Here is a 71,316-nt window from a genome sequence, read left to right as displayed (position 1 = left end):
TCATCAATGTGTCGTGTTCTCCAACAGCTCCAGATCAACCAGTCCATCATCTTCTGTAACTCCACACAGAGGGTTGAGCTGCTGGCCAAGAAGATAACCCAGCTGGGCTACTCCTGCTTCTACATCCACGCCAAGATGATGCAGGTCAGCTCAGCCAGCCCAGCCACTTGCACTTTAGATGTAGACCGCATGGAATACCTTCTCATTAGACAGTGTGTAGATTTGTGTAGCCATGTTTTGCTAACCCTTGCACTGGTTTTGCCTTTGAAACAGGAGTATAGAAACCGTGTGTTCCATGACTTCAGAAACGGACTCTGCAGGAACTTGGTCTGCACTGGTAATGTATTTTACTCTTGAGTTGAATGATTGCTTGATTTTATTTTTTATAATTTAAAAAAATATATAACCGATAYACTGATTGTTAAATTCTCTTGCCTCCCTGCTTAGATCTGTTCACCAGGGGAATTGACATTCAAGCGGTGAACGTAGTGATCAACTTTGACTTCCCCAAGAACGCTGAGACGTACCTGCATCGCATCGGCAGATCAGGTGAGACCATCCACTGCATTTTCATCACGCTGTCAAATAAGACCTAGTGGAACATCATGGTCTTCTCCAGCTACCATCTGCTTTTCTCCTGGGTAAATAGTGTCAAATATAAGCCTGTTGCCTATTTTTAACACCTTTTCCAGGGCGGTTTGGTCACCTGGGTCTGGCCATCAACCTGATCACCTCTGAGGACCGCTTCAACCTGAAGTCCATCGAGGACCAGCTGGTGACTGACATTAAGCCAATCCCCGGCAGCATCGACAAGGGTCTGTACGTGGCCGAGTTCCACTCTGCCGACCCAGACGCAGAAGACGAGATCAGAGGCAAGGACGGCGAGTTAAGCGCAGCATAAATGGTAAGGTTTGACCATGTATGCAGAGATGAGTCTCCCACTAATAGAAAGGACTGTGTAGTTATTTCACCTTTGTTTATTTCATATGTTGAGTCCTTTGACTCCTTGCTGGTCAGTGGTCATAAAACAAAGTAATTGGGGGCATTAGGGCCTGAACTGAGAAACGGTTCACTCATGTTCAGCCTGATAAAAGATTCTCGGTGGATAGGATTGTTGAATAGGCTTTGCTTCTGCTTTTGCAATTTGATAACATTGGTTCCTAARTGGCGCCGTATCTCTTTTCCAGGAGAACAAGAGGCGTCTGGCATTCATCACACCCATCCCCTGCTGTGCACAYATGTTTAGTTTCTGACCGAATATATAAAAAAATCTACAGGATGCATTTRCCCCCCCCTTTTTTCTCTCCTTTTTCGGAGGGGCAAAGTTTAAAGCAGTGGTCAGTTTGTTTTGGCACAGTTTACAGCTGTTTTTTAAACAACATGATATGTATCCAACCTGCCAACTGTCAATCATTTCAGTCTGCGGTTTTTCTGTATTGTCAGTGTATCACTGTAGTGGCTTCTTATACAGTCACATTTCATCATTTCCTGTTGAAAAGGCCCTCGCTTGTCAGGTTCACTTCCTATAGACTTATTTCTGAGCAGATGACTGTTGAGGAAACCAAAGCTGAACATGTTAGGGAATATGGATTTACTCAAAAAACCAAAAGTACCCCCTCTGCTTTAACTGCTGTTTGGTGGAAAGCTATCATGGTGCTATACGGTGGAAATACGAATAGAACTACATTTTAAAAGTTTGTTTTTAAGTGTTCATGCTGTGACTTTACATTCATACATGAAAGGCACCTACATGAATAGTTTGTCGCAGACGCACACGGATGAGTCCAATGAGTGTTGATTAGTTTACTTATTGTTTGTTTATATTTTACAGCCTCCTTAGTGGGCTATGGCACCAGACAGACCTGTAACTCTTTGGGCAACAGATCCCTTGGACAAGGAGATAATGGCAATAGAACCTGACATGAAGAGCCTGTATCAACAGGGCAAACTTTTTATTTAGATACACTGGCTGAAGCCAGTCATCCTATTCTATCGCTCTCTGACTCTTCTGTTCATCTCTCACACTCTTAACTCACTCGCGTGCCTTAATCTAACCTCCGCTCTGTGTTCATACTGTACATCTGAAAGGATCTGTCTGTGTGAACCAGAGCTCCAGGAAGTAGCTTGAAAGTTCTAAAAAGAGCTTCTGGTAATGTGTTCTTTAGATCTCACCTCAAGTCAGTGCTTGTTTTCTCAGCTTCCCAGAACTCCCCTCAGTGTTTTTAATATGTGGAGTAGTTGAAACTGATCTAAGGTAAATTTTGCATCCCCTCTCCTAGTGGTTAATATTAGGATTTGGGGATGAAAGATCTAGGGTCAGATTATCTGTAGCTTTTCAGAGACACCAGGGAGCAGAAATGGTCACACAGGGTGGGGGACCCTAATCTCTAACTCAAGAAGGGATTTGTTACACTACTGGCAATTGTCGTTGAGGAATCACAGCATTTCAGTCATATTTTCTCACAATTGTTATGCAATGTATTTTTCCTCTTTCGTACAGCTATATTGGGTAGTCTGACAGGACTGGTTGTGTTGAGGGAAGATTGTAGCAGTACTCTCATTGGCCAAAGTACAGATCTACTTTTAAAAGGATAAAATATTGCCAAATACAATCTTGTCTTATAGCGACAACCCTAACAGATCCTACAATCTTCAACATTAGAGATGTAGCAGATGGCTGGCCTCCGCATTGAGTTTAGCACCAGCAGAACCGAACAAGGACCATTGTCATGCATTATTTAAACAGCCTACAATACTGAGCACTGTTTCCCCATGTCTGGCTCTGGAGTATCCCTGTAAATACTGGAGTTTATTTAACTTATTCCATTGTCAATTATCCTCAATTGAGGCACTTGAGCACTGAAATGGGACTTATGATTTGAGCATTGTCAAGTGTCTGTGTTTAACCAATTAATAACGTTTTATCTCAGCACACCAGCCGCCCACAGCAACAAGCGATAGCTTTGGGACGAGGCTATAAAATGGACAAGAGAAGCAGCATTTTCCAGGGGTACTCCAGGGCCGACTATGGTAGACTTGACGATTATTTTTTATTTTTTTCTATCCATCTTATTTGGTTTGAGTAATGCTCCTGTTTTGTTGGCAGAGGTCACCTGCTTAGCTAAAGTGGTAGGAGGATGGCTAAGCAAAGTTTATTCTCGTGCCAATTGTGTCAATGCCAGCACCTTTGAAGGAATCAAATAAAGGCCTGCTGATTCTCTATCCCTGTGACTAAGTTTTTGTGTGTATTGGTTCATCACACTGAACGTTGTGTTTGTGTCAAGTTACACATTTTCAGTGGTCAGCTAACATTGTGGGAAGTATGCATAACCTATTTGGCATAGGCCTGTCATGAAACTAGCTATATGTATACAATTAATTTGCTAGGTCAGATGTGGTGTTAATGATAAATTGGGAAAACATTCAAGATACCATAATATACAGTACCAGTCAAAAGTTTGGACACCTACTCATTCAAAAGTTTGGACACCTACTCATTCAAGAGTTTTTTTGCTATTTTTTTGCTATTTCCTACATTGTAGAATAGACATCAACTATGAAATAATACACACASAATCATGTAGCAACCAGTGAAGTGTAAACAAGCCTAAATATTTTAGATTCTTCAAAGTAGCCACCCTTTGCCTTGACCGCTTTGTACACTCTTGGCATTCTCTCAACCAGCTCAATGAGGTAGTCTTAAGCAGTTTCCACATGCTGATCACTTGTTGGCTGCTTTTCCTTCACTCTGTGGTCCAACTCATTTCAATAGGGTTGAGGTTGGGTTTTTTGTGGAGGCCAGGTTATCTGATGCAGCATTCCATCACTCTCCTCCTTGGTCAAATAGCCCTTACACAGCCTGGAGGTGTGTTGGGTCATTGTCCTGTTGAAGAACAAATGATAGTCCCACTAAGCGCAAACCAGATGGGATGGCATATCACTGCAGACTGCTGGTTAACTGTGCCTTGAATTTGAAATCAGTGTCACCAGCAAAGCCCCATCACAKCATCTCCATGCTTCGTGGTGGGAACCACACGCGGAGATCAACCGTTTACCTACTCTGCGTCTCAAAGACACAGCGGTTGGAAGATCTTAAATTTGGACTCGTCAGACTAAAGGACGGATTTCCACTTGTCTAATGTCCATTGCTTGTGTTTCTTGGCCCAAGCAAGTCTCTTCTTATTGGTGTCCTTTTTTGGTTACATGATTCCATATTTGTTATTTCATATTTTTTATGTCTTCACTCATATTCTAATGTAGATTTTTTATATATATATTTTTTAACCTGGAGTAGGTGTGTTCAAACTTGACTGGTACTGTACATTCTACATGTAGAAAGAATCACAGGAAGACGAGCACTGTATAGGAAGATTACCCTGGGAATGTCTTACCTAATGGGAATGAATGAAGCAACCGATTGGAAGGCGCAAAATAAGCCTATTAATGTCGTATTCAGGTGTTAGTCGGAAGTAGGAAACTCGTAAATGTTGGACTTGCTAACTGGCTGTAGTTATACACGTGTTGCATTCAAACCATACCTCAGTGGTGCAGCAACTTAGTGTTCAACGAGATAGTAGATCAGTCATTTCAGAGTTCCGACTAGGACATGAACCCAGCACAACACGCAATATTTAGGATTTTCCTAGTAGTTGGATGTGCTGGCCAATGGTGGTTGAGTTTGTAGGTACACTACCCAATCCATGTGGTTATAGGGGATGGAGGGCGGGCCTAAACGTGCACTGGAAGGTTGTGGTTGAAAGTTGCCGGTGTGTAGCTAGAATTACCGCCGGACACGCACGAACAGTCAACGTGAGTAGCTCGCTAACACATTTGAAGGACAGTTACATGAAACGGACAACTGTAAAACCGATGTCTTTATTACAGATAGCTGATGGTGTTACAGTTTTGTTGTCAGAAGCATGTACAGTGCTGCAATTGTTATCGCTAGCAACATTAGCAAGCTAACGTTAGCTCAGTCAGTAACCGTCAGTCAAGTCGACCAGGTCTCAGAGCATTTCGTATTATTCTGTACGTACATCCGAGACACTCCATTAAGTATGATACAGTATCTTACGTTTGGTATGGTTCCATAAGACAGATGGTTCCTTAAGGCCACAACGAAAGGGGATTGTGGTTGGTTTGGGTGGGTGGGCATTTGCTATCTAGCTAACGTTACGTGTTTGGCTTAAATACACGTTGGCCTTGACCTAGCTGTGTTAGTCTTTGTCCCAGTTAATGCATAGAGTTGGATAGCTAGCCACTAGAACTATTAACATAATATCAAGTATCTCACCCCTTCTCTCTCTCTCATCCTGCTTCAGCATGGGCAGTGTGTTGGCTGCCAGCTCCCCCCCTCCCCCAGGCAGTGGTGTTGTCCAGGGGGCCCCTGGGTTGGTGTCTGCCCCCCCAGGGTTCTCCATGCCCTCCGTCCCTCCCCCCTCTGTCCCCGGACAGCCAGCGGGTGAGACYGGGAGCCCCCTCCCCAACCCTGGTACCTATGAGGAGTGTCATCGCAAGTGCAAAGGTAAGGATCATACACAGTCATATCATGCGGTACGCCATCAGAGTTGTACAGGTGCATCTTTCCTGTTCGAATAGACTGGGCAATGACATGGCAGATTTTATGCTCTTATTTATTTGAGAGGTGTGTTTTTCCTCTGACGTAAAATGTTTTCTGTCCCATATTTTAGATTGTATTAAATGTTAAAATTGTTTGCATTAAATAGTTTCAGTTTTAACCATAGACTTGGACAACTCTAGTGCCCAAAAGGCAGATTTAGCAAGGGCATCACCATTGATGACTTTCACCATTTTGAAATCAACTGGTGGGGCTATTGGTTAAGGAAGGATCACATAATTCCTTCCAGGTCATCAGGAGGGATCAGCCCATGAATTATACGTGTGAGCAAACATTCCTAAACTGCAGGTGGCAGTAAATCGCCAACCTTTCCTTTATACCTGTTAAAACAACTCACTCCATGTGGCAGATTGCATCCTTTCAGTTTGTTTACCAACTCAGAGTTAGTAGAAGATGAAAATGCACTACTTCCAAATGGAGATGGCCTCAATGGCGGCAACCTTTCTCTCACAGACGCCATAATGGGACCGATACAAAGTTGTGTCCTCTAACTATCTCTGGTTCTAACGTCATTTCAGAGGTGTTCCCCATCCAGATGGAAGGAGTGCGACTGGTGGTCAACAAGGGCCTGAGTAATCACTTCCAGGTCAGTTGTGGAGCTAGAGGAATATATATTCTAGATGCAGCCACAGTCAGTAAGTTAAAGTCAGCGTTAGTATGCATTCTGTGCGAGCTATTATAAAATGAAAAGGAACTATCTAACCCTCAAGGCTGTAAAGCTCAAGGTGATGATTGTCCTATTTCATATGGATCAGAATACTATATTGTTTGCCACTTTATTGGATGTCTGCTGTATCTGTTCTACAGGTCAGTCATACAGTCACTCTCAGCACCWTGGCTGAATCTGGCTACCGGTTTGGTGCCACCTACGTGGGCACTCAACAGACAGGACCTGCTGAGGTAAACTGTCACTTGACTGGTCTGGAAAATGTCTCTCAGCCACTTTATCCTAATATTATTATATTCTAATAAAATTGTTGATGTACGTGTTGAACCCCCCCCACCCCCAGTCCTTCCCAGTCATGGTGGGAGACATGGACAACACTGGTAGTCTGAACGCCCAGGTTATCCACCAGCTCACCAGCGCTGTGCGCTCTAAAATAGCCATCCAGGTACGTCACTGTGAAGAGCGGGGAACGCCACACCAGGATCAGGAAGTTTATATATTCAACTTACTGTTTAATCTGTCCATTTCCAATAATGTGTTTGTTATTTCAACAGACTCAACAGCACAAGTTTGTGAACTGGCAGTGTGACATGGAGTATCGTGGTGATGACTTCACCTCTGCTGTTACCCTGGGCAACCCAGACGTCCTCCTCGGCTCTGGTAGGATTGTTTTCTCATCAGGCTTCACTGGTGGTCCATGATGCTGCAAAACGACCCATCTCTCCTACAAGCACATTTGTGTGGAAGCTTCATCACTTACAGCAATAATGTTCTTGTTACCCAGCCTTTTGAACACATGTTATGATGGCCTCTGTAAACAGAGTGAACAGGCTGGTTATTATTCAGACATGAGTCCTTTATTCTTGTGCTCTATTGTAAGATCTATGATGATGATGATGTTGCTGTCCTCAGGTATTATCGTGGCTCACTACCTCCAGTCCATCAGTCCAGCCCTGGCGTTGGGAGGAGAGCTGGTCTACCACCGGAGGCCTGGGGAGGAGGGAGCAGTCACCTCCCTAATGGGCAGATACACAGGTGAGACCCACTCTGACCCACACCGCACCATCTCACCTTCTGTTAGAGCCAGGAGTTTTTTACTGGTCAGGTCACTGAGATTAATATTCTTCTTGTTTTTCCTCCAGGCAATAATTATGTTGCCACATTGACTCTAGGAGGTGCTGGTGCTCATGCAACGTACTACCACAGAGCCAATGACCAGGTACCCAAACTAAGCTATCCTATCACCTCTACCTTGCCCCCAGTCTAGACCACAAAACTCCTCAAGCTTTAGTGTGGATCACTGTGCAAAATAGTTGGGAATCCACTGGTAACCTACCATCTCTAGACCACGACTACAGGCACAGTACCATCCCTCGCCTATGAGTTGAGTGCTTAGTGGAAAGTCTGTGACCACGCCTTTWCTGACATGGAGGTGTTAGCCCACTGAAATACTTGAGGCTATGTAGCACCACAGTGCTAGGTCTGTTTATGAGACCATCTTGTTGTCCTWCTACCAACTCAGCTGCAGCTGGGGGTGGAGTTTGAGGGCAGCATGCGGACYCAGGAGACCTCAGTATCGTTTGGGTACCAGCTGGACCTCCCTAAAGCCAACCTGCTCTTTAAAGGTAAACKACTGTCTGTKCCTCTACAGCAKAGCRATTCWMTCAGACCTCWAGGGTTKATTGATCCATTTGTCATTGATTGTCCAGAGTTCATCCACCTGTTGTCCCATGTCTGAATTATTTCCTGATCATTCCCTCCCCTCCATCCCTGTCTCCAGGTTCGGTAGACAGTAACTGGGTGGTGGGGGCGGTCCTGGAGAAGAAGCTGCTGCCTCTGCCTCTCTCCTTGGCCCTGGGAGCCTTCCTTAACCAAAAGAAGAACAAGTTCCAGTGTGGCTTCAATGTCACCGTCGGCTAGACCTCCACAGACCTCCTCCAGCCGCCTCCGACACACTGGGCCATGCTTGGACCAGCACAGACACACAGTCCTGGGCTTGTCATGTATGTATCTACTGGATTCAGAGACTCTCCTATAACTGTCAATTGTGGGGCAGAGTGAGTGAGGGGGTTACTCTATACCAAGGAGCCAGGCCTACATATTGTAGCACAAGTCTATTTCCTTCTGGTATATATGTGATACCCAACGAATAGAGAGCATCAGGTGATGCAGTCCAACATGTGATTAGACAAATATTGTCACTGTCTGATAACCGCATCGCAATTTCCAAACAATACAGAAACTTAAGGGAAAAAAATAGGGCTATATTTTACTGTTAACGAATATATAGTTACTGAACTTCAGAAGCATTTTGAATACATTTTCTTGGTCCTAGAGTCATGAAATGTTCAGAGTACACTGAGTGCAGTTACTGCTTTCAATATATGTAATAGAAATTGGCAGAAATGGAGTTGAGGTTCACCAGACCGTGACAATATGATTATGAAATGCATTTAGAATCATAAATAAACTACTTTTGTATCTTTGGTTTTTGATGACGTTGTTAAKGACCATTAAGGACTGGTTGTGTGTCTGTGTGGTGCTATGAATGAGAAGAAATAGCAGTGCATAGGAAAATAACTTAATGTAGAAAAATATTTATCAATTATACATATTATTCAAAGTAAACCAGAAAAGAAAAAGCATCATGAATTTCAATTAAGGTGACAGCATTCAAGAACTCCAGTTTCCAAACAGCCCATCACACACGGTGATAACAGTTCTGAATTAAGTCTATTCAGGAAACTGCAATAACGTTCATTCTTCCAGTGTAGGTTTCATTGCATGTGGATTTGTAAGGAGACTAATGCAGTCACATGACAAATACATCCAGCTGAGATCTAGAGGTACATAATCATACTGGCATAGGCTCTATAGTCCAACAGTAGTAAACAAACTATCTTCTTGTTTCAAGCTCAAGTCCTTCTAGTCACCAACCAATAACTCAAACAGTGGTGGAACCTAACTCAGCAGGGACACTGAAAGCGCACCTCTTTGTCAACTGTTACCTTTGCCCATGCTGCTGCTGACACTCATGATGGAGACATCTGATTGGTCACTGCATTGGCTGGAGGGCCGGGATTGGCCAGGGGTCATTTGGGAGGCAGTAGAGACAGTGGCTGGGTAAGGGATGTTGGTGTGGAGGAGGATAAAGGGAGGCTCTGGATAAAGATGTCTCTGGACTCCAGGGGAGTAGTAGGCTAGTAAATGTCCTATAGGAGCATCAGTGATGGGGGACTGGTGGTGCATTGCTGGAGGGTAGCTGTGGGACCTTCTCTGGGCCAGGCTGATGTCCACTGCAGTCATCCTGTTAGAGTCGAGCCTCACCGGCAGCTGCTCGCTCTCCCGGATCTTCATTGGAGACTGACGGCCTGACAGGCTCTCTGCTGATTGGCTGTGAGGAGAGGGAGTGGGAGGTGCCCTGGGGGAATGGGACGAGCTGCAGTGAAGAGGCGAAGCTGTAGGAGTGGCCAATGGTGAAAGGCCTAGGCTGGGAGATGGAGAACCTGGGGACAGAGGAGGGATGTGATGAGTTAACTGTGTGCCCGAATGCATGATGCACATCAAAATACGTGCTCGTCTCACCATTACCTCTGTTCTGTGACTGGGGTGTGRTCCTGTGTGGTGAGGCTGGTACACACTGAGCTTTGGGCTGCTGGTTTCTGGAGCCCTTCCCTCGTAGTACATCTGTTACCTGAGGACAGCGATCTAAAGGGTTAGGTTACCTGAGGACACACATTAACAGTGCTGCAATGACAACTAGTGAGTTCACTGCATCTGTGGGGCCTGCTACTGAGTGATCGCATTCCTTAGATTATTTGTGTTTTATTGTTGGTACAGTTTGTTGTTGTGATGACAAGAAAATCATTATTAGGTACAGCCACTAGAGGGAKGCACCCACAAGGATTAGTTCAGTCCTATGTCCACACTATCGTTCATTTAACTTCTCTAGGATAGGGGGCAGCATTTTCACGTTTGGATGAAAAGCGTGCCCAGCGTAAACTGTCTCCTACTCAGTCCCAGATGCTAATATATGCATATTATTAGTAGTATTGGATAGAAAACACTCTGAAGTTTCTAAAACTGTTTGAAATTGTCTGTGACTATAACAGAACTTATTTGGCAGGCAAAACCCAGAGGACAAACCATTCAGATTTTTTTCTTTTGGCGGTCACTCTTTTCAATGGGTTTTCATTGGGAATACAGATTTCTAAGGGACCTTCCTGCAGTTCCTATCGCTTCCACTGGATGTCAACAGTCTTTAGAAATTGGTTGAGGTTTTTCCTTTGAGAAATTAAGAAGTAGCCATGTTCAGAATGAGGCTCCAGTGAAGTGTACTGTTTGTTAGAGGCATGTGACCAGAAAGCATGCTACACATTGTTTTCCTCCGGTATTGAACACAGATCATACCGTCTTCAATTTTATCGATTATTTACATTAAAAAATACCTAAAGTAGTTTGAAATGTTTGGACAAAGCTTACAGGTAACTTTTGAGATATTTTGTAGTCACGTTGTGCAAGTTGGAACCGGTGTTTTTCTGAATCAAACGCGCCAAATAAATGGACGTTTATCGACGGAATTAATCYAACAAAAGGACCATTTGTGATGTTTATGGGACATATTGGAGTGCCAACAGAAGAAGCTCGTCAAAGGTAAGGCATGAATTATATCTTTATCTCTGCGTTTTGTGTCGAGCCGGGAGTGTTGAAATATGATGGTCTGTGATTGTTAGCTGAGGTGCTATCCTCAGATAATAGCATTGTTTGCTTTCGCCGTAAAGCATTTTTGAAATCTGACACGTTGGCTGGATTCACAACAAGTGTAGCTTTAATTTGGTATATTGAATGTGTGATTTCARGAAAGTTAAATTTTTATAGTAATTTATTTGAATTTGGCGCTCTGCATTTTCACTGGATGTTGGCCAGGTGGGACGCTACCGTCCCACATATCCCATAGAGGTTAACCCATGTATAAAGCTATTGATTGGTGTGAAACAGAGAGAAAGATCCTCTGCCATAGATCCAGTGCATTCATTTTCTCCTCCCTCACCTTCTTGTTATTGGCCACCATCGCGGGGGTGTCATTGTGGTAGTTCTTCACACTGCTGTCGGCTCTGTTCTTCAGTAGCAGCCTGGCTGTGTCTACCTGGCCTCGCCCACAGGCACAGTGCAGGGCCGTGTTCCCACTGTACGACTGGCCATTCACATTACAGTCATTCTGATGAGGAGGGGGCAGGGAGAGAGGAAGCGGGAGATTGTTGAGAAGATGTAAAAATAAGTAACACGGTCAGTCTTGGATGGCGATGTGTAACTAAACCGAATCACTTTGAACATTTTTCTTGTAAAGCATCTTCCCAGAAAGGAAAGATAAACCTAAAGGGGAACAGGGGAGGATCTACAGACCATTTTAAATATAGATGAGCTGACTTAGAACAGCTGAGTCACATACAACACACGTAGCCTTACCTCTATGAGGAAGTGCACCATGTCCATATTGTGGTTCTCTACTGCGTGTATGAGAGGACTGTGGCCACTCTTGATGTCCTGCTTAGAGAGAGGAGAAATGGGGACACTCTGTAAAGTGGAACAGGAATTAATCTGAGTATTACCTGGTATTGAGTAATTGGATGATGCAGTAGGTTCAGTATGCCAGAATAACTCAAAGCCCATTTGAAATGGCCCAGCATTAAGGGGAGAGATGGAGAGTTAGGTAGGGGAGGAAGGTGACTGACCATAGCGTTGATGTCCGCCCCAGCATCCAGCAGCATTCTGACCAGCTCCTTGTGTCCACCCTGTACAGCTAGGTGGAGAGGGGATAGGCCTGGAGAGAGGGGGGGGCGATAAGCAGTTAGGGAGAGAATCACACGCGAACACGCTCCAGAGCCCATGTGTATTCTAGGGGTTTTCTGCTGTTTTGAGTACAAGGCAAACCAGGCTGTGCCCAGACTTGTCACACTGGCATACAGACCACAACAGCAGGAAATGCCCTATTCCCCTCTCTGCCTCACACACCCACCACCATGGGACCCACAGCATGAGTCAAACGGGGGATAATGTGTGCTACATATAACGTTAGTATCTGTGTCGCAACTCAGAAATATTCCCACATGAATATGGGAATTCCTATACATTATGTATGAATGTTGTAAACATTGTGGGGGGGGGTTACTGGCTTTATTTAGGGTAGTAGTATACATCCTAGATCTATTGTTTTAGTCATGTCTGGCATGACTACCACAAAGGAGCTGGCTGTTTCTGCTATAACATTCCAATGTGACCTAATTGACAGTCTAAGGGGAATTTATGAATTTTATTTAAATTAATCCCCTGAATTGTCTCAATTGAAACGGAATTGAGGCCAATTTAGTAGCAGTAGTAACTTACCCTCATAGTTCCTGACCTCCAGGCAAGTCAAGATGGAGGGATGGGAAAGGACCACAGAGAGGCAGGCCTGCTGGCCGTGTTCACAGCAGAGGTGGACCGTTGTCTGACCGTTACGGTCCAGAGCCTGCGGGTCAGCACCCGCACGCAGCAACGCCCCCACCAGGTGGGCCTGATGGGTAATCACAGCCAGATGAAGAGGAGTCTGAGAAAGAGGGAGATAGAAAATGTATCTTTAGACAATCATTAAACAAGAACATTTGAAAACCAGGGGCCTCAACTGTAAATTTCACACTAAATATCTGCAGTCACTATTTATGAAAAGACTGCACACGCACAAAAATATTGAGATTTATAAACTTGGCGCACGCATGTTTCCTGGTTGTGTGCCCCCTTACTCTTTCTCCTTGTAGGCCTATGCTACCTCGTGAGTATTAAACCATCACAGAAAAGGTGAGGGATTTTTTATGCAATGATCATGGAAGTGAAAAATAATAGCCCAGGAATTAGATGCCCATTTCTAATTATTTTAAAATGTAAAGATAAATTAAATAGATTCTCACTAAAGGCAAATGATTGCATCTTGTTATTAACTTGTTTATTGTTATGAATAAGCGTGTCCATCATAATACTAATCTACTTGCCTGCTTGCAATGCAATACTTCAACCACTAGAAAATGTGCATACACATGGTCTAAAGTTTGCGGAGTCATAAATTATAAATGCCAACTTTTGCGTGAACGCATGTTTGCGGGTATATTTTGAACATACGCACGGTTTATAAATGAGGTAAACCATTTTTTCTTTAACAAGAGCGGAGGAAGAATAGTGTATTACTCCTGTTAATGGTATTTCATCTCCATCCTGTTCTGCAGGGGGAAGGTCACAAGAGCTTATAAACAATGGGCTAGATAAGGTTGGGCATGCGTCCCCAAACAAACCAGAGCCGCCCAGTCAGGGCACAGAGGGCTTTCTGGCTTTATCAGCATTAGACATCGGCAGACAAAGATGAACACCACACGGGATGGTAAACACACCATCAAAGTCCAAAATACAAAACCGCTAGGAGATGAAGATACAGCCCCATAAATGTTTTTTCTTGTTTCAAAATTAGGTGCACCTAAAGTATTTGAAAGAACTAATGCTGTTTCGAACCAGGTCGAATGTGATCAATGATAAGGTTAAACCTGTTTTGGTGTCAGGAACAGACCATGTTGTGTAGGAAAGCCCGGGACCCGACCCAGGTGATTCCAGAGACATACCACTATGCAGGGGATTGCAGATTCAAATCCCTAGACGGGTTTACTGAAAGCACTTGAGCAATCCAGGATCTTCCAGAGATGGCCAATGATGAATTAATTCATAAAACCTGATTTGATAAATGTTAACTTTGTCAGTGGTCTGCAGAAAGGGTTTAGGGAAGTCACTTGATCTGGAATCTATCATTAATCATACTGAACAATCTCAGTGGTCAGGATGATAATTTAGTTTCACTTTTGATTCAGGAAAAGCACATATTTACAGTGTGTGTGTGGGGGGGGGGGHGGGGATATGTTACAGTAAAGAACAGCAGTAAAATACCAAAGCACTGGTGGGAGGAAACACTGGTGAAATGCCTCCAATGTCTCAATGCCTTCACTTCCTGAGAAAACACTTCTATTTCCCTGAATCGTCAGTTACTCATGACTGATCACACACACCCTAGTGTTTGACCTCCCATGAACTACCAACAGTCTGACTCAGTCATCTTGATCTTCCTAGAATGTCCCTGAACATGAAGCCGTAAAGGACGTAACCATCAACATGTCACAATACTTAATCAAAGGCCAAATCAAAGCTTTTATCATGGTCCAAAAACACTCAAGTTCATTGAGTTTAGTACTAGCTTCCTGTAAACCATTCCAGAAGGACAAACAAAAACAGCACAGATAAGAGGGGCAGAGTGTGGGGACGGAGAGAAGGGGGAGCATAGGGCAAGAAAGCCAGGGAGAGGAATAGCTGGAAGCAGTATAGGCAAGGGGAAAGACGGAATAAGAGGGAAAATCCCTTCCCTCTCCCCTGCTGGCTGTGTATCCACAGAGTTACATTCCAATGAAATGAGTGGATAAACCAGAAGAACAGAGGAGTGGAGGGGAGAGTTCTAGGTATGAGGAAAAGCCTTGAATGGGTGGGTGTGTGCCAGACAAGGATACAAAGAACAGGAGGAGGAGGAGGTAAAAACAATATGAGAAACTAAAGGTGTGCATAGGGTGTACTTCCTGGTATGACCTGTTAATGTTATAGTTGTGCAACTTCCCAGGAAAGACTAACAAAGGCCCTTAACATACCATGGAAGAGCTCATTCTGCTAGTTATTTTGCATAATTTATGCAATAGGAGGGGTCAACTCACAATGTACTGAGATAAGATCAGAGGGAGAGAGACAGACTAGCGCAGAAAGGGAAAGTCCCTGATTCTACCCTCTAAACCTCAGCAACAACTTATGTTGAAACAGTGCAGAGCAGGGGGGGGATCATGTGACTTCTCAGAATGAGGATACTAAGTGCACATACACATGCACTGTAGAATCCTCACACAATACACTGCATGCCACAAGCATACACACACAAAGCATAATGTACAAAGTGGCAACGGTAGTGTTAAGGACATGGTCATTCATTTGCAATATCTGAACAGTTTCCAGGGAATCTGCATAACTTAACATGGGAGTAGCATTGGCCAGAGAGAATTGGGAAGTGCACCAGCTAGTAGATGTCAGTGTTTGGTTAGTAGTAGTGACAGTGTGGGAGTATCAAACAGCTGTTTCATAGCACCAGTGCTGCAGCTGATCTGGTAGTCGCACAATGTGCACATGCAACTCAGTACTGATATTAACTCTGTCGAGCCGTTTAATTAAAGTGACCACTGAAGTATTGTTTGGACTGCACAACACATATTGAACTGCTAGAGAAAGTAGTTTTTTTGCTGACATAGTATGATTATCTGGCATTGTCAAAAGAGCTTGGCAGGCTTTATGTAAAAGTATTGTGGAGTGTGTTTAAGATTTTTATTTGGGATTACAGACTATCCTATATAGTCATTTACTTTGTAATTATCACTGCCAAATCTAATAAACAATTAGAAAATGGGTTCTCAGGCTTGGCAATAGGTCTGTGCTAGATAACAAACGACCCTATCTGGTAGTCACATCGTGGCAAGCATCTGTCTCAGCCTGGACTGAAATCTCCCCCTGGCTCCTCACATGGCACGAACGTATAGAGCCTGTCTGCTAGACTATGCACTACAGACAGGATATCACTGTAAATGCCTCAGTCTCACCTCAATGGTGAGAACACACAACAAATGGTACCGACATTATTTCTGGTAAGTGAGGAATGTGTTGTCTGAAACCCCAGTTGTGTGTGTATGAAGGGTTCAGGGTGACTTCTCTGGGGTGATTAGGCAGACTAACAGCTGCAGAGGGAATGTGGCATTGACAGGGCGTGGTGGCACGCTGGAGGGAGGAAGAGGACTCATTTGAAAGTGATGGGAAAAGGCCATGGGGCATTGATGGACTGGGAAAGGTGCAGAAGATGGAACCCAACAGAAAAGAGAACAGYCCACAAATCAACATCCCTTCAGAACACACAGCCCTGAACAAAGGATACCAATCATAGCACATCCTTCCAAGCAATAGGCTTGCGCGTGTGACTTCGGCCTGCGTTATGCACAGGTAACCAGAAACTGTACATTTCTTCTGATAACCGGCAGCCGAGAGGTGTCTGTGTACGGTAAAGAAGCTGGGTGAGGAGGAAATCAAGGACTTCCTCTTTCACACCTTTCCTTATTGTGCTCTGAAGTCTGCAGTGAGTGGCAGGTGTGTGTGTGCGTACATGTTTTCCTATATTATCAGGACCCCAATGTCCTAACATTTCACTGTAATGTCCTGAAAAGGTAGGAAAACAAATGCTCTTTTAAGCTTAAGAGTTTTGGGGTTAGGGAAAATATGATTTTTACACTCCAAAAACTCCTGACATTTCTGAAAACACAGCTGTGTGTGCTCGTGCATGTATCTCACCTGTCTCAGGTTGTTGTAGATGTCCAGGTCTGTGTGAACCAGTCCCAGGAGAAGGATCATTCTTTGGATCTGAGCGTCCTGCCCCTGCACCACTGCTATGTGAAGAGCCCTGTAACACACACACCCCCAAGTCAAAACTACACAAAAAAATAAAACATTCTTCCACACACAAATTCTGATATTTAAACCAATAAATGCACAAAATAAATTGACACACACATTCTTTTAACACAACTCCAGCATGATTGTAAAGTGGCTGCTGATATGTCCTGACACAGAAACCCCGACTAACCTTTAAGCCAGAGAAATCCTACGGACTACAAACTGACTGACACACTAACTGGCATGTGATGGCTGGCTGGCTGTGTGTAAAACCGTTACACAATTGCAGTAGAAAGTTTACACAAGCCTACAATATGTTTTGACAAATTCAGGCTAACCCATAACCTATATATTACTGAATGACCGAGTATTGGCCAACTTCACTTGACCTATGACCTGATTCTCCACAACTGACAGTTAGGCTGAGAGGAGAGCAGTGTGGTGGGTGACTCATTACAAAGCCTGTTAAACTGATCAAGGTGACTAGGAAACTGCTATTTATATGGTATGTAAAGTGAAAGAACAGAGGTCAAACATAGGAATAAGGAAGAATGACAGGAGTTCTTGAAAAAATATATTATCAGAAGCTAATTTCAGTAAACTCGTTTGGTTTGGTGTAATTTCCTGTTGTGTGACAATGGCACAGCCCTCTGTATTGGGGAAGATAATCACCATTAAACCATTAGAACTACGGTCTCTATTAGGGGCTTTCTGTGTGTTTTCATGTCTTTCAGCTTCCTCCAATGAATATCAATCGTAAATGCAGAACAAGAGAAAAAAGGTTATGACAGGAAATTGGGTAGGGACATTTTGAGAGAATGATTTAAAAGTACCTTCACTGAGAATTTGGGTTAGCACAAATTTACGGTAATGTACTTTTTTTTGTCTACTTCCTGATCTGTTGTCCATTAAACAGAGTTACAACAGACTAAAGAACATATTGGTGTTTGGCATGTCTACCTACTGCACATACAACTAAAGACAGTCTGAGGAGATGAGTAACAACATATTTGCATACTGCAAAGAGGAAATGGAAGATAAAGAAAATAGGTAGGCCTACACACAGAGACCATCTTTCATGCATTGCTCAAAGACAGCTCTAATACAAAACAAATTTAGCAGAAAACCTTTTTAAATCTCCAGCATCTACCTTGTTGGCTTTTTAAACACTGGTCACAAATGGTACGTGCTGCAAGCCTACACAATACAAATGTTATGTCCTGAGACAAAACATTTGTCATCCTCTTTCAAAGAGTTGTGAGTTATGTCATACATTCCTCCACATAACTACACTGAACAAAAATATAAACACAACATGTAAAGTTCCATGAGCTGAAATTAAAGATCCAAGAAATGTTCCAAAATCTTATTTCTCAAATTCTTTACACATTTGTTTACATCCCTGTCAGTGGGTATTTCTTCTTTGCCAAGATAATCCATCCACGTGACAAGTGTGGGATTGATTAAACAGGATGATCAGTATCTGACCGTAAGGCGCTACATAGGGTAGTGCGTACGGCTCAATACATCACTTGGGCCAAGCTTCCTGCCATCCAGGACCTATATACCAGGCGGTGTCAGAGAAAGGCCCAAAAAATTGTCAAAGACTCCAGTCACCCTAGTCATAGACTGTTCTCTCTGCTACTGCATGGCAAGCGGTACCGGAGCGCCAAGTCTATGTCCAAAAGGCTCCTTAACAGCTTCTACCCCCAAGCTATAAGACTGCTGAACAATTTATCAAATGGCCACCCGAACTATTAACATTGACACCGCCCCCCCCCCCTTTGTTTTTACACTGCTGCTACCCCTACATATTTACTCAGTACCGGTGCCTCCTGTATATAGCCTCGTTATTGTTATGTAATTCAACTGTGTAACTTTTTATTTTTACCTTAGTAAATATTTTCTTAACTCTATTTCTTGAACTGTACTGTTGGTTARGGGCTTGTAAGTAAGCATTTCACGGTAAGGTCTACACCTGTTGTAGTTGGCGCATGTGACAAATAAAATTTGATATGGGCACCTTTTGCTTGGGACAATAAAAGGCGACTAAAATGTGCAGTTGTCACAACACAGTGCCACGGGTGTGGCACAGTGCCACGGGAGCATGCAACTGGTATGCAGACTGCAGGAATGTTCACCAGAGCTTTTGCCAGAGAATTGAATGTTCATTTCTCTACCATAAGCCACCAACGTAATTTGGTAGTATGTCCAACCAACCTCATAACGTGTATGGTGTTGTGTGGACGAGTGGTTTGCTGATGTCAATGTTGTAAATGGAGTGACGGTGGGGTTATGGTATTTTTTTTATTAACCTTTATTTAACTAGGCAAGTCAGTTAAGAACAAATTCGTACTTACAATGACGGCCTAGGAACAGTAGGTTAACTGCCTTGTTCAGGAGCAGAATGACAGATTTTTACCTTGTCAGCTCGGGGATTCAATCTTGCAACCTTTCGGTTACTAGTCCAACGCTCTAACCACTATGCTATCTGCCTCCCCGGTATGGGCAGGCATAAGCTACGGACAACAAACACAATTGAATTTTATCAATGAAAAGTTGAATAATCAGAGATACCGTGACATGATACTGAGTCCCATTGTCGTGCCATTTATCCGCCGCCATCACCTCATGTTTCAGCATGATAATGCCCCATGTCGCAAAGATCTGTACACAATTCCTGGAAGCTAAAAATGTCCCAGTTCTTCCATGGCCTGCATTCTCACTAGACATGTCACCCATAGAGCATGTTTGGGATGCTCTGGATCGATGTGTACGACATCGTCTGTTTTGTCACCAAAGCCCCATATACTACCCACCACTGCYATCTGTATGCTCTCCTTGGCTGGCCCTCACTTCAAATTCGTCGCTAAACCCACTGGCTCCAGGTCATCTATAAGTCTTTGCTAGGTAAATCTCAGCTCACTGGTCACCATAGCAGCACCCACCCGTAGCACGCGCTCCAGCAGGTATATTTTACTGGTCACCCCCAAAGCCAATTCCTCCTTTGGCTGCCTCTCCTTCCAGTTCTCTGCTGCCAATGACTGGAACGAACTGCAAAAAAAAAAATCACTGAAGCTGGAGACTCATATCTCCCTCACTAACTTTAAGCACCAGCTGTCAGAGCAGCTCACAGATCACTGCACCTGTACATAGCCCATCTGTWAATAGCTCATCCAACTACCTCATCCCCATACTGTTATTTATTTTTACTCCTTTGCACCCGAGTATCTCTACTTGCACACTCATCTTCTGTGCATCTATCACTCCAGTGTTTAATTGCTATATTATAATTATTTCAACACTATGGCCTATTTATTGCCTTACCTCCCTTATCCTACCTCATTTGCACACACTGTATATATACTTTTTCTATTGTATTATTGACTGTTTGTTTATTCCATGTGTAACTCGGTGCTGTTGTTTGTGTTGCACTGCCTTGCTTTATCTTGGCCAGGTCACAGTTGTAAATGAGAACTTGTCCTCAACTAGCCTACCTGGTTAAATAAAGGTAAAATAAAAAATAAAATTGTGTCCCAGTTCTCGCCAATATCCAGCAACTTCGCACAGACATTGAAGAGGAGTGGAACAACATTCCACAGGCCACAATCAACAGCCTGATCAACTCTGAAGGAGATGTGTTGCGCTGCACGAGGCAAATCGTAGTCACACCAGATACTGACTGGTTTTCTGATCCACGCTTCTACCTTTAAGGTATCTGTGACCAACAAATGCGTATCTGTATTCCCAGTCATGTGAAATTCATAGATTAGGGCCTAATACATTTATTTCAATTGACTGATTTCCTTATATGAACTGTAACTCGGTAAAATATTTGAAATTGTTGCATGTTGCGTTTGTATTTTTGTTCAGTAGAAATTGTAGTACTAGTCCATAGCTTGAGCCAACAATGCCCTTAGCATCAACAAATTAAACAGGTTTTTTTTTAATTAAAAAGAATTCACAACTTATGTTGGAGGGCTCGTGTGAGAGATAGGGAGAGGTCATACAGCTTAGCTCTGTTTTGCCAGGCAGAGAGAGATGGACTTGACAGCTAAAGTAATATTTGGGTGCCAAGCTGAAATATTACATTCTTTCTGAGCTTGATTAAGGCAAGTCCTAACAGAACACTTATCAGCATACGGCCTTGGGTGGATCTCAGAACTGCCTCTCTTGAAGACAGGTGCGTGCCTACCTGCACTTATGAGTAATTCAACCTAACATTATGCATTAGGAGTATATTGTGTTATACAGGGCAGTATATTACTAATACAGACTGATCATTGAGACATGATTCATCTCTGATCAACCTGTGTCACCGTAGACCTTCATATTCACACACACAGAGTGGCTGGATGGATGCATCTTTCACAAAACAATCACAACACAACACGTACAATGCATAGCACAGGTGTGGAGATATGTGGTAACATTATACAGAGCCTGAGGTTTGGAGGTGGGTGTTTGACTGATGTCAATGCAGAAGGCAGTTCTAACCAATCACAACCAGCCATCTCATCCGTGTAGCTAGTGTAACACAGACCAAAACATGTCAACAAACCATAGCCAATACAACCTTGTTTTCCTCATTTCTTATTCAACTTGAGTAAACAAATCTTTCACAGACACAATAGGGATGACAGTTTGTCTTTGTAATTGAAACCCATCTCCATACAAGTGTAGTTCTAACCGGCACGGTGGTGACTGGTGCAACTGAAGATGACCACAAGACAGTCTCATAACAATAAAACGTGTGACAGTGTTGATGCTCCTCTCTCGCAATCTGACCTGACTAACGGCCATACAGCACAGTGAAGCCACTCAGCCGTCTGATCAGTGTGAAAAGCAGAACTTGTGTTTGGCCGTGTATGTCGGTTCTTTCCTCAAAGCTCCCCTTTCCGGTAAGTGAGAACCACCCATCACCACACACCGTACAAATACCCCTGACCACGTTCACAAGTGTATCTGTTGTAGGGCTGACCCCATTTAGTCGACTTGTTGATTGTTTGGTCGATAGGCTGTTGGTCGACCAACATTTTTTTAGTTGAGCAATATAAAATAAAAATTATGGCAAAAGAAACTTGTCGGATTCACATCTGTCTCAGTGGACTAATCCATTCCGGAGGCCGCGGGGATTGCTCATTAGTATCACCAGTAGTACATTTACCTTTAATTTCRCTAATTTCTAGTCTACAATGTTTTATGGTAATTTTTGTTCAATGCATTCAATATATTATTACTACAGTCTTTTACCATTCTCATTGTCAGAGTGGACACGTTGTTTGAGGAACGCACAACCTAGGCTACACTTCTGAGGAACATGTTTTGGTTTATTTCATTCCATTTAGGAGTTGTCAATTTACTCATTGTAATTTGTAGCGCTTCAGTCAATATTGGGTAAGGACGAGCACCTGATTATACATACAAGTAGGCCTAGGCTACCTGGTCTGCGCGCAAATGTAGGCCTATAAATGTGCCCATTTGGGGATCTGATAGTATTTCTGATTGTCTTACCTCACCACCACAGTAGAACTTCTGAAAGTAATTTTTTCTTCACCTCAAACAGTGAGTAAACTAAGTCTGTTTTTACATCCATTGAGAATATCAAGGTCACCCTCAACTTAGCCTATTTGAAAAATATTTTCAGCACTCTTCGATAACCACTCAGCATGAAAGGGGGAAAAAATGTCATGCTCTGATCCGGTAAAAACATCATAAAATAAGCGTACCTGATTACTACTTATCCCTTGCGCAAATAGCCTAGAGCTAAGTCCTTCTGGAGCTCACAGTAGAGGCACTTCATTACCGTCTTCATTTACCTAAAAAACCCACCAGATCAACATTAGCACTCAAGTGATTACAGTGATAATAGGTAATCCATCAAAAAACTGACTAGGTTCTCCCATGCAGTGAGGAAGCAGAATTAATGAATATGCAGCAGTCTTTTCGTCACGTAGTAAACATGTATTTGTGGAGTATGTGAGTAGACGACAAACATGCATTATTGCAGCACAATGAGGATGGCAACAGTTCTGATTAAAAAGATGAGTATTTGCGAGGTGCCTCTCCTAACATTCCTCAAAAAGCTATCAAACACCTAACTGACCTAGTAACAGGTGTCTCCATTCAGTGCAATGGTGAGATTATCACACACTTGAACAAGGTTCCCCTCTCTCTCTCTCTTTCTCTCAAGATGAAACTGTGCGCTCTCCTGTTCCTGGAAGTGGAGCAGACCACAGCCCCAGATAACCCAAAGCACACTGACGCAGGAGCGCTGGGCCGCACTCAAACACACACTGAGTGACACAGAGACTGGCAGTGGCATACATGCGGTATCCTGTTTGGGGGGAGGTGAGGGAATGCGGGTTGCTGTGGCCATCAGACCACCTGAGAGAGCGATGACTTTAAGACAGGTGTATTAAACAAAAGGGAACCAGAAACACACCACAGTCCAACTTACAACACATCCTTTTCAGAAACCATTTTAGTCCTTTTCAAAAAGGATTTAAGTCATTAGCAGGTGTTGGCAGCCAGAATGCATCCATTTCTTACTTTTTGCAAACTGGACCCCAGTGGGAATTGAACCAACTCTGACATTACAAGCACCAAGCTCTACCAACTGAGCCACATGAGACACCCTGAGACTGGAGCCTGACATAGCCTTTATGGTTGCCTGTTCATTTTAGATATGTTTTTTGATTGATCTTTAATGCACTGGTCTTTTAGTTGTTCCAAAGGTCAAAACCAAAACGTTTGGTCCTGGCCTTTGGAACAGATTGCCGGAGGATCTGAGGGCAGGCCTCAGAAACTGGAGACATTTTTAAGAAAAATCTTAAGACATAAGTAAAAGCAAGGCTAAAAAGGTTAACTTCTTAATAGGGGGCGCTGTTTTCACTTTGGGAAAAAATCGTGCCCAAATTAAACGGCCTCGTACTCTGTTCTAGATCATACGATATGCATATTATTATTACTATTGGATAGAAAACACTCTGAAGTTTCTAAAACTGTTTGAATTATATCTGTGAGTAAAACAGAACTCATTTGGCAGCAAACTTCCAAACAGGAAGTGAAAATTCTGAAAATGGGTGTCTGTGTAAGGCCTTGCCTATTCAATTGCCTTATATTTATGGATCTGTATGCACTTCATACGCCTTCCACTAGATGTCAACAGGCAGTAGAATGTTGAATGAGGTGTCTAGCTTGATGTGAGACCGAATGAGAGCTTTTGGAGTGACAGGTCCGCCATATTGGCAGTATTTTGCTGCGCACTAGAGAGCACCATATTCTTTTCTGAAATGCGTTAGGTAGACACAACGAAATGCTCCGTCTTGGACGTTATTGGATACATATGAGAAGAGGTTAGAGGTTTTAAGGCTCTTTTAGTCATACAATAAAAAAATAAAATAATGGTATACCATTCTATATTTATTTTAAATATTTATTTTAATCAATTAGTCTCATGTCCACTTATTTTATTATTGTTTTACCATTTTATTTGTTAAGCACTTTGAAATGCAAATGTATCCTCTAAGAAATGTGCTATATAAATAAAGTTTGATTTGATTTTTGCCATGGCAGCACTATAGCTACTTCCTCCAGTTTATTGACCCCTCCCCTACCTACATGTCTGCATAGATTGGATGCATATCCCTGGCCAAGCATAGCGGTGAGCCAAAGTTGTTGGGTACTATACATGTGGTTTGCAATATACTGCTGAACAAACTTCATCCCCACCTGTATTATATAAGCATGACAATACCCATCACAAATACATTGTGTACTGTCCCCATGTTACTGCACTGACTGCACAGCTGTCTCTCATTCAAGCAGCTAGAAGGACAATGAACAAGGGAGAATGAGACAGGGGTGAGAGAAACAGGGGAGTGTGTGATAGAGGGGTGAGAGAATGAGAGATAAGCAGGGAAGATCAAAAGAAAAAGCGAGAGAAATAAAGACCCAGAGAGGGAGGGAGAGAGAGAAAAAGCGGTAAATGAGGAAGTGAGGAGCGGATGTTTGGGTTTTTGAGCTCATTCATTTAAAAACACAGAGAAATGAAAACAGAGAGATACAGAAAGACCTGAGAAAACCGCAGTCACACATTGAGAGGCGCACGCTCAGAGGTTTTCCCGAAACTGAGGGGCTCAGAGGCGATGAGAACTGAGGATTAACACCCCATTGACGTAAGCACGCACATACACAGACACACTTGGGGATGGTGGGGGGCTGAGAAGCAGCACTGTCTTTCTGCTGAAATCTAACTTTTCATCAGACAGACCACAATACAAGTTGGTACCAGCCAGGGAAATGTACTTCTTTACAGTCTACCACTTCATCAAGTAGTTTGACTTCATAAGAATAACACCCAAACATGAGAACAGCACCCAAAAGCCCCAGCACAACCGCCTAGGTCCTGTTTGATTTTTTAAAAATGTATATTTTAAAGATGTATATTTTTTTTAAAGCCACAAAAAAAAAAACGAGCATTGAAATGCAAATGACCTTTTATACGGATACATTTTCTTAAACATCTTGTGATCAAATGGCAAGGTGTTTTCTTCCTGATTGATTTCAGTGCTGGTCCCTGGGCTCTATATCACATGAAATCATCCCAAGCGGAACTGCTGTGTCTCGAAACCCACAGCCAGGTCTGCACTTTCTCGATCATGTGTTTGTTGTGATGGGATGCAAATGAGTGACACACAGCACTTAAACTACAGGAACATGACTTTGCAATGCCATTCTTGGATGGACTTATGATTTCAGTCACATGAGTGTTTTTGTATCGTCCTCGCATTTCTGTCAGTGAACGGGTGAGTGCTCAGGTGTTGAAGGTCGGAGAGGGCATCGGTGCGTGAGGTTGGTATTAACATGTGATTGAATGTACCCCACCCACTCCTTAACCTCTAACATAAGGTGACCAGACGTCCCCGATTTCCCGGGGACAGTCCCCGACTAGTATTGGAAATGTCCCTGATTATCCCCCAGAAAGAAAAGCAACTCTGAAGTTAAATTGAGGCTGATATTTCAGTAATCAAAAGCTGTATGCAATCAGATTTCAATGTAAAATTTGTCTCACCACTTGTATCAAACTTGTTTGCTCCCTTCTATGAGAACATTTGGTCAGTGATACATTGTAACAACCGCATGAACAACCATGCCCATAGCCAGGAAACCTTTCCAACAGCATAGGCTACCAAACTGGGGTGATTCAAAAATGACCACGGTAGGCTAAAATTAAGAAACATTTGAGGGGTTAATCAATTTCTGTGTTATAAATAATTAAAGTATTTGAAAAGGACTGTAGCGGAAATGTATAGTTAAAAATAGTTCCATTGGTGGCCTCCCGAGTGGTGCAGTGGTCCCGAATCCGTACGGGAGTAGCAGCGATGGGGCAGGACTGTAACTACCAATTGGGGAGAAAAAGGGATATAAATAAAAATAATATTTTTACAAAAAATAATAATTCCATGGGATATTTTAATCTTCTTAGTAATTTTTTGTTGTGTGATGTTATCTGGTCACCTTACTCTAATAGTCATCCCAGCCTCCCAGAGGCAAGCCTGTGTCTCATATGAAGACTCACACAAACAATGCAAACAGACACAGAACATGACACACACACACACAGTACAGATCACAGAGGTCAAGTTCCATCCCAGAATCCCCCTCACCCAGTGACACTGTCACTGAGCAGCAGAGCAGAGAATTGACTCCATTAATCATTACAGAGACAGGAAGTGAAACGAAGGTAAAGAATGTGGTGGGGTGGGGTAAGGGTACACACAGCACACTCCTCTCTCACCACCAACACCCCTCACAGCCAGGTGAATCATAGACCAAAACAAACAAACAAGACTGTGTGACATCTCCTCTCCCTCCAACACATACCTAACTTATCAGGGTCATATGTAAAAAAAATATTGAAATGGAAAACAAAAATGACTTACTGAACTCAACCCAGTCCATAGCTCCTAGCAGGAAGTCAGGGTTAGTAAGGAACCCTTATAGGGCAACAGTACTACTCTAGGCCCCATCTGCTACATGAGACTAACTGAAGTTCAATGCATGTAGGGTTTTCAAAAACAAACATACGTGTCGCCATCGTTGTCTTGGCGCGTCGCCAGGGCAACATCTGCCAGCAGGTGTTCGGTGTGTCCCGGGTAAAGAGAGGACTGGAGGTGAGAGACAGGCACGTTCACAACCAGCGGTGACCTGCTGGGCCAGGAGTAGAATGGGTACCCTGGATAGGGATCTGGGTGACAGAGGGAGGGAGGGAGGGGGCAGATAGAGAGAGATGTTTGGTACAATGCCATGAAATAAGGAAATTACAGGTGACCCATTGACATGTTTTGCAAGTTTTTAAATCATTTATCGCTGGAAGGTCTGGCAAAACAGTTTCTCAATGACTGGGGTTCAAAAGCAGGACTAACCATCACTGCACAATGACACACACACTATGGCCTCTCACTCTGGCGAAGTTCTATGAAGGAACATTCCACAGAGAGAATCCGTTTCTGACTCAAAGGCAAATGACCACTAACTTCAGAAGTATATTCTCTTTCAAACCAATAACTTTGATTATAGTCAAATTAATACAGTTATAACATGACTGTCTGATGTGATTACGCATTTTGTTTTGCTCTATTAGGAGAAAAAAAACTGAAAATGCGATAGGATAAACTTTGAATAATAATGTAATGGCCTGTACACTTTCATTTGAATATTTTTTCACTTGTCTTTTGCCAGGGCGACTAACTTACAGTAAGGACGGGGTGCTTGCATTGAACGAACCGGATCGATGCTTTGGTGTTCATTGTCAAAACCGCTGGCGGCGGACAATTGTCTGTGTGAGACCGATGCCAGGGTACCAATGCTCTCATCGTCGTAGCTCTTTAATAAAATATTTGGAGGACTCGGTCTGCAGCACAAGTCTTTGTTTTTGTAGGGGGATAAGCGCTCCTCTCTCCCGGGTGGGGTACGTGACTGTTCCGGCGTCTCCCATTCAGAAGGAAATGGACGTTTCCTAAAAGGAAGCCACGAGGAAGATATGTTCTGTGTTCGTGTGTCTGTTGTGCTGCTCTCACCAGGGTTCGGAGTGAATGGCGTGTGAGAAGTTGCAGCTGGGGAGTGTTTTTTCTCCAGAAAAGCCGGGTTTCCCGTTTTCACAGGAGGTTTTATCAACGATACTCCACAACGATGCTCCAGCGGCTCCACTGTGTGGCTGGGATTTCCGTTTGGACAGTCACCCTCGGTGAGGGGGGCAGCGGGATACTGCATTCTTACACTGACGGAGCGACCTTTGCTGGTGGGAGTCCTATCGGCGCCGCTCCCACGCTCCCTCGTTGTGGTGCTCAGATCCAGCGGCGCTGTGGGTTGAGTCTGGTGACCGTTCATGGTCATGGTCCTCGGCATGAACACGAATCAAGTATCCTGGAATCAGCCTCGGGTGTTTGTCGTCTCAAAACATAGCAGTGATTCAAATGTCAATTCAATGTATGTTTTCTATAGCCTAGGCACAGTCTCCTTCTCCACGAAAATATGCAAATGTTGTTTTGCATTGGGAGTTTAATAATGTAATTTGCCATGCCAATACAAGAATGGCTCGAGGCTATTCTCCAAATCCATAAATGTTCCTTTTGAGAAAATTAGTGTAAACTGATACTAATTTAAGTTTCTTAAATTAATTAAATCACACAACTGACTTGTAGTAAATGTTCAGAATGATAAATAAGACTTTTGAATAACCTAACTGACGGTAACACACCTGCAATATAACTGCAGGTAGTAGGCAATTGAAGAAAATCAATAGGCTATTATGTTCCTTCTTTTATAGCAACGAATCAAATAGTCCGTAAACTCTGTCTCTCTCTCTCTCATTCACATAACCAAATCCGCGAAACTGGGGCTTTCCCTTTCGTATAAGAATTAACTCTTTACCTTCCTGTTTGCAAACTGAAACAGTGCGCTCTGACGGTCTACTTTTTAAAACTAACACCTTTAAGATATTAAAGGTTTAGTGTAGCCTACGTAACTGAAGTGTTCAATGTTAATTAAGGCATATATGATTGATTTAATTCACTTAATGTTAGAATTCCTGTTTTACCCCGGTTTAGGCTATGGATTAATCTAGTATGTCAACGATGCCAAATGTTTTTTTTCTGATTTGAATTTAGGACTAGCACAAACGCTGCTAGAGATGGCAAAATGACACGCAATCCTCGAATTCTGCATAGAGCGCATTTGGCACCAGGAAGTTGTGAGGAAAAAAAGGTTTGCATGTGATCTAATCCAGGGATTTCAAACTCATTTCATGGAGGGTTTAGTGTCTGCAGTTTTTTTACTTTCAATTAAGCAATAGATAACCAGGTGTTGGGAGTTCCTTACTAAATAGTGACCTTGATTCATCAATCAAGTACAATAGAGGAGAGAAAACACTCAGCCCTCCATGGAATGAGTTTGACACCTGTGATCTAATCGGTTGATCATATGGTGTTGTCAGTGTCATTCCACTAGTTTCCCAAGGTTTACCAATTCAGCGGGATCTCCCCATAGTTGATAGGCCTATTGGGGATAAACTCATATCCTGTAGCAGTAACTGGATGGAGCATTGACTGGAGAAAATAACCTTCTGGGCGGTGAGCCACCTGGAGGTTTGCCAGTTCGAATCCCGGGTCAGACAGGGGGAAATCTGTGGCTAAGGCTAATCTGAAAACAAAACTCCCTAAATTCTATCAGCATATCGATTGTGCTACCAGGGCTGGTAAAACCCTGGATCATTGTTATTCTAACTTCCGCGACGCATATAAGGCCCTCCCCCGCCCTCCTTTCGGAAAAGCTGACCACGACTCCATTTTGTTGCTTCCAGCCTACAAACAGAAACTAAAACAAGAAGCTCCAGCGCTCAGGTCTGTTCAACGCTGGTCCGAACAATCTGATTCCACGCTTCAAGACTGCTTCGATCACGTGGGTTGGGATATGTTCCGCATTGCGTCCAACAACAACATTGACGAATACGCTGATTCGGTGAAGCGAGTTCATTAGAAAGTCATCGGCGACGTAATACCCACAGCAACGATTAAAACATTCCCAAACCAGAAACCGTGGATTGATGGCAGCATTCGCGTGAAACTGAAAGCGCGAACCACTGCTTTTAACCAGGGCAAGGTGACCGGAAACATGACCGAATACAAACAGTGTAGCTATTCCCTCCGCAAGGCAATCAAACAGCTAAGTGCCAGTATAGAGACAAAGTAGAGTCGCAATTCAACAGCTCAGACACAGAGGTATGTGGCAGGGTCTACAGTCAATCACGGATTACAAAAAGAAAACCAGCCCCGTCGCGGACCAGGATGTTTTGCTCCCAGACAGACTAAATAACTTTTTTGCTCGCTTTGAGAACAATACGTGCCACTGACACGGCCCGCTACTAAAACCTGCAGGCTCTCCTTCACTGCAGCCAAGGTGAGTAAAACATTTAAACGTGTTAACCCTCGCAAGGCTGCAGGCCCAGACGGCATTCCCAGCCGCGTCCTCAGAGCATGCGCAGACCGCTGGCTGGTGTGTTTACGAACATATTCAATCAATCTGTAACAGTCGTCATATTCGTTCTCCTCCTCAGACGAGGAGGAGCATGGCTCGGACCAACACGCAGCGAGGTATGTAGACATAAAGAATTTATTAGACAAGACGAACACTGACACGAACTATACTTGATCATTTACAAAATAACACAAACGACGTAGACTCCTGAACATGAGACTACATAATAACGAAGAACGCACGAACAGGAAAGAACGAACGAATGAGACGAGACAGTACGTGTGGTGCAACAAACACAGACCAGCAACAATCACCCACAAACAAACAGTGAGAACAGCTACCTTAAATATGGTTCTCAATCAGAGGAAACGTCAAACACCTGCCTCTAATTGAGACATATCAGGCAACACATTTAACCCAACATAGAAACACTTAACATAGAATGCCACCCCAACTCACGCCCTGACAACTAAACAATACAAAAACAAGGAAACAGGTCAGGAACGTGACACAATCCTTATCCCAGTCTGCTGTTCCCACATGCTTCAAGAGGCACCATTGTTCCTGTTCCCAAGAAGCTAAGGTAACTGAGCTAAACGACTACCGCCCCGTAGCACTCACTTCCGTCATCATGAAGTGCTTTGAGAGACTAGTCAAGGACCATATCACCTCACCTACCTGACACCCTAGACCACTCCAATAGGTCCACAGACGACGCAATCGCAACCAACACTGCACACTGCCTAACCCATTGGACAGAGGAATACCTATGTAGATGCTGTTCATCGACTACAGCTCGCATTAACCATAGTACCATACAACTCGTCATCAAGCTCGACCTGTCGACCGCCTGTGCAAACTGGTATGACTTCCTGACGGGCCGCCCCAGGTGGTGAGGGTAGGTAACAACATCTCCACCCGCTGATCCTCAACACTGGGGCCCCACAAGGGTGCGTTCTGAGCCCTCTCCTGTACTCCCTGTTCACCACGACTGCGTGCCATGCACCGCTCCAACTCAATCATCAAGTTTGCGGACGACACTACAGTTGGTGGTCTGATTACCACAACTACGAGACGGCCTACAGGGAGGAGGTGAGGGCCCTCGGAGTGTGGTGTAGGAAATAACCTCACACTCACACGTCAACAAAACAAAGGAGATGATTGTGGACTTCAGGAAACAGCAGAGGGAGCACCCCCTATCCACATCGACGGGACGTAGTGGAGAGGGTAGTAAGTTTTAAGTTCCTCTGGGTACACATCACGGACAAACTGAATTGGTCCCACCACACAGACAGCGTTGTGAAGGCGCAGCAGCGCCTCTTCAACCTCAGCAGGCTAAAGAAATTTGGCTTGTCACCAAAAGCACTCACAAACTCTACAGATGCACAATCGAGAGCATCCTGTTGGGATGTATCACGCCTGGTACGGCAACTGCTCCGCCCACAACCGTAAGGCTCTCCAGAGGGTAGTGAGGTCTGCACAACGCCATCACCGGGGGCAAACTACTGCCTCCAGACACCTACACCACCGATGTCACAGGAAGGCCATAAAGATCATCAAGGACAACACACACCCGAGCCACTACTGTTCACCCCGCTATCATCCAGAAGGCGAGGTCAGTACAGGTGCATCAAAGCAGGGACCGAGAGACTGAAAAACAGCTTCTATCTCAAGGCCATCAGACTGTTAACAGCCACCACTAACATTTAGTGGCCGCTGCCAACATACTGACTCAACTCCAGCCACTTTAATAATGGGAATTGATGGAAATTTATGTAAAAATGTATCACTAGCACTTTAAAAATGCCACTTAATATAATGTTTACATACCCTACATTTCATCTCATATGTATATGTATATACTGTACTCTATATCATCTACTGCATCTTGCCATCTTTATGTAATACATGTATCACTAGCCACTTTAAACTATGCCACTTTATGTTTATATACCTACATTACTCATCTCATATGTATATACTGACTCTATACCATCTACTGCATCTTGCCTATGCCGTTCTGTACCATCACTCATTATATTTTTTATGTACATATTCTTTATCCCTTTACACTTGTGTGTATAAGGTAGTAGTTGTGAATTGTTAGATTACTCGTTGTTAGTTACTACATTGTCGGAACTAGAAGCACAAGCATTTCGCTACACTCGCATTAACATCTGCTAACCATGTGTATGTGACAAATATAATTTGATTTGATTTGAAATCTGATGGTCAAGGCATTGTGCCCTTGAGCAAGGCACTTAACCRCCCACAACTCCTCCTCCATGGGCGCACAATGTGGCATCCCCCTCCTCCAAACTGTATATATATGTGTGTCTTTTGGAGGGGTTGAGATAAAGCAGAGGTCAAATTTCAGTGTGACCTTGTGTACAATTGACCAATAAAGGGATCCTAATCTTAAATAGCCTTCTGATCTGGGCCTCTCTGTTATTGCACATCTCACTCCATCAAACACCACACCTCCCCGCAATACACACACACACTTCTCACCCAACCTTGTCGGTACCCGCCCCCAGCTGATTCTTTAGTTACCAGGGTCAATTTGGGACTTTCCTCAGATGTATCGAAGTGTGGAACCGCCAACGGAAAATTAAGCTTTGTGTCTAAAGTCCCTGAAACACCCTGCTGAATCTGTGCTGACACGTTGTGCAGCTGCTGGATACAGTAGATAGTCAAGGTGTCCTGTGTTCCTGTGTGTGGGATGTGGTGGGATGGTCATTACCATGAACTGTTGGAGGRAGGTAGCCTAGCGGTTAGAGAGGTGAACCAGCAACCGGAGGGTTGCCAGTTGGAATTCCGGATCCAATGGGAAAAATCTGCCGGGAAGTGAGCTGAAACCAGAGGGTTTCAAATCCTAGATGCCATTACTTGCCGTTGTGCCCTTGAGCTAGGCACAATAACAGTCCCCGGGCGCCCAGTGTGTCAGCCCCGAGCACCTCTCCATAAAAAGCCTGTGTGTGTATGTGTGTCTTTCGGTTGGGTTGGTTAAAAGCAGATGTCAAATTTTGGTTGGACCTTGTGTGCAATTGACCAATAAAGTGATCCTAATCTTAATCTGTTTAAGCTACCCTGGCCAACCGTACACTCATACAGCACCCACCTCTTCATGACTGTATGAGTGACTTCTGCCCTTATTTTATGTCTTTACACTAAGCTTGTCAAAATGCAYAAAAGTGCAGCATTCTGTTAAGAACAGGGCCTTGTCAGGATGGTTTTGTGGTGGTGTAGAGGTGAATGGACAGACAAGATGGAACACCCTGAGACAGTGAAAGGAGGCAGGGCTGCACGATATGCTCCAAAAATGGAATAGCGATTTTTTTTTAAACACAATATTGCGACTGCAATTTGACTTGCGATATAGATCAAAACACTTGGATGAACCATTTGAGATAGAATTATTTATATTAAGAAGCAAAGTGGAAAACAACATTGTTCTTGTTTGGAACAATCTGTTGACTGCAATAAACCTTACAGAACAGCATGCAAACTTATAGTGAATCTAACAGCGAGGAGCAGCCATGAGGAGAGGTGGAGAGACGACAAACACGCGGCTTATTGGTGTTTCAAAATATTGCATGATATATGGATCTCTTGCTATATGGATATTGCACATGTCAGTATTGCGATTTTGATGTGAATTAAATTAATTATGCAGCCATAAAAGGGAGCCATGGCTGCCTAGTGTCATTAGATATACACTCAGTGGCCAGTTTATTAGGTACACCCATCTAGTACCGGGTTGGACCCCTTTGTAGCCATGTTCAACAACAATGTTCAGATACGCTGTGTCGCTCAATTGTATCAAGGGACCTAACGTGCGCCAGGAACACATTCCCCATACCATTACACCACTGCCACCAGCTTGTACCGTTGACACCAGGCACGATGGGGCCATGGACTCATGCTGCTTATACCAAATCCTGACTCTGCCATCAGCATGATGCAACAGGAACCAGGATTCACCGGACTCGGACCAGGCAATGTTTTTCCGCTCCTCAATTGTCCAGTGTTGTTGATCACGTGCCCACTGGAGCCGCTTCTTCTTGTTTTTAGCTGATAGGAGTAGAACCCGGGGTGGTCGTCTGCTGTAATAGCCCATCTGTGACAAGGATCAACGGGATGTGCGTTCCGAGATTCCGTTCTGCACACCACTGTTGTACTGCTCTGTTATTTGTTTGCCTGTTTGTGACCCGCCTGTTAGCTTGCACATTTCTTGCCATTCTCCTTCGACCGCTCTCATTAACAAGCTGTCTCTGCCTACAGGACTGCCGCTGACTGTTGTGCGTGAAAAGCCGGCCATTTCTGAGATACTGGAAATAGCACGCCTGGTACTGACGATCATACCACGCTCAAAGTTGCTTAGGTCACTCGTTTTGCCAATTCTAACGTTCAATCGAACAGTAACTGAATGCCTCCATGCCTGTCTGCCTGCTTTATATGGAAGCCACAGTGACTCACTGTCTGTAGGAGTGAACCATTTTTGTGAACGGGGTGGTGTACCTAATAAACTGGCCACTGAGTGTAAATTGACAACAAACTGAATGTGACGGGCACTGGAGAATGATGAAGGGAAGACCCCGAGTCTCTGTAAACATTGCAGCATACACTTGGAGATCTCTTTGGTGCAGTGAGCAGCCTCACATCCTCGGACTGTGAACTTGTTGCTAGTGTCTCCATCATGTGGATATTGTAAGTATAGCCTGGTTATAAAGAATTCTACCAGGCCAATGCAGCTCCAGTCTCTGCCACTTGTCAGCAGTAGAGACCTAATCATACAGGAAAGGTGCATACAAGTGGTTTTCTCCATTTGGTCAACTGTGACTTGGCTTCATCATTATCAAGCATTTTATCTTAACACATCCCATGTCTTTCCAATATGCTACTGCTTAATGATGACTCTACACTAAACCTAACATCCAGGCCTAACAGCAGCCAAGAGAATGGTTCCCTTACCATGGCAAGCCTCACACACTGCAATGGATTTCCTTATTCATGATATTTTGGTATTTGTATTTTATTAGGATCCCCATTAGCTMTTGCAAAAGCAGCATCTACTCTTCCTGGGTTCCACACAAAACATGAAACATGACATAATACAGAACTTTAATAGACAACAGCTCAAGGACAGTACTACCGAAATGTTTTTTTTTTWTTTWWWTTTTTTACAAAAGGCACATGTAGCCTAGATATCAGTACATACACACAAACTATTTAGGTCAAATAGGGGAGAGGCGTTAAGCCCTGAGGTGTTGCTTCATCTGTTTTTTTAAACCAGGTTTGCTGTCCACTTGAGCAATATGAGATGGAACGGAACGGACTTCCATGCAGTAATGGCTCTATATAATACTGTATGCTTTCTTGAATTTGTTCTGGATTTGGGGACTGTGAACTTATTGAACTTATTCATGAGCTCAACTTGAACTGTAATTGTCTCGACAATGTGCAAAATAAGACAATATTAAAATATGGACCACAACACTTGACAGTGTTTATTTGTATAATGTCTGTTGATTTGTGTTTTTTGTCCTGTCAACCAAAAATGAATAGAAAATATGCATTCATGAGTCTGTGGCGGTTTTTAGACACCTCCAACCTTATCCCATTGGGATGGCATTTACCGTTCTCTCTATATAGTTTCCCTTTACAAATGTCACAACAGAGAAGAATATGGTGCTAACAGTTCAATTCTGCTTGGTCCCACAGTCTCACAAAGGGAAGACAGCAGTTGAGGGCTGCTTTAAACATTAAACATCACTGGGCCTTGACCTGCAGTGCAATGACTTCACATACATCCTGTAGCACAGTGCTCTTCATCTTTGTGACATCTAATCACTATACGTTTCCACTACTCTCCCTCTCTCTTTCTATTCCCTCTTTTTCTCTTCTCTCTACTCTCTCTTTGTTACTACTCTCTACACGACACACTCTCCTTGTGGGTATTCCCTGTTTCCTCTTCCCCCCTCCTTTCTTACTAATCGGTTACCTCTAAGCCCAAACCTATCTCAGCCTCACTCCACCTTCACACACAAAGACTACAAACCTGTTTGTCTGGCTGCAAACCCGGAAGAACATCAAAGAGAGTGAGTGAGAGAGAGCGAGAGAGAGAGAGAGAGCATGAGAAAGTGACACAAAACAAAGAGAGAGAGAGGGGCCAGCCAGAGTCAGACTGAGACATAAAAAAGTTTCCGTTGTGCTGCAAAGAGAACCTGGGGTCTATATCTGAGACACCATTTGTATGTTGTAGATGAAATCAGAGAGAGTTACGCCACACGGGGGGAGAGATAGTGCCTGGGCACAAGAGCGTAAAATGTTGAGTAAGAAGGGGAGGAGAGAACAGGGGAGGAGAGGGGTTGAGATTGTTTAGGAAGGGTGAGTGGTTATTTGTCTGTCTTGTTCTGCCCTCCCTTGCTCTCTCTCTTTCAGGGTTTTCTCTTTACACTTTCTCTTTACAAACTGAACGGGAAACAGACTGTTTAAAAAATATTGGCTACTTCTGGAGAACTGACCAAAGAAATTGATGATTTATGAATTGAGGACTTTATGAATGCAGGCTTGAAAAACCACCATTTTTTTAAAGATTGTTTGTAAACAGTTTTGAGAGATTATTTGTTTGCACTTTTCTGGACAAGACATTTCACCTCCATTCTTTCTAAACCACAGCAGTTGTCTCCATTCCTGTTGGACTATGGTATATTCTGGCGCTCTGCCCCTATCTGGATWACCTGATTTCATTGGATTATTCTTTGGATACTGAGGAACACTGGTGAAGATATATTGGATAAAGTGTGCTCTTTTCAACTCAAGCTGTCAACCATAAAGATACAATGACAACATTTACTAAGCCGTCCATGCCAGACATGACAGACATCTAGARCACTCCCTCATTCAACTGTCARAGATAGGGCTGCCAGACAGAAACCGTCAGGCTGCACTGAACAGATCCCCCTCGGACTAACACACCACAACCAGGAATCCCTCCTCAGGACAATGGCCACGGGAGGGAACGGGCTAGGATCTGACCGGAGCCTGAAATCCACCTCCCAGCCGCCCAGTGCCTCTGACCGGCGGCAGGTGGACAAGGCCCTGAAGAGGTTGGAGAAGCTGCATCGGCTATGTACCAACCCCAGGCTGGGCCTGAGGAACAGCCCCCCATACCTCCCCGAGGTGGTCTCAGAGACAGCCACGCTGCTCACCCAGGTGTGGGAGCCGTACAGGGGGCCTGCAGCTGGGGTGCAGGCCCCCCGGGGCGATGAGGGGGAGTACCTGAGGATCCATGCAAGACACCTGCTAGATAAGACTAACCGGGCCGTGCTGCTGTTTAAAGAGGGGCGCGATAAGATGTTCGAGGAGATGTCCAGCTACAGGTGAGAGAGAACAACAAGGGCTGGAGCATAACTTGATATATGGGGTCGTAAACAATATCTTTGTAAAAACTCAAACGGCTCAGAAATTTACCTYCATGTGTCTCCAGTTAGGATTTGGCGCTTAATCCAATTATCATACGCATTGTCAGTGTTGGGGAAGCTACTCTAAAAATATAGTTTACCAAGCTACCAATTACTTTACACTGGAAGAAATTAAGCTACACACACTTAAGCTACCGTTAAGAGAATATAGTTTACTACAGAATGTATAAAACATTAGGAATACCTTCCAAATATTAACTTGCACCGCCTTTTGCCCTCAGAACAGCCTCAATTCGTCGGGTAATGGACTACAAGGGGTTGAAAGCGTTCCACAGGGATGCTGGCCCAAGCTTACAGTGATATCCTGTCTGTAGTGCATAGTCTAGCAGACAGGCTCTATACGTTCGTGCCATGTGAGGAGCCAGGGGGAGATTTCAGTCCAGGCTGAGACAGATGCTCGCCACGATGTGACTACCAGATAGGGTCGTTTTGTTATCTAGCACAGACCTCTTGCCAAGCCTGAGAACCCATTTTCTAATTGTTTATTAGATTTGTCAGTGATAATCACAAGTAAATGACTATATAGGATAGTCTGTAACCCCAAATAAAAATATTAAACACACTCCACAATAATTTTACATAAAGCCTGCCAAGCTCTTTTGGCAATGTCAGATGCTCATACTGTGTCAGGACAAAACAGGACTTTTAGTCCATACAGAGAACTTTGTCTAGCAATTCTAAACTATGAAATATTTCCCAATATAGACACAGTGTACAAAACATTAGGAACACCTTCCTAACACTTTCCTAATATTGAATAAAGGTGTTCCTCAGACAGCCTCAATTCTTTGGGGCATGGACTCTACAGGGTGTTGAAWGCGTTCCACAGGGATGCTGGCGCATATTGACTCCAATGCTTCCCACAGTTGTGACAAGTTGGCTGGGTGTCCTTTGGGTGGTGGACCATTTTTGATACACACGGGAAATTGTTGAGCGTGAAAAACTCAGCAGCGTTGCAGTTCTTGGCACACTCAAACCGGTGCACCTGACACCTACTACCATACCCCGTTCAAAAGCACTTACATATTTTGTCTTGCCCATTCACCCGCTGAATGGCACACATACACAATCCATGTCTCAATTGTCTCAAGACTTAAAAATCCATCTTTAATCTGTCTCTTCCCCTTCATCTACACTGATTGAAGTGGATTTAACAGGTGACATCAATAAGGGATCATAGCTTTCACCTGGATTCACCTGTTCAGAGCTAAATGTTTTGTACACTCAGTGTAGTTCACTACATCCAAATTCTAATATCTAATTCTTAAATGTCATAGACTACAAATTGCAAGAACAGATCACTTTGGGGTGATATGTTAACAGAATGTGTAATTAAGCCTATTAAACACAAAACTATGTTTCAAGTGAGAACTAGGCAGGTCTGATGCCGAAAAGGAAGGAAATGATTGTCTACTACACCTTTACATCATTTTCCTTTTCCAAATAAAAAGTGTCTAGTCCCAATAGTTAGCTACATCACAACATTACAACAAAGTAATTCACTACTAAAAACACTACCAATATTTGAATTGAGCTCAACTACCACCAAGCTACTGCTAAATGTAGTTGAATTACTAGTTGAGCTACATGGAGTTCACTAGTCCCCAACACTGCACATTGTTGACATGGTTTTTGCTCTCCTCTTTCACTTTTAATCTAGCATGAATAAACATGAATACTTTTTATATCCATGAAAGTGAAACAATTACCACTCAAAAAACATTATGCATCTGTAGGCTACAAGACTATTATACCATACCAGAAATTGAACCCTGAGGATACCATTGATTTAGAGTACATTTTAATATGTTGACCCTTTCACCCGAAAAAGGTCTGACCTTTACTAAGACAAATAAATCAGCTGTGGGGTCAAGGGTAGTGCACGTGTCCGAGATATCTGACTCCACCAGCACCATGACACAGACTTTCAGCCAATATTCTCAATGGCCAATATTCAAATCAATTCTCAAGTAACTAAAGCCAACTAGGAAAATTAAAATGCATGGTATTAGATTGGCAAATTCATAAAGGCCTTGGTTGGCATTAGACTTGATATGTACAGTAAGTGAATTTTGGAGCACAGCCAGAGACAGAGCAGAACCACAATGACACAAATAGAKCTGAGCACCCATTATTATCCAGTTATAGTACCAGCGAGACAAAAATCAACATTCCCAGTTCCCTCAAGTCGGCTGTCTTTAAACATAAACACAGAATCAATATGGCATTTAGGTTCGCGCTACTGCAGCTACATTTAGTTATTTAGTAGTTGTGCAGTAGTTGTGCAGTTTTTAAGGCGGGTGTTTTGGGAAGAAATGTATCTGAGTGACTCAGTGTTTGGAACCAAACCTCTGTTCCGTTGAGACTACTAATGTCTCAGAGAGACAATGGAGTGGACCTGAGGCTTTCTCATGCTAATAGTAACTGGGTGAAACTGGGTGATCGCAACAACTCTCTGGGATATACGGGCCATGGAGAAAGGCAATGTGGTTCACTGAGACGTTTCAGGGTGGTGTTTTAAAGACAATCATGAACAAAATGATGTAAATATTGTATGTTCTTTATAAATTTGTAAATGTTTTAATATTGTTTCTTACATTTGTTAATTACTCAAAGTACAAAATTAAACAAATATTTCTCAATTATACAGTTGAAGTCAGAAGTTTACGTATACCTTAGCCAAATACATTTAAACTCAGTTTTTCACAATTCCTGACATTTAGTCCTAGTAGAAATTCCCTGTTTTAGGTCAGTTAGGATCAGCACTTTAATTTAAGAAGGTGAAATGTCAGAATAATAGTAGAAAGAATGATTTATTTAAGCTTTTTTTCCTTTCATCACATTCCCAGTGGGTCAAAAGTTTACATACACTCAATTAGTATTTGGTAGCATTGCCTTCAAATTGTTTAACTTGGGTCAAATGTTTTGGGTAGCCTTCCACAAGCTTCCCACAATAAGTTGGGTGAATGTTGGCCCATTCCTCCTGACAGAGCTGGTGTAACTGAGTCAGGTTTGTAGGCCTCCTTGCTCGCACACACTTTTTCAGTTCTGCCCACAAATTTTCTGTAGGATTGAGGTCAGGGCTTTGTTATGGCCACTCCAATACCTTTACTTTGTTGTCCTTAAGCCATTTTGCCACAACTTTGGAAGTATGCTTGGGGTCCTTGTCCATTTGGAAGACCCATTTGTGACCAAGTTTTAACTTCCTGACTGATGTCTTGAGATGTTGCTTCAATATATCCACATAATTTTCCATGCTCATGGTGCCATCTATTTTGTGAAGTGCACCAGTCCCTCCTGCAGCAAAGCACCCCCACAACATGATGCTGCCACCCCCGTGCTTCATGGTTGGGATGGTGTTCTTCGGCTTGCAAGCCTCCCCCTTTTTCCTCCAAACATAACAATGGTCATTATGGCCAAACAGTTCTATTTTTGTTTCATCAGACCAGAGGATATTTCTCCAAAAAGTACAATCTTTGTCCCCATGTGCAGTTGCAAACCGTAGTCTGGATTTTTTATGGCGGTTTTGAAGCAGTGCTGAGCGGCCTTTCAGGTTATGTCGATATAGGACTCGTTTTACTGTGGATATAGATACTTTTGTACTTATTTCCTCCAGCATCTTCACAAGGTCTTTTGCTGTTGTTCTGGGATTGATTTGCACTTTTCGCACCAAAGTACGTTCATCTCTAGGAGACAGAATGCGTGTCCTTCCTGAGCGGTATGACGGCTGCGTCGTCCCATGGTGTTTATACTTGCGTACTATTGTTTGTACAGATGAACGTGGTACCTTCAGGCGTTTGGAAATTGCTCCCAAGGATGAACCAGACCTGATTTCTTTTGATTTTCCCATGATGTCAAGCAAAGAGGCACTGAGTTTGAAGGTAGGCCTTGAAATACATCCACAAGTACACCTCCAATTGACTCAAATGATGTCAATAAGCCTATCAGAAGCTTCTAAAGGCATGACATCATTTTCTGGAATTTTCCAAGCTGTTTAAAGGCACAGTCAACTTAGTGTATGTAACCTTCTGACCCACTGGAATTGTGATAGTGAATTATAAGTGAAATAATCTGTCTGTAAACAATTGTTGGAAAAATTACTTGTGTCATGCACAAAGTAGATTTTCTAACCGACTTACCAACATTATAGTTTGTTAACAAGAAATTTGTGGAGTGGTTGAAAAACGAGTTTTAATGACTCCAACCTAAGTGTATGTAAACTTCCAGACTAACGCTAAACACATAATATTATTACAATAATACAAAAAAGTCTGTATTATCTGTGAAATCAAGAAAAAGCTATGAATGGTAAGAAGAACAGGGCTTGGCTAAGGATGCATGTTCAGTGCAATGCAGTACAGCAGGACTGGCAAGTCTTAACATAACTGTTATTCCCTTTGCTCCTTGTCGTCCATATTTTGCTCTCTGAATATACAGAATGTGTGTATCATGAAATAACATTAATTTGCATTATGCCATGTCATAACAAAAGTTTATTAAATAAACAACTGAGGCAGATTATTGTTAGTATATATTAATAACACCCACATACAATGAAATAACCATTCAAACCTCCTACTCGCCCACACTCTCCTTCAAACCCTTCTCTGTTCATGGAAAGCAACACACAAACAAATATAGATGTTTCTCTGTTCTTATACGTTTTTACACACCGCCCATGCCTGGGTAAAATGCAGTAGTTTGCTATAAAGCTAAATTCAATGGCAGGGAAATTGCCATTGAGTCAATGTAGTGTTGCTTTGGCTTTGACAAGCAGTGGCAAGTCCCTGCAGGTGCAATTGCAATTAACCATGGTTGTTGCAACAATAAGTAACAGCTACCAGGTAGATATTGTATATTACATTAGTGATAACAGTCTATTGCAAAAACCGGTAACTGTGCCACATGCACTGTCGCCTTGTTGGTCTGCAGATAGAGGCAGGCATATAGTACTGTCACACGTACTGTAGGTACAGTAMCAATGCCATGTGAGCTCTTTCTTTCCAATAAGAAGTTGCTATGCTTTACACACACCATTGAGCTCAACTGTAGACAGGATGCAGTGAATGAGTGTGGTGGAAAGTAAGAAATGAACATGGTCAACCAGGTTAGTTTAGGATGGAAACTTCAGTCCTGCTCTCAACTGCCCGTACAGCCAGAGAGATAAGAGAATGGTTGATACAGTGATTGGAACACACAGTAAGAGGTTTATGGCCAGATCGTTACTGTCCCTGGCAGGCTGATAATAGACACACACTCAAGGGAAGAACCACTCAGTAACTTTTGAGTGTCTTGTTGGTTGGTCAAGTTGCTAACGGAAAATTCTGTTTCTGCGGCACAACAAGAACAGGAAGAGCAAGACTGTGACATCCTGTTTGTGTGTGAGAGTGAGTGAGTGAGTGAGAGTGAGTGAGTGAGTGAGTGAGTGAGTGAGTGAGTGAGTGAGTGAGTGGAGTGAGTGAGTGAGTGAGTGAGTGAGTGAGTGATGAGTGAGTGGAGGTGAGTGAGAGAGAGAGAGAGAGAGAGAGAGAGAGAAGAGAGAGAGAGAGAGAGAGAGAGAAGAGAGAAGAGAGAGAGAGAGAGAAGAGAGAGGAGGAGAGAGAGAGAGAGAGAGAAGAGAGAGAGAGAGAGAAGAGAGAGAGAGAGAGAGAGAGAGAGAAATCAGCTCAATGTAATTGAAGAAATCCATAGAATCTAAACACTTCTGGGAAAATTGAAAACTAAACAAACAACAATACGACTAGTTATCTATCCAAAATGGAGATGTATGGATAAACCACTTCTCCAATCTTTTTGGCTCTATAACAAAGAACAAACTGCAAAAATATATAACATGATCAAATACAAATCTTAGTACCAACTATTATTGACTACATGAAACCCACTGGAGGCTCCAATTACATTGAATGACTGCCAGGACAAAATACAAAACCCTCAATCCGAAAAGGCCTGTGGGTTTATGGTATCGCTAAATGATAACATATACAGACCACAAATTCCAATTGGCTATACTTAAACTTAATCTTTAACATCATCCTCAGCTCTGGCATCTTCCTCATATTTGGAACCAAGACTGATCACCCCTAATCCAACAACAAAATGGAGACAAATTTGACCAAATAACTACCATGGGAATATGCGTCAACAGCAACCTTGGGAAAAAATCCCCTGCATTATCAGTTAAACAGCAGACTCGTATATTTTCCCAGCAAAAACAATATACTGAGCAACTGTCAAATTGGCTTTTACCAAATTACCGTACGACAGAACCACGTAGTTACCCTGCACACCCTAAACTGACAAACAAACAAACAAACCAAAACAATGCGAAGTCTTCTCATGTTTTGTTAATTTCAAAAAAGATTATAACCTCGAATCTTGGCATGAGGGTCTGCTATACAAATTGATGGAAAGTGGTGTTGGGGGAATATACACATTATAAATCCATATCCACAAACAACAAGTGTGCAGTTAAAATTGGCAAAAAAACACACATTTCTTTCCACAGGGTCGGGGGGTGAGACAGGGTTACATCTTAAGTCCCACCCTCTTCAATATATATATCAACGAATTGGCGAGGGCACAAGAACAGTCTGCAGCCACCGGCCTCACCCTACTAGAATCTGAAGTCAAATGTCTACTGTTTGCTGATGATCTGGTGCTTCTGTCCCCAACCAAGGAGGGCCTACAGCAGCATCTAGATCTTCTGCACAGATTCTGTCAGACCTGGGCCCTGACAGTAAATCTCAGTAAGACAAAAGTAATGGTGTTCTAAAAAAGATCCAGTTGTCAGGACCACAAATACAAATTCCATCTGGACACCGTTGCCCTGCAGCACACAAAAAACTATACATACCTCAGCCTAAACATCAGCGCCACAGGTAACTTCCACAAAGCTGTGAACGATCTGAGAGATGAGTCAAGAAGGGCATTCTATGCCATCAAAGGGAACATAAAATTTGACATACCAATTAGGATCTGTCTAAAAATACTTGAATCGGTTATAGAACCCATTGCCCTTTATGTTTGTGAGGTCTGGGGTCCGCTCACCCTCCAAGAATTCACAAAATGGGACAAACACCAAATTGAGACTGCATGCGGAGTTCAGCAAAAATATCCTCAGTGTACAACGTAAAACACCAAATAATTCATGCAGAGCAGAATTAGGCCGATACCCGCTAATTATCAAAATCCAGAAAAGAGACGTTCAATTCTACAACCACCTAAAGGAAGTGATTCCCAAACCTTCCATAACAAAGCCATCACATACAGAGAAATGAACCTGGAGAAGAGCCCCCTAAGCAGGCTCTGTTCACAAACACAAACAGATGCCACAGAGCCCAAGGACAGCAACACAATTAGACGCAACCAAATCATGAGAAAACAAAAAGAGAATTACTTGACACATTGGAAAGAATTTACAAAAAAACTAAGTGAACTATATTGCTTTTTGGCCCTAAACAGAGAGTACACCGTGGCAGAATATCTGACCACTGTGACTGACCCAGAATTAAGGAAATCTTTGACAATGTAGACTCAGTGAGCATAACCTTGCTATTGAGAAAGGCCACCGACGGCAGACGTGGCTCTCAAGAGAAGACAGTCTATGTGCACACTGCCCACAAAAGGAGGTGGAAACTGAGCTGCACTTCCTAACCTCCTGCCCAATGTATGACATATTAGAGAAACATATTCCCCTAAAATTACACAGACCCACGAAGAAATCGAAAGCAAATCCAATTTTGATAAAAACTCCCATATCTATTGGGTGAAATACCACAGTGTGCAATCACAGCGGCAAGATATGTGACCTGTTGCTACAAGAAAAGGGCAACCAGTGAAGAACAAACACCATTGTAAATAAAACCTACATTTATGTATATTTATTTTCCCTTTTGTACTTTAACTATTTGCACATCATTACAATACTGTATATAGACATAATATAACATTTTACATGTCTTTATCCTTTTGGAACTTTTGTGAATAATGTTTACTGTTCATTTTTATTATCTGTTTATGATCTATTTCACTTGCTTTGGCAATGTAAACATATGTTTCCTATGCCAATAAAGCCCCATAAATTGAATTGAATTGAGAGAGAGAGAAAGAGAAAGAGAGGGATATATTATTGCTTGTTAGAGGGTACAATACCCATTATATCTTTGAGATCTAAAGTTTACTTTCATTCTAGCTGCCACTGTTGCGTTTCAAGCTATGGACCAGAATGCCTACCCTTATCACCCTAGTTGATACATTGTAAAAAGCTCAGAATAGCTTCATGTTATTTTCTGTTATTCACAGGAGAAACTTGACCAAGCTGTCCCTGCTCTTCAGTCACATGCTCTGGGAGCTGAGGGCCATGTTTCCCGAGGGGCGCTTTCAAGGCCACACCTACAGGCTGACTAAGACAGAGGCCGGAGAGTTCTGGAGGCGAGCATTTGGAAACAAGTGAGTGTTGGGTGGGGTAACAGTGGAACTAGAATTGAATAAGGGACGTGGACTTGACAGAACATTCCACAAATAGGAACAGTCTATTTGTATATACACTACCGGTATAAAGTTTTAGAACACTTACTCATTCAAGGGTTTTTCTTTATTTTTTCTATTTTCTACATTGTAGAATAATAGTGAAGAAATCAAAACTATAAAATAACACATGGAATCATGTAGAAACCCCCAAAAAATCGAAATATATTTTATATTTGAGATTCTTCAAATGACAACCTTTGGGTTGATGACAGCTTTGACATTCTTTCAACCAGCTTCACCTGGAATGCTTTCCAACAGTCTTGAAGGAGTTCCCACATATGCGGAGCACTTGTTGGCTGCTTTTCCTTCACTCTGCAGTCCGACTCATTCCAAACCATCTCAATTTGGTTGAGGATTGTGGAGGTCAGGTCATCTGATGCAGCACTCCATCACTCTCCTTCTTGGTCAAATAGCCCTTACACAGCCTGGAGGTGTGTTGGGTCATTGTCCTGTTGAAAAACAAATGATAGTCCCACTAAGCCAAAACCAGATGGGATGGCAATCGCTGCAGAATGCTGTGGTAGCCATGCTGGTTAAGTGTGCCTTGAGTTCTAAATAAATCACAGACAGTGTCACCAGCAAAGCACCCCCACACCATCACATCTCCTCCTCCATGCTTTACAGTGGGAAATGCACATGTGAAGATCATCCGTTCACCCCACCGCGTCTCACAAAGACACGGCAGGTTGGAACCAAAAATCTCCAAGCAAGTCTCTTCTTCCTTTAGTAATGGTTTCTTTGCAGCAATTTGACCATGAAGACCTGATTCACACAGTCTCCACTGAACAGTTGATGTTGAGATGTGTCTGTTACTTGTCGTGGTAATTTCCTGTATTACTAAATGAGGAGAGTTTACAAACCACACACAAGTCAGAGTTATATTTTAAAGGCCATCTTTAATTATATGAGCTTCACCATAGCCCTTTGACTCTCAGATCAATTCAGTGTCTATAAATTAATTCTCTGAGAGTGCTTACAAAAGAATACTTATTATCTTTTATAGCCAAGATACACCCCTCTCAACTCACATGACGAACCACAGATCTTAGAAACTTCACAAATGGCCTTTTACTTGAAAGAGGAGTATCCCATAGCCAGATAGCATTAGCTATAAATTATCATTCAGTTTGGTCTCTTAGACGAGGTTCTACTTCTCATTCTTGGTACTTCCTAGTACCAAAACATTACCTCATCCAATGGCATATATCAATTGTCAATTCTAGATACTCCCATCTCAAATACCTTCCCTCCTGGACAAGCTCACGGAGGGGAGTGAGCCTCTAGGTCATATACTAGGTCAAGATTCATGCAACATCAGAGGGGTAATATAATGGTTCCAGACACTGCCATACTCCTCCCCCCAATGGGAAAAGGAGGGAGTGACTGGAGTACAGACATAGTGGAGCCCTTCACATAGTTTCACAGATATATTCATTATGAAGACAATGTTCAAACCTGACTTCTCCCTTTCTGATATTCTGCCTATTACCAGACATGTAAAAGACAAGCCTGACCTCTCCCCTCTCTGGGCCCCAGGTGACTTTTCCCTAGAGAAGAAAGGAAAATGCAACTGCCAACAGTATAGTCCAAAAGAAGACATTCTAATGACAAGTATAAAGTAAATAAAACATCTTATTTATCTATGTTACCTAACGAATTCTGATTCAGCTATGACATACTTGAACTCAGTGAAGCATTTATTTGGGCTGCAATTTCTGAGGCTGGTAACTCGAATGAACTTATCCTCTGCAGCAGAGGTAACTCTGGGTCATCCATTCCTATGACTGACCTTCATGTCTTGAAGTAATGATGGGCTGTCATTTCTCTTTGCTTATTTGAGCTGTTCTTGCCATAATATGGACTTGGTCTTTTACCAAATATGGCTATCTTATATATGCCACCCCTAACATGTCACAACACAAATTATTGGTTGAAATGCATTAAGAAGGAAAGAAATTCCTCTAATTAACTTTTAAGAAGGCTCTCCTGTTAATTGAAATGCATTCCAGGTGACTACCTCATGAAGCCGGTAGAGAGAATGCCAAGTGTGTGCAAAGCTGTCATCAAGGCAAATTGTGGATATTTGAAGAATCTCAAATATAAAATATATTTTGATTTGTTTGACACTTTTTTGGTTACTACATGATTCCAATGTAGAAAATAGTAAAAAATAAAGGAAAACCCTTGAATGAGTAGGTGTTCTAAAACTTTTAACCGGTAGTGCAGGCGCAGTCTTTTTCTAGTCTTGTGAAAAATATTCTGTTCTTCCACTTGTGATTTTTGATCTTCTTTTGGCACGTTTTTATTCCTCTCACTTTCACTCTCTTTCTCTCTCTCACTTTCCTTTTTCCTTTATCTCCCACCCCTCTCTCCCTCTCCTCCCCTCCTCTCGTTCGCTCTCCTAGGTGTATTGTGCAGTGGAGCAGTTTTAAGCAGCATCTCCGTAGGGTCCATGGCTTTGAAGAGGGGATGGAGTCCATGGCTCTAAAGTCAACTGTAGATCTCACCTGTAACGACCACATCTCAGTGTTTGAGTTTGACATCTTCACCAGGCTATTCCAGGTACATGTGATCCATATATCTTAGCCCTGTTCTATGTAGCCATACATCCTGGTTAATTAGACACCTCACATAATGTTCAGTGAATATGCCTTCTGCCACTTTCCAAGATGTCTATCTAATTCTTTCTCTCCCACTGTCTAAAGATAGCCAAAACATTCCAAAGTGGAAAGAAATAACACATACTGTATTTCAACTGATAGTAAATATGTCCTCCCCTCTCCTGTCAGCCATGGACGTCTCTTCTGAGGAACTGGAACCAGTTGGCAGTGACCCATCCTGGCTACATGGCCTTCCTCACCTACGACCAGGTCAAAGCCCGCCTCCAAAACTACCTGCACCGGCCCGGGAGGTGAGGACAGGAGAGATTGTTTGGGGGTGGATGGGTTGGGGTGTGGCGAGAGAGTAGATGAAGGGAAGGAACAGGGGGATAGGAGGGGCTCAGGAGAAAAGAGAGGAGGTGTACCTTTACCACAACCTACAACAATATCTGCAATAATTACTTTTAATGCTGACATAATAATTATAGTAATAGTAAAGAATAATACCTAGATACATAGAGGTAACTGCCCAAATAATGGAAAAACTTGAGGAAATGAGGGGTACAAAGTATAGTGAAAGAAGGTGCTTCCACACAGGTGTGGTTCCTGAGTTAATTAAGAAATTAACATCCCATTATGCTTAGGATCATGTACAAAAATGCTGGGCAGGCCATTATTTTGCCCATTATTTTGGCTACTATGGCTATACCCCTATAAGATGACACCCACAGGGCATGAGAGGTCACTGAATGGTTTGATGAGCATGGAAACAATGTAAACCATATGCTATGGCCATCTCAGTCACCAGATCTCAACCTAATTGAACGCTTATGGGAGATTCTGGAGCTGCGCCTGAGGCACCGTTTTCAACCACCATCAACAAAACACCAAATTATTGAATATCTCGTGGAAGAATGGTGTCGCATCCTTCCAATAGATTACCAGACACTTGTAAAATCTATTCCAAGGATGCATTGAAGCTGTTCTGGCTCGTGGTGGCCCAACGCCCTATTAAGACACTTTATGTTGGTGTTTCCTTTATTTTGGCAGTTACCTGTATTTCATGGTCAAATCTGTATGAACTCCAGTAAAGACGTTTCCATGTGAACTCTGTATCTCTGTCCAGCTATATCTTCCGTCTGAGCTGCACTCAGATGGGCCAGTGGGCCATTGGTCATGTGACAGGTGATGGCGGGATCGTACAGACGATCCCCCAGAATACACCTCTCTACCAGGCCCTCATCCAGGGCTTCAGGGAGGGCTGGTAAGTAAACACGCTCATGGACACACCGCAGGAGGTTGGTGGAACGTTAATTGAGGAGGACAGGCTCGTGGTAATGACTGGAGTGGAATCAGTGGAATGGTATCATATTCATCAAAGACATGGTTTCCATGTGTTTGATGCCATTCCATTTGCGCCATTCTGGTCATTATTATGAGCCGTTCTCCCCTCAGCAGCCTCCACTGACACACACACTAGTGATGCGCGGGTTGACACATAAAAAAAGGTACCCGCGGTTATATCCGTGAGGTGGGTTTAGGGTCATTAAATATTGTGTGGATGAAGGGTGGCTGGGTGGCGGGCGGGTTGAATACAGAGAAAACAATACCTTAAAAAATCGACAAACACTGAGGTTTCAATTGAATTATATTAGGCCTTCCGGCAATGGCTTTAGAGCATAAGCCTAAGCTTCTGGACCTAACTGTACGAACGCTAAATAGTCTACACGCCAATTGCCAAATGCTTTTGGGATTGGCAGAAAAAGTGAACTTCGATACAAGGAGGTAAAAAGGACAATGTCAGAGTTTAATTCAATAAGAGAAAAGCTGGGAAATGCAGAGTTGAAAATAAAGAGAAGGGAGTAATGTTTGGGAAAGATTTGGTGAAGTGGTAAAAGAGGATGAAAGCAGTATCGGTTATGTGATTTATGTGTGATGACTGTGAGGTGCTATATTAGTCCGACAGTCACAAGACGGGAACTCCAAATAGCCCCATGTCAAGTCAAAGGAACTGTAGCCTACAGTTCAGATGGGTTAAATGGAAACCAAAATCTGGACACTAACAGTAGGTATATGGCCTCTCACATAGCCTTAATATTGACTCCTGCAGAACTAAGCATTTCTTGCAGTAAAATGATACACCAAATGTAAGCGCTGATGGGTTATTAAAAATTGTGGGCGGGTGCAGGTGAACAAACAGCTGACCAACACTAACACACAACATTAGCATAAGCCTGTAATCGTTTTACATAATGTGTGTGTAATTCTGTGTTGTGTTTGTCTGCAGCTATCTTTACTCCTTGAGCGGAGACCCTGTACGGACGTGTTGAACCCAGACCTCACCAGTCCGTGTGAACAGCACAGAGAAGCAGGGTCAAAGTCACACGAGGACGAGTATGAGATGTACTGTGAGATGGGTAGTACCTTATCAGCTGTGTAAGATCTGTACAGAGAGAGACACAGGGACACCACGCATCCAGCCCTGCGCGCACCTGCTGTGCCAACCCTGCCTCACAGGATGGCAGGTAGCCTACTCTGGGATTGACACCGTCACCAACAAAATCTCTCAAGAGCCAACAACCATCGTTTCGCTCACACAATGTCTCTGACATCGACCCAGCCACATCCTCTTTTATTAATATACATAGTGGGGCAAAAAAGTTATTTAGTCAGCCACCATTGTGCAAGTTCTCCCACATAAAAATATGAGAGAGCCTGTAATTTCATTCATAGGTACACTTCAACTATGACAGCAAAATGAGAAGAAAAAAATCCAGAAAATCCCATTGTAGGATTTTTATGATTTATTTCCAATTATGGTGGAAAATAAGTATTTGGTCAATAACAAAAGTTTATCCAATATTTGTTATATACCCTTTGTTGGCAATGACAGAGGTCAAACGTTTTCTTTAAGTCTTCACAAGGTTTTCACACAGTTGCTGGTATTTTGGCCATTCCTCCATGCAGACTCCTCTAGAGCAGTGATGTTTTTGGGGCTGTTGCTGGGCAACACGGACTTTCAACTCCCTCCAAAGATTTTTCTATGGGGTTGAGATCTGGAGACTGGCTAGGCCACTCCAGGACCTTGAAATGCTTCTTACGAAGCCACTCCTTCGTTGCCCGGGCATGTTGTTGGCATCATTGTCATGCTGAAAGACCAGCCACGTTTCATCTTCAATGCCCTTGCTGATGGAAGGAGGTTTTCACTCAAATCTCACGATACATGGCCCCATTCGTTCTCTGTCCTTTACACGGATCAGTCGTCCTGGTCCCTTTGCAGAAAAACAGCCCCAAAGCTTGATGTTTCCACCCCCATGCTTCACAGTAGGTATGGTGTTCTTTGGATGCAACTCAGCATTCTTTGTCCTCCAAACACGACGAGTTGAGTTTTTACCAAAAAGTTCTATTTTGGTTTCTCTGACCATATGCATTCTCCCAATCTTCTTCTGGATCATCCAAATGCTCTCTAGCAAACTTCAGACGGGCCTGGACATGTACTGGCTTAAGCAGGGGACACGTTCTGGCACTGCAGGATTTGAGTCCCTGGCGGCGTAGTGTGTTACTGATGGTAGGCTTTGTTACTTTTGTCCGCAGTCTCTGCAGGTCATTCACTAGGTCCCCCGTGTGGTTCTTGGATTTTTTGCTCACCGTTCTTGTGATCATTTTGACCCCACGGGGTGAGATCTTGCGTGGAGCCCCAGATCGAGGGAGATTATCAGTGGTCTTGTATGTCTTCCATTTCCTAATAATTGCTCCCACAGTTGGTTTCTTCACCCAAGCTGCTTACCTATTGCAGATTCAGTCTTCCCAGCCTGGTGCAGGTCTACAATTTTGTTTCTGGTGTCCTTTGACAGCTCTTTGGTCTGGCCATAGTGGAGTTTGGAGTGTGACTGTTTGAGGTTGTGGACAAGTGTCTTTTATACTGATAACAAGTTCAAACAGGTGCCATCAATACAGGTAACGAGTGGAGGACAGAGGAGCCTCTTAAAGAAGAAGTTACAGGTCTGTGAGAGCCAGAAATCCTGCTTGTTTTTAGGTGACCAAATACTTATTTTCCACCATAATTTGCAAATAAATTCATAAAAATCCTACAATGGATTTTCTGGATTTTTTCTAGTTGAAGTGTACCTATGATGAAAATTACAGGCCTCTCTCATCTTTTTAAGTGGGAGAACTAAATACTAAATACAATGCCCCACTGTATATCATCAACATACCAATTTGGGTTAACTGTATGGAATTGGTTTTTGGTCAGACAGTTAATGTCTGCAGTGAGCCAGCCCACTACACATCAGTAGGTGAACCGGCGTAGCAGCACGCAGAGCAGTATTGTGGGCCATCGTGTCTAACATGTGGGTTAGGACTTCCTGTGTGATGCCGAAGCGTACATCCTCCTCATGCTACACTCACACTGAGGAGACTCGCCCTTAGAGTTTCCACTGCTCGCCTGGTCACACACTCTCACACACTGACACACACTGACACACCACTGTCACAGTCACAATTCAGGGGCCAAGACGACACAATAGAATAGATTTGAACAGAATACTCCAGTTTTTACCAAAGTGAACTATGGTAGAATGCTCAATCTTAATTGGATATGCTAAACCAGTTGCTTTACTGTAAGTGTAGCTTCATGCAAATAACACACAGAAAGGACATTATTATGGCTATTACACTTTCAGCATGGGAAATGCATCTGCTCAGGAATGCTCTTGACGGAACCAAATTACTGCATCATCCAGGGGATCTTTTTGACATACAGCAATCATTTTCTCTCTGCATTGTTGGGAAGGGCCCGTAACTATTTCACTGTTAGTCTATACCTGTTGTTACGAAGTATGTGACAAATAAAATATGAATTAATTTGATACAACAATACACAAACGTACACCGACACGTGAGTTTTCTACACATTACATACAGTACAGATGTGTAGATAATGTTTATTCTGCTTAACCAAGTGTGATCATCCATGGTGTTGGCAGAAGTCGATGGACACACCTGCCCATACTGTCGCTGTGACATCAGAGGGACAGAGTCAATCCTGGTGGAGCCTTACCTGTCTGTCAGCGAGGAAGAGGAAGATGAAGATGACCTGGAGGATGTACAGCTAGTCATGAAAAAACTGGCCTATATGAAGAGGGTGTGTGTGGTTGTGAGCGGACTGGTGTGGGGTTTCTCTTTCACCGTCTCTTAGTGTTTTTTTTTCCCTCTCTCTCATCTCTCTCTCTCTCTCGTCTCATTCTCTCTTCTCTCTCTCTCTCTCTCTCTCTCTCTCTCTCCTCTCTCTTTCTCTCTCTCTCTCTCTCTCTCTCTCTCTCTCTCTCTTCTCTCTCTCTTCTCTTCCTTCTCTCCTCTTCTCTCTTCTCTCTCTCTCTCTCATCTCTCTCTCTCTCTCTCTCTCTCGCTCTCTCTCTCTCTCTCTCTTCCTCTCGTCTCTCTCGTCTCTCTCTCTCCTCTCTCTCCCTTCTCTCCTCTCTCTCTCTCTCCTCGTCTCTCTCTCTCCTCTCTGCTCCTCTCTCTCCTCTCTCTTCTCTCTCTCTCCTCTCTCTCTCTCTCTCTCTCCTCTTCTCCTCTGCTCTCTCTCCTCTCTCTCTCTCTCTCCTCTCTCTCATCTCATCCTCTCTCTCTTCGTTCTCTCTCTCTGCTCTCTCTCTCTCTCTGCTCTCTCTCTCTGATGGCAGATGGTCGTCCTGAAGAGTACCAGTTCCCATCGGACGAGCTCTTCGCCTGGCTCCATCCCCCTCCCATCCCAAACACCACTTATCAAGCACCTTTCCATCAGCTGCGCCTTCCCCACAAGCCCCCTTACGGCCCTCTGTGCCCGATATACTGGCCAAATACTCCCACTCTAACTCGCGTTCTGTAAGTTCCCCCAWACACACACTCTACAGAATTGATAGTAACAGTACCACAATGGAAATAAGAAGTCTAACCCATATTCACTGATAACTGGGGCTTCGGTAGACAGGTAAAGGTGTGTCCTTATTCCACCACAGGCTCACAGTGACACCCCCTCAGACAGAGCGCTCACACACCACACTGCCAGCACTAACAGGTGAGCTCTAAATGCCTACTGCAGTGGATGGATAACTGCATTTTAGGCTATTAAGACTTATTTCAAATGAATCAACAATATGGAAGATGTTTGTCGGAAAGAGAAGAATTGTGTACTGTAGCCTACATCCTAAAGAAGCTCAGGAGATAAAACAGGGCAATGTAAACAATGTTAGCTCACTGTTTGTTCCTCCCTTGGTCTGATGTTTACTGGCCGTAGCCATACAGTTTACTGAATCACCACTTTGTGTGTGACTTCCTCATTGAACTTGATTGAGAGCTCTTGTGTTCAGTCTCCTCCCCTTAAGATGCCAGTGGGAGGAGCTAGCTAGTAGTGAGGAGGAGAATTCTGGGGGGTTCAGACAACCGCCCACACTCCCAATCTCTCACAGGCCATCCATGCCTGTCCCCAATGGGACTTTCTTCAAAAAGTGTGTGTTTATTTTTAGTGTAACACAACAATATGCTTGCTATACATAAAAAAGTAAATGCGGCCACAAGTACCATGTTTTAATTGTAAACATTATTTGTATAGCACCTTGAATACAGTATTAGCTTTCCAAAGTGTTAAAACATGACGATGGTGAATGCTGTTGTTGTGTTCTCTGTGTAACAGTGAGGATTCTGTCTCAGAGCCAAACCTCCCCTCCTGTTCCGTCTCCTCCCAGTCCCGTGGAGAGGGTGAGTATCAGAGAGGAGGGGGAGGGAGGGAATGGAGGGCAGTTCTTTACCAAAATAAACTATTTTACAGGGGCTTCTCCACTTACTGTAACACACAAAAGGTTGACCCCTCACTAATTTCTCTCTTTCTCCCTCTCCCCCCCCCCACCTCTCTCTCATACAGTTGAAGTCGGAAGTTTACATACACCTTAGCCAAATACAAATACGTTTTTCACAATTCCTGACATTTCATCCTAGTAAAATTTCCCTGTCTTAGGTCAGTTAGGATCACCACTTTATTTTAAGAAGGTGAAATGTCAGAATAATAGTAGAGAGAATGATTTATTTCAGCTTTTTTTTCTTTCATCACATTCCCATTGGGTCAGAAGTTTACATACACTCAATTAGTATTTGGTAGCATTGCCTTTAAATTGTTTAACTTGGGTCAAATGTTTTGGGTAGCCTTCCACAAGCTCCCCACAATAAGTTGGTTGAATTTTGGCCCATTCCTCCTGACAGAGCTGGTGTAACTGAGTCAGGTTTGTAGGCCTACTTGCTCACCCATGCTTTTTCAGTTCTGGCCACACATTTTCTATGGGATTGAGGTCAGAGTTTTGTGATGGCACTACAATACCTTGACTTTGTTGTCCTTAAGCCATTTTGCCACAACTTTGGAAGTATGCATTGTCCATTTGGAAGACCCATTTGCGACCAAGATTTAACTTCCTGACTGATGTCTTGAGATGTCGCTTCAATATATCCACATAATTTTCCATCCTCATGATGCCATCTATTTTGTGAAGTGCACCAGTCCCTCCTGCAGCAAAACACCTCCACATGATGATGCTGCCACCCCCGTGCCTCACGTTTGGGATGGTGTTCTTCGGCTTGCAAGCCTCCCCTTTTTTCCTCCGAACATAATGATTGTGATTATGGTCAAACAGTTCTATTTTTTGTTTCATCAGACCAGAGGACATTTCTCCAAAAGTATAAACTTTGTCCCCATGTGCAGTTGCAAACCGTAGGCTGGCTTTTTTATGGCGGTTTTGGAGCAGTGGCTTCTTCCTTGCTTAGCGGCGTTTCAGGTTATGTTGATATTGGACTCGTTTTACTGTGGATATCGATACTTTTGTACCTATTTCCACCAGCATCTTCACAAGGTCCTTTGCTGTTGTTCTGGGATTGATTTGCACTTTTCACACCAAAGTACGTTCATCTCTAGGAGACAGAACACGTCTCCTTCCTGAGCGGTATGACGGCTGCGTGGTCCCATGGTGTTTATACTTGCATACTATTGTTTGTACAGATGAACGTGGTACCTTCAGGCGTTTGGAAATTGCTCCCAAGGATGAACCAGACTTGTGGAGGTCAACAATTATTTTTCTGAGGTCTTGGCTGATTTCTTTTGATTTTCTAATGATGACAAGCAAAGAGGCACTGAGTTTGAAGGTAGGCCTTGAAATACATCCACAGGTACACCTCCTATTGACTCAAATTATGTCAATTAGCCTATCAGAAGCTTCTAAAGCCATGACATAGTTTTCTGGAATTTTCCAAGCTGTTTAAATGCACAGTCAACTTAGTGTATGTAAACTTCTGACCCACTGGAATTTAGATACCATGAATTATAATTGAAATAATCTGTATGTAAACAATTGTTGGAAAAATTACTTGTGTCATGCACAAAGTAAATGTCCTAACTGACTTGCCAAAACAATAGTTTGTTAACAAGAAATTTGTGGAGTGGTTGAAAAACGAGTTTTAATAACTCCAACCTAAGTGTATGTTAACTTCCGACTTCAACTGTACATATTCCTATCTAACATTTATCTCGAAGGTGGAGCAGCCTGGTTAGGGGCCTCAGATTCAGTGAAACAGAAGAGACAAAGAAAGGAGTGAACGGACGTCAGAGTTCGGGTGCAGCCAGAGAGAGCGGGAGAGAACCATGTCCTCCTGACTCTGGGAGAAAAGATAAGCACAACATCTCTGACTGACTCAAGAATGGATGGATAATAGGAATAAGAAAGGTCCATTTCCACTGTTCCTGAAAAACAGCCATTGTTAATGCTCATGTACCTTAATGTTATATCTTAGTTATGCCTAATATGGAGGGAGAATGCCCTGTTATCTACTAATAATACATCAAAGTGAATGGAGAAGGACAGACTGATGGACAACTCACTGATGCCCTCTGCTGCACACAAACAGAGTTAGCTGCTGCACAGTTCCAATAACAGCTCAATCTTTTCATTGCTTGATGTGTGTATGTAGGCATTGAAAATATGCTACCTCATAATTTACCCCATACTTAAAACATATTGCAAACCTCGGCTTTAATTCATGACTGCAAATTACAGAGTGGGGCAGAGTCCCTCAGGATGTATGGCTAGTACGGTATATAGCCTACATACTATAGTTGTATGTTAATATGATCAAACATGAAACCCAATAAATATTTGCACCTCCCTCAAGTTGTTAAAATGTACTCAGAAGTTTGCCCACTGATCATACATTAAAAATCACATAGTAATGAAAGTGTAGTTCCTAAAACCGACAGATGGAAGATAGTGTAACTTCAGGCTTTATTTGTGTGACATGCTTACACACTGTGCTGATTCCACTTTAGTGAAATAGGAGGAGAAGAGAGAGAGGAGAGGAAGAGTTTGGAGGAGTGAGGTCTGAGAGACAGGGAGGAAGAGTTTGGAGGAGTGGAGGTCTGAGAGACAGGGAGGAAAGCAAGGTGTTACAATGTTGGCCTTCATGGTCTCATCGTTCCAGGGGAGGAACTCACACACTTTGACGTAGACTCCGGGGTATCCAGGCACGGACAAGCCCTGACCCCAGGACACCACCATCGCATCACCCAACACATACTAGACCACTGCCAGAGTCCCTGAGAGAGAAGAGAGAGAGAGAGAAGAGAGAGAGAGAGAGAGAGAGAGAGAGAGAGAAGAGAGAGAGAGAGAGAGAGAGAGGAGAGAGAGAGAGAGAGAGAGGAGAGAGAGAGAGAGGAGAGAGAGAGAGAGAGAGAGAGGAGAGAGAGAGAGAGAGAAGAGAGAGAGGTAAGAAATCAATTCAGGTTGATCCTAATATGTACCACTGTGTTTTCTAAATGACTGCACAACAAAGATAGCAAAAGGGCTCATCAAAAAGGTGTCATATACTATACGTACGTTGCATACGTCTCTGCCTCCGTCCATGTATCCGGCACACACCATCCTGCGGGTGAGCATGCCAGGGTAGGCCATCTCACACTTCTCATCCTCCAGTATGGGCACATCCAGACACTGCAGACGGGCGGGCATGTTTACTGAGAAGGAAGCAAAAGACAGGGATATTTAGTCATTTAATATCATTTTTCCATAGTCATACCTCTTCTCCGGGTGAGGRGTGTGTTGTTAGAGTGTGTGTGGATAAAGGRWCTGAGGGTATAATTAATGTTGGTAAAGTTTGTTTGGTAMAGTGTGTMTGGMTMTAATTTCTGTGGTTAAAGTTTTGTAAAGGTAAAYTGCAYMGGTATTTGGTCCGTCTCACCCTCTTCGGTGGCGATGTTGCCCCAGCCAGAGACGGAGCAGGGGAGGCCTGCYTATGGGCAGCRMGTGGGCAACGGGATGGGCTTCACATAATCAGTGATCTCCACAGGGTGGAACAGCTTGATCAGCATCATGTCATAGTCCAGCGTCTGGTAGTCATAGCTACAGAGAGAAGAGAGAGAGGCCAAGGGATTTGTATTGAATCATGTAATGTGATAAAACTCCATTCAGTCTCGGTTCGATTGTTATAAAATGGCTTCCCTAAAGTGATGTGTAAGGGGTAAGTGTGGGTGTAGCTTGCCTGGGATGCCAGATTATGTTTTGAGTCTTCATGAGCTGCTCAGTTCCCTCAAACACACGCAGGTTGTGCTCTCCAAGCATGATCTGCATAGCGTAGGGGCTGAGAGAGGAGGACGAAGGAGAGGAAGGGCAGAGGAAGGAGAGGAGGAAGAGGACAAAAGGAAAGACAGGGTGATACAATTATGATTACAGAGAAACCTCATGTCAGTTTGATAAGATTCAAAGTGTCACACTGCAGAAGACAAAGAATAGCCCTCCTTTTGGTCCATATTGGCCCAAAATCTGTCGTTCTGCCCCTGAGCAAGGCAGTTAACCCACTGTTCCCCGGGCGCCGAAGACGTGGATGTCGATTAAGGCAGCCCCCCGCAATTCTCTGATTCAGAGGGGTTGGGTTAAATGCGGAAGACACATTTCAGTTGAATGCATTCAATTGTACAACTGACTAGGTATCCCCCTTTCCCTTTCCCTCCCCTGCCCTCCACCCTTACTCACTTGTACCAGCAGTGAGCGACAGAGAGCACCCACTGCTCGTTGATGAGCACGGCTCCGCAGAAGTGGTACCCGTAGTTGAGGGAGGCCATCCAGGGTCGGGAGTGAGGTTCACACTCCTGGCCACCGATGATCTTACCATCCTCACGGGGCACTGCCACTGAAACACACAGAGAGAGACACCATACAGAGAGAGTGGTCACAAGAGGGGAGAGATGAGGACATTGWTGCACTCTGAATAGTATTCATCAGAATTGTTCTACATCACATAGAAACAGCCTGTTTGGTAAAAAAGTTGAAAGCTGTTATAAGCTATATGTAAMATTAATATTCCTTACGAATAGTTTTTGATATATAATTGGTAGAGTATATTAAAGTACTGTATGTGTGTGTCTGTGTGTGTGTGTTTAATTACCAGCAGCTCCAACCAGCAGTATCAGAGCGAGCAGTCTCATGGTGTCTGTCTGTCCGGTGAACACTGGCTGATCAAAGACACCTGGACACACGCATGGACTTTATTTATACACACCATATCTGCCCTCCCCCACCCAGCACACCCTACCTTACCCCCCCCACCCCTCAAACCCTACCTTACCTCCCCTACCCCTCAAACCCTATCTGCCCTCCCCTACCCCTCTCACTCTATCTGCACTGCCCTCCCATATGCTCACAACATTCACTCTACCCTGCTGACCACCCTAATCACCTCCCCCTCCCCTTACTCTGCCTTATCCCTAAACATACAAGCATACAAGGGCCACAATATTTTATTTAAGGCACCTGCATACACTTCGCTTCATACACTCCCCTACATATTTATTTGGACAGTGAAGCTAAAACTATTCATTTGGCTCTATACTTCAGCATTTTGGATTTGAGATCAGATGTTTTATATAAGCCGACAGTACAGAATGTCACCTTACATTTGAATGTGCTTTCATACATATCTGTTTTACCATTTAGATATGAAAGTACTTTTTATGTATCTAGTCCTCCCATTTGAAGGTGTCATAAGCATTGAGAGTGTTGTAGTGTGCCATCTGATTTGCTTAATATAAGGAATTTGATGTATAGCGTTTACTTTTACTTTGTACTTTTACTCAATGACAATTTAATACTTTTTACACCACTGCTAAATCAATCGTGTGACTCTACAAACTTGTTGGATGCATTTGCAGTTTGTTTTGGTTGTGTTTCGGATTATGTTGTGCCCAATAGAAATGAATGGTAAATAATGTATTGTCAATTTGGTGTCACTTTTATTGTAAATAATAATAGAATATGTTTCTGAACACTTTTACATTCATGTGGATGTTACCATGATAATCATGAATGAATCTTGAATAATGATGAGTGATAAAGTTACAGATGCATGAATATCATACCTCCAAGAAAATGCTAACCTCCCCTGTTACTTGTAATGGTGAGAGGTTAGCATGTTTTGGGGGCATGACCTTTGTCCATCTGTAACTTTCCCACTCATCATTATTCATTCATGATTATCCGTAATCAAGGTAGCATCCATATTAATGTAGAAGTGTTTCGGGAACATCTTATATTCTTACTTACAATAAAAGTGACTCCAAAATGACACAATACAATATTTACCATTTGCACAACATCATCCGAAACACAACCAAAACAAACTGCAAATGCATCCAACAAGTTTGTAGAGTCACAAGCTTGATGTAGTCATTGTGTGCTAGGAATATGGGACTAAATACTGAACTTTTGACTAAATTAAATACACTATAAGTGATGAGGGGACTAGATACAAAAAGTGCATTCATTTCTAAACGGTAAAACAGAGATGAATGAAAGCACCCTAAAATAAAAGGTGAAATTCTGTACAGTTGCCTCATACACTACATGGCCAAAAGTACACCTGCTTTTGTGTCCTGCCATTTTGCAGCTGAGACATTTTTGCTCCTAGACGTTTCCACTTCACAATAACAGCACTTACAGTTGACAGGGGCAGCTCTAGCAGGGCAGAAATTTGATGAACTGACTTGTTGGAAAGGTGGCATCCTGTGACGGTGCCACGTTAAAAGTCACTGAGCTCTTCAGTACGGGCAATTCTACTGCCAGTGTTTGTCTATGGAGATTGCATGGCAGTGTGATAGATTTTATACACCTGTCAGCAACGGGTGTGGCTGAAATTGCCAAATCCACTAATTTGAAGGGGTGTCCACATACTTTTGTAGTGTATAAAACATTTGTTCTCAAATCCAAAATGTTCGAGTATAGAGCCAAATTAAAGGTTTTATCTTCACTGCTCAAATAAATACGTAGGGGAGTGTATACCTAGCTGATGATTAACCAGTAGCTGGCAAACTGAATGTGACAGACATTTAGCCTTTTGAAGTGGCATGTGGCACACAAGGACATGTACCCATGGTTGGCCATATGCAGTATCAAAAGGACCACGGCTACTTAACAGCCTGTGCTCATCCCACAAGGTCTATTCGCTTTCCAATGTTGCATCTTACAGAACAACCAATTATTCTGTTGAATGCACTGATTGCATAACATTTTAAATGTGCAAATCATCTTTCTGTCTGGTTCTATTCAAATTTTACTCATAGAGCCTTCCTTATCTCTCCTACTATTCTTTAGTACTCTTGGTATGCCCTTGAATATAGGCCAGGGTCTGTGAGAGAAACGGCCATCTGTGATGTTAGAACTAGTACCTGAAAAGTACAAAAACGTTTTTCCCTCCTCTTCTTTGAGGTGTTGCAAAAGGTCTCAATGATCCTACCACTCTGACAATCTGGCCGACAGCACAACTGTTTCAACACTAAACACTTTCTGTCCAAAGGCCCAAGGTTGAGACAGCTGCAGCTGTGACTTATTCCAATAACTAAATGTCCCATGATGACATTGGCGTGAGGAATGGGATAAACGCATGCTCTGAGTACCTGGTAGAATGTAAGGGGAGTTTGTGATAAGATGAGGCATGATGGGGCAGGAGAGTTTGGGGTGGGGCATCAGGCACGAGAGACTTGGAAAGGGGGCAGGGCAGGGTGGAGGGATAGCAGTTGAGATAAAGGTATAAATGTAGAGAATCGCGGAGTGCACATGTCCAGTCTGGTAAATGAAGACTTGTCTCAGCAGCACGATGATTGGCCTGATTGTACTCACACTCCTGGGGGCTGCAGGTAACAAACACACACATAGAGACACACATAGAGACACGCAAAGAAACACGCATAGAGACACGGATAGAGACACACATCTTTTACAGCTTAATGCTCTTCTTTTGCCCATCTTGTATAATATAACATTATCTCTAACCTCTGCATCTCTCTGTCTTCTGTCACCTTCCTCCTGTCATGCTTTCTGAACACTACTCTCCATCCTACTCTCTTTCTCCTCTGACCCTCCCTCTGCCTTCCACTCCTTCCCTCCCTCAGCGGCAGCTCCTATGGATGACAGGATCGTGGGGGGTTATGAGTGTGAGGCTCACTCCCAGCCCTGGCAAGCCTCTCTTAACATCGGCTACCACTTCTGTGGTGGCTCCCTCATTAACGACCAGTGGATCATCTCTGCCGCCCACTGCTGGATGAAGTGAGTACTTCAGGGTCAATGTCAACCATCTTTTCCCTTTACTGTGCCTCCCTAAAGGTTTCTATTTTTTTCTCCTCTCTCTTCTCCAATTTTCCATCTGTCTTCACGTTCTGTCTTCCCCTCTCTCTCCTTCTTGTCTTCTCTGCCTTCCTCTCTCCACTTCTTTACCTTCATCCCTTTCTGCTCTCCTTCCTCTCATAAATCATGTCTTTCCTCTCTCTCTCTCTCTCTAGTCCTTGGAGTCAGCTTGCCATCCTGGGTGACCACCACATCTGGGAGCACGAGGGCACGGAGCAGTACATGTCTGTGGACGCCATCTACTGGCACCAGAGCTATGACTACCAGACCCTGGACCACGACATTATGCTGTTGAAGCTGGCCCACCCTGTCACTCTCAACAAGTTTGTCAAACCCATCGCCCTGCCCACGGCCTGCCCCAAGGCCGGGGACATGTGTGTGGTGTCTGGATGGGGAAACATCTACACCGACTCGGGTATTTATGTAGATGGGGTGTAGTATGGGATGGGGTGGAATGAGGATGAGATTGGGATGCTGAATGTAATCAACTAAAATACATTTTCCTTCAACTGTAGCTCACTGTAGGTCTGCATGTTGATGGGAAATCAGCAAGTCAATTTACTTGAGAGTGTAGCTACTACTTCTCTCTCTCTCCAACTCTGTCTCTCTCTCTTTCTGTCTCTCGTCTGTCTCTCTGTCTCTCCCTCTGTCAGTGTTCAACCCATTTAACCTGCAGTGTGTGAACATCCCCATCCTGTCTAAGAAGGCCTGTGAGGAGTCCTACCCTGGCCAGATTACTGATACCATGGTGTGTGCCGGATACCTGGAGGGAGGCAAGGACGCCTGTCAGGTATGAAGAATACCCCTGCAACCTCACAAACAGAACATTTAATTTGTTTGTTAATTCATTTATATATTAATTCATTATCTCTCTTTCCCCCCTCTGTTTCTCTCTCAGGGTGACTCCGGCGGTCCCCTGGTATGTAACGGAGAGCTGCATGGCATCGTGTCCTGGGGTGTTGGCTGTGCCCAGCCCAACTATCCTGGTGTCTACACCAAGGTCTGTGCCCTGCTGCCCTGGATCGATGAGATCATCACCAACTACTAGCCTGTACCCTCCACACCAGAGTAGAGAGTAGAGAGTAGAGAGAGAGAGAAGAAGGAGAGAGAGAGAGAGAGAGAGAGAGAGAGGAGAGAGAGAGAGAGAGGAGAGAGAGAGAGAGAGAGAGAAGAGAGGAGAGGAGAGAGAAAGAGAGAGAAGAGGAAGGAGGAGAGAGAGAGGAGAGAGAGAGAGAGAGAGAGAGAGAAGAGAGAGAAGAGAGAGAAAGGACGAGAGAGACAGAGAGAGAGACAGAGGAGGAGAAGACAGAAGAGATATAGAAGGCTGATTCTGTAATTGCAGGAATACAAAAAACATCTAGTCAATAAAATGGCACTTTGACTTCACTACTGTATGTTGTCTTTTTTATATACAATTCTTTGTGTCAATTAAAAAAAATACACAAACAATCATAAACTTAGATAACAGGGTAGATTACTACAATATTTAAAGTTCACATCAAACACTTTAATAATTCTTTTAAAATATAGATGACACAAAAGGACTAATACAATTGTTTAAAAATAAACGCATCTATACAGAGGTACTCTTCCATGTTTGGTCATTTCCTAAGGCACACCCACTACTAGTTTTCGTAGTACAATCAAATAGTGGACAATGGTATAGAGTACAGAGCAGGAAATTACGATGGCAAGAAGTACAAAGATAAATGGAAAAGTAACCATTCTAACCAAACCATATGCTAACCAGATGTATGGCCTCCATGTTTGCACTACAACACTGCCTAATGCTGCATAATAATGCAAATTGCTAATAATGATGCTATAGCTATATACATACTAATGTTATAACACACTATAGCTAAATAACAATGCTATAGCTTAATTTCGATCTAATGCTAATAATAGATGTATAGCTAACAACATGCTAATTCGAATACTGATGCTAACTCTACGTACACACTAGAAACTAAGTAAACAACTCAAACCTTGGATTCCTTGGCTCTATCTCATGTTGTCATGGAACAAAAGTGATCAGACATGAATCGGACATCTGCTTGTGAAAACGTATCTAAAGTACACCATTGTAACCGCATCCACCTTGAAGAACTGTAACGCTCAAATATGAATGAGGTGTGGAGGTCAGGCGCAGAGAGCAAAGGATACGGGTAAAAACACGCTAATGTCCAACCAAAAAAGGTACAAAAGGTTCCGCCAAATACATAGGCGTAATACACTCCGACCTAAGTACACTTTGGTACAACAAAACCCGTGACCAGCTGAAAAAACCCAAAAAACAAGAACACCTCTCACAATACAGAAAACAAGCCCGCACAAACACAAGCGGGCTAATCGAACTTAAATAACACCACCCTAACACCCCAACACGAAACAGGTGAAAACAATTAGACAAAACCAAACGAAAATGGAAAAAAGGATCGGTGGCAGCTAGTAGGCCGGTGACGACGACCGCCGAGCGCCACCCGAACGGGAAGGGGAGCCCCCCCCCCCGACGCGCCTGCTCCCGCAGCACGCCGACACCGGCCTCGGGGACGACCCGGGGGCCGAGGCGCAGGGCGATCCGGATGGAGGCGATGGAACTCACTCAGCATAGATGGATCCAATATGTCCCCCACCGGGACCCAGCACCTCTCCTCCGGCCCGTACCCCTCCCAGTCCACGAGGTACTGCAGGCCCCTCACCCGGCGTCTCGAGTCCAGAATGGCCCGTATCGTGTACGCCGGGGACCCCTCGATGTGCAGGAAGGTGAGGTTCCGGAGGTCCCTCCGCCCCCTCACCTTCCCGCATGGGACCAGCTACCACCGGCCTGAGGAGAGACACATGAAACGAGGGGTTAATACAATAATACGAAGGAAGTAATAATCGATAACAAACCTCGTTAATTCTCCTCAGGACTTTAAATGGCCCCACACACTGCGGACCCAGCTTCCGGCAGGGCAAGCGGAGGGGCAGGTTTCGAGTCGAGAGCCAGACCCTGTCCCCTGGTGCAAACACGGGGGCCTCACTGCGGTGACGGTCAGCGCTCCTCTTCTGCCGTCCACTCGCCTGACGTAATGACTCCTGGACGGCTCTCCAGGTCTCCTTAGAGCGCTGCACCCACTCCTCCACCGCAGGAGCCTCGGTCTGGCTCTGATGCCATGGTGCCAGGACCGGCTGGTACCCTAACACGCACTTAAACGGGGACATGTTGGTAGAGGAGTGGCTTAGTGAGTTCTGGGCCATCTCTGCCCAGGGGATGTATCTTGACCACTCCCCTGGCCGGTCCTGGCAATACGACCGCAGAAACCTACCCACCTCCTGGTTCACTCTCTCCACCTGCCCATTACTCTCTGGGTGATACCCCGAGGTCAGGCTGACCGAGACCCCCAGACGTTCCATAAATTCCCTCCACACTCGGGAGGTAAACTGGGGACCCCGATCAGAAACGATGTCCTCGGGCACCCCGTAGTGCCGGAAGACATGGGTGAATAGTACCTCCGCAGTCTGCAGGGCCGTAGGGAGACCGGGCAACGGGATAAGACGGCAGGACTTCGAGAACCGATCCACAACGACCAGGATCATCGTGTTTCCCTGAGACGGGGGAAGGTCAGTGAGAAAATCCACCGATAGATGGGACCACGGCCGTTGTCTAACAGGGAAGGGTTGTAACTTCCCTCGTGGCAGGTGCCCAGGAGCCTTACTCTGAGCGCACACCGAACAGGAGGAGACATAGAATTGCACGTCCTTCACTAAGGTGGGCCATCAGTACTTCCCCCTAAGACTTCGCACTGTCCTCGAAATACCCGGGTGACCTGACGAGGGTAGACTATGAGCCCATCGAATCAATTGATCACGAACAGCGAGCCTACGACCCTCCGGGCACTGTGGAGGTGCAGGTTCCTCCCTTAGCGCCCGCTCGATGTCCGCGTCCACCTCCCATACTACCGGTGCCACCAGCCTAGCCGCCGGAATGATGGGAGTAGGATCGATGGACCGGTCATAGAGACGGGACAGCGCGTCGGCCTTAGTGTTGAGGGAACCTGGCCGATACGAGATCGTAAATTGAAATCTAGTGAAATACATGGCCCACCTTGCCTGACGAGGATTCAGTCTCCTAGCTGCTCGGATATACTCCAGGTTACGGTGGTCAGTCCAGATGAGGAAAGGGTGCTTAYCCCCCTSAAGCCAGTGTCTCCACACTTTCAGGGCCTTAACCATAGCCAACAACTCCCTGTCCCCCACATCATAGTTTTGCTCCGCCGGCCCGAGCTTCTTCGAAAAAAAAGCACAGGGGCGGAGCTTCGGTGGCGTACCCGAGCGCTGTGAAAGCACGGCTCCAACCCCAGCCTCGGATGCGTCCACCTCTACTATGAACGCCAAAGAAGGGTCCGGATGCGCCAACACTGGCGTGTCGGTGAACAGCGCCTTCAAACGACGGAAAGCTCCGTCCGCCTCTGCTGACCACTGCAAACGCACCGGCCCCCCCTTCAGCAGTGAGGTAATGGGAGCCGCTACCTGGCCAAAACCCCGGATAAACCTCCGGTAGTAATTGGCAAACCCTAAGAACCGCTGCACCTCTTTTACCGTGGTCGGAGTCGGCCAATTACGCACAGCCTTGACGTGGTCACACTCCATCACCACCCCCGAGGTGGAAATGCGATAACCCAGGAAGTAAACGGCTCGTTTGGAAAACTCACATTTCTCCGCCTTCACATACAMGTCATGCTCCAGCAGTTGCCCAAGAACCTTGCGCACCAGAGACACATGCGCAGCGCGTGTGGCGGAGTAGATCAAGATATCGTCAACATACACCACCACACCCTGTCCGTGCAGGTCTCTGAGAATCTCGTTGACGAAGGATTGAAAGATGGCTGGAGCATTCTTTAACCCGTACGGCATGACGAGGTACTCATAATGGCCAGATGTGGTACTAAACGCGGTTTTCCACTCATCTCCCTCCCGAATATGCACCAGATTATACGCGCTCCTGAGGTCCAGTTTTGTGAAGAACCGCGCCCCGTGAAATGATTCCACCGCCGTAGCGATGAGAGGTAGTGGGTAACTAAACCCCACCGTGATAGAATTGATTGATTGACTGTAGACCCTGCCACATACCTCTCGTGTCTGAGCCGTTGAATTGCGACTCTAGTTTGCGACTCTACTTTGTCTCTATACTGACGCTTAGCTTGTTTGATTGCCTTGCGGAGGGAATAGCTACACTGTTTGTATTCGGTCATGTTTCTGGTCACCTTGCCCTGATTAAAAGCAGTGGTTCGCGCTTTCAGTTTCGCACGAATGCTGCCATCAATCCACGGTTTCTGGTTGGGGAATGTTTTAATAAACGCTGTGGGTACAACATCACCGATGCACTTGCTAATAAACTCGCTCACCGAATCAGCGTATTCGTCAATGTTGTTGTTTGACGCAATGCGGAACATATCCCCAGTCCACGTGATCGAAGCAATCTTGAAGCGTGGAATCAGATTGGTCGGACCAGCGTTCAACAGACCTGAGCGGCGGGAGCTTCCGGTTTTAGTTTTCTGTCTATAGGCTGGAAGCAAACAAAATGGAGTCGTGGTCAGCTTTTCCGAAAGGAGGGCGGGGAGGGCCTTATATGCGTTGCGGAAGTTAGAATTACTATATCCAGGGTTTTACCAGCCCTGGTGTTGCACCATCGATATGCTGATAGAATTTAGGGAGTCTTGTTTTCAGATTAGCCTTGGTTAAAATCCCCAGCTACAATGAATGCAGCCTCGGGATATGTGTTTCCCAGTTTACATAGAGTCAATGAAGTTCGTTCAGGCCATCGATGTGTCTGCTTGGGGGAATATATGCGGCTGTGATTATAATCGAAGAGAATTCTCTTGGTAGATAATGCGGTCGGCATTTGATTGTGAGGAAATTCTAAGTCAGGTGTACAAAGGACTTGAGTTCCTGTATGTTGTTATGATCACACCACATCTCGTTAATCATAAGGCATACCCCCCCCCCCCCCTTATTCTTACCAGAAAGATGCTTGTGTCTGTCGGTGTGATGCGTGAAGAAACCAGCTGGCTGTACTAACTCCGATAGCGTGTCTCGAGTGAGCCATGTTTCCGTGAAGCAAAGAACGTTACAGTCTCTTATGTCTCTCTTGGAATGCTACCCTTGCTCGGAGTTCATCTACCTTGTGGTCAAGAGACTGGACATTGGCGAGTAGTATGCTCGGGAGCGGTGCGCGATGTGCCCGTCTCCGGAGCATGACCAGAAGACCACTTCGTCTGCCCCTTTTACAGCGTCGTTGTTTTGGTTCTCCGGCTGGGATCCAATCCATTGTCCTGGGTGGTTGGCAAAACAAGGCCAAATCTACACTGGAGTTTCCTACCAAGAAGACAGTGAATGTTCCTGAGTGGCAGAGTTACAGTTTTAACTTAAATCTGCTTATATGACAAGACCTGAAAATGGTTGTATAGCAATAATCAACAACCAATTTGACAGAGCTTGAAGAATTTAGAAAATAAGAAGAAGAAAATGTAGCACAATCCAGGTGTGGAAAGCTCTCATAGACTAACCCAGAAAGACTCACAGCTTTGATCGCTGCCAAAGGTGATTCTACAAATATTGACTCAGGGGTATGAATTCTTATGTTTATTTATTTTAATTTTTATTTCACCTTTATTTAACCAGGTAGGCCAGTTGAGAACAAGTTCTCATTTACAACTGCGACCTGGCCAAGGTAAAGCAAAGCAGTGCGACAAAAACAACAACACAGAGTTACACATGGAATAAACAAATGTACAGTCAATAACACAATGGAAAAGTCTATACACTATGGCAATAAATAGGCCATAGTGCCAAAATAATTACAATTTAGCAATTAAACACTGGAGTGATATATGTGCAGAAGATGAATGTGCAAGTAGAGATACTGGGATGCAAACGAGCAAAATAAAATAAAAAATATATATATACAGTGGGGCAAAAAAGTATTTAGTCAGCCACCATTGTGCAAGTTCTCTCACTTAAAAAGATGAGAGAGGCCTGTAATTTTCATCATAGGTACACTTCAACTATGACAGACAAAATTAGGGGGAAGAAATCCAGAAAATCACATTGTAGGATTTTTTATGAATTTATTTGCAAATTATGGTGGAAAATAAGTATTTGGTCAATAACAAAAGTTTATCTCAATACTTTGTTATATACCCTTTGTTGGCAATGACAGAGGTCAAACGTTTTCTATAAGTCTTCACAAGGTTTTCACACACTGTTGCTGGTATTTTGGCACATTCCTCCATGCAGATCTCCTCTAGAGCAGTGATGTTTTGGGGCTGTTGCTGGGCAACACGGACTTTCAACTCCCTCCAAAGATTTTCTATGGGGTTGAGATCTGGAGACTGGCTAGGCCACTCCAGGACCTTGAAATGCTTCTTACGAAGCCACTCCTTTGTTGTGTGTGTTTGGGATCATTGTCATGCTGAAAGACCCAGCCACGTTTCATCTTCAATGCCCTTGCTGATGGAAGGAGGTTTTCACTCAAAATCTCACGATACATGACCCCATTCATTCTMTCCTTTACACGGATCAGTCGTCCTGGTCCCTTTGCAGAAAAACAGCCCCAAAGCATGATGTTTCCACCCCCATGCTT

General features: G+C 43.7%; 5 protein-coding genes, 1 long non-coding RNA gene and 1 pseudogene across 10 annotated transcripts in view; 5 read left to right on the top strand and 2 right to left on the bottom strand.

Annotated features, from left to right (window-relative positions):
- The window catches only part of LOC111959128 (probable ATP-dependent RNA helicase ddx6), an 18,703-nt gene extending 15,481 nt beyond the window's left edge, over nucleotides 1-3,222 (top strand). For all 3 annotated transcript variants that reach the window (XM_023980576.2, XM_070437478.1, XM_023980575.3), the window contains exons 9-13: nucleotides 28-144; nucleotides 274-337; nucleotides 448-549; nucleotides 693-904; nucleotides 1,188-3,222. In XM_023980576.2, the coding sequence (XP_023836344.1) occupies nucleotides 28-144; nucleotides 274-337; nucleotides 448-549; nucleotides 693-901 (492 nt within the window). In that variant the 3' untranslated portion in view covers nucleotides 902-904; nucleotides 1,188-3,222. The remainder of the gene's footprint in view (nucleotides 1-27; nucleotides 145-273; nucleotides 338-447; nucleotides 550-692; nucleotides 905-1,187) is intronic.
- Nucleotides 3,223-4,708: 1,486 nt separating this feature from the next.
- LOC111958792 (mitochondrial import receptor subunit TOM40 homolog) lies at nucleotides 4,709-8,791 on the top strand. Its single transcript, XM_023980064.2, has 10 exons — nucleotides 4,709-4,809; nucleotides 5,322-5,524; nucleotides 6,157-6,224; nucleotides 6,446-6,538; nucleotides 6,649-6,750; nucleotides 6,860-6,965; nucleotides 7,218-7,340; nucleotides 7,448-7,524; nucleotides 7,828-7,930; nucleotides 8,086-8,791. The coding sequence occupies exons 2-10, from the start codon at nucleotides 5,323-5,325 to the stop codon at nucleotides 8,223-8,225; spliced, it is 1,014 nt and encodes a 337-aa protein (XP_023835832.2). The 5' UTR covers nucleotides 4,709-4,809; nucleotide 5,322; the 3' UTR covers nucleotides 8,226-8,791.
- A 91-nt stretch (nucleotides 8,792-8,882) lies between these two features.
- On the bottom strand, nucleotides 8,883-29,115 carry bcl3 (BCL3 transcription coactivator). 3 transcript variants are annotated; one of them, XM_023980062.2, is made up of 9 exons: nucleotides 27,605-29,115; nucleotides 26,937-27,096; nucleotides 16,743-16,851; nucleotides 12,690-12,891; nucleotides 12,038-12,126; nucleotides 11,772-11,852; nucleotides 11,356-11,523; nucleotides 9,897-9,999; nucleotides 8,883-9,811 (listed from the first exon to the last, which is right to left on the bottom strand). In XM_023980062.2, exons 1-9 carry the CDS (start codon nucleotides 28,254-28,256, stop codon nucleotides 9,303-9,305), a joined length of 2,073 nt encoding a protein of 690 aa, XP_023835830.1. In that variant the 5' UTR covers nucleotides 28,257-29,115; the 3' UTR covers nucleotides 8,883-9,302. The 3 variants fall into 3 exon arrangements, with proteins under 3 accessions (XP_023835830.1, XP_023990672.1, XP_023835831.1); XM_024134904.2 differs by having other exon boundaries at nucleotides 27,929-29,115; XM_023980063.2 differs by having other exon boundaries at nucleotides 11,772-11,849; nucleotides 27,605-29,114.
- Nucleotides 29,116-36,401: 7,286 nt separating this feature from the next.
- Nucleotides 36,402-51,293, top strand: LOC112067961 (E3 ubiquitin-protein ligase CBL). The gene is made up of 5 exons (XM_024134903.2): nucleotides 36,402-37,768; nucleotides 46,175-46,321; nucleotides 48,808-48,964; nucleotides 49,192-49,313; nucleotides 50,129-51,293. Exons 1-5 carry the CDS (start codon nucleotides 37,392-37,394, stop codon nucleotides 50,268-50,270), a joined length of 945 nt encoding a protein of 314 aa, XP_023990671.1. The 5' UTR covers nucleotides 36,402-37,391; the 3' UTR covers nucleotides 50,271-51,293.
- Nucleotides 51,294-54,795: 3,502 nt separating this feature from the next.
- LOC111958754 (uncharacterized) lies at nucleotides 54,796-58,226 on the top strand. Its single transcript, XR_002876573.3, has 4 exons — nucleotides 54,796-54,870; nucleotides 55,005-55,063; nucleotides 55,679-55,743; nucleotides 55,907-58,226. It is a non-coding gene; the product is annotated as an uncharacterized lncRNA (long non-coding RNA).
- A 554-nt stretch (nucleotides 58,227-58,780) lies between these two features.
- On the bottom strand, nucleotides 58,781-60,545 carry LOC111958603 (trypsin-like; annotated as a pseudogene).
- Nucleotides 60,546-63,095: 2,550 nt separating this feature from the next.
- Nucleotides 63,096-64,869, top strand: LOC111958751 (trypsin-2). The gene is made up of 5 exons (XM_023980006.3): nucleotides 63,096-63,202; nucleotides 63,458-63,611; nucleotides 63,845-64,104; nucleotides 64,343-64,479; nucleotides 64,588-64,869. The coding sequence occupies exons 1-5, from the start codon at nucleotides 63,139-63,141 to the stop codon at nucleotides 64,735-64,737; spliced, it is 765 nt and encodes a 254-aa protein (XP_023835774.1). The 5' UTR covers nucleotides 63,096-63,138; the 3' UTR covers nucleotides 64,738-64,869.
- Nucleotides 64,870-71,316: the final 6,447 nt, after the last annotated feature.

This window comes from Salvelinus sp. IW2-2015, linkage group LG35, assembly GCF_002910315.2.
Source record: "Salvelinus sp. IW2-2015 linkage group LG35, ASM291031v2, whole genome shotgun sequence".
Classification (NCBI taxonomy): Eukaryota; Metazoa; Chordata; class Actinopteri; order Salmoniformes; family Salmonidae; genus Salvelinus; species Salvelinus sp. IW2-2015.
This window is presented reverse-complemented; position numbering and strand designations above follow the sequence as displayed.

Coding starts and splice junctions, on each gene's coding strand:
- LOC112067961 (XM_024134903.2), top strand. CDS start 37,392: ATGGCCACGGGAGGGAACGGGCTAGGATCTGACCGGAGCCTGAAATCC. Junction 48,965..49,191: donor TCTTCACCAGGCTATTCCAG/GTACATGTGATC, acceptor CTCTCCTGTCAG/CCATGGACGTCTCTTCTGAG. Junction 49,314..50,128: donor TACCTGCACCGGCCCGGGAG/GTGAGGACAGGA, acceptor ATCTCTGTCCAG/CTATATCTTCCGTCTGAGCT.
- LOC111958751 (XM_023980006.3), top strand. CDS start 63,139: ATGAAGACTTGTCTCAGCAGCACGATGATTGGCCTGATTGTACTCACA. Junction 63,612..63,844: donor GCCGCCCACTGCTGGATGAA/GTGAGTACTTCA, acceptor CTCTCTCTCTAG/TCCTTGGAGTCAGCTTGCCA. Junction 64,105..64,342: donor AAACATCTACACCGACTCGG/GTATTTATGTAG, acceptor TCCCTCTGTCAG/TGTTCAACCCATTTAACCTG.